Raw genomic sequence first — 72,089 nt, forward strand, 5'->3', positions numbered from 1 at the left:
TTAATGAAGAGAATGCCTTAAAAAGCAAAATTGGACAATGAGGAAAGGAGGTACAAAAGCTCACTGAGGAAAATAATTCCTTCAAAATAGAACTGAGCAAAAGAAAACTAATGATAAAAGCCAATGACAATGAGAAATCAAGATACAATAAAGCAAAACCAAAAAATGAAAAATAGAAAAAATTTGAAATATCTCATTGGAAAAACAACTGACCTGGAAAATAGATCCAGAAGAGATAATTTTAAAATTATTGGTCTATCTGAAAGTCATGATCAAACAATGAGCCTGGACATCATCTTTCAGGAAGTTATCAAGGAAAACTGTCCCAATATTCTAAAATCAGAGGGTAAAATAGAAATTGAAAGAATCCACCGATCACTTCCTGAAAGAGATCCCAAAATAAAAACTCTCAGGGATATTATAGCCAAATTCAATAATTCCCAGGTTAAGGAGAAAATATTGCAAACATCCAGAAAGAAACAATTCAAGTATAATGAAGCTACAATCAGGATAACATAAGATTTAATAGCTCTACATTAAAGGACAAGAGGGCTTGAAATATGATATTCCAGAGCCCAATGGAGCTAGGATTTCAACCAAGAATCACCTGCCCAGCAAAACTGAGTATGATTATACTTCTGAGGAAAAAGTAGTCATTCAGTGAAATAGAGGATTTTCAAGCATTTATGGTGAGAACTGAATGAAAAATTTGATTTTCAATTACAAATACTCTGAAGAATCATAAGGAGGTCATCAGGAAAGTGATATCACAAAAAGCTTAATAAGGTTTATCTGTTTACATTCCTACATGGAAGAATGATACTTGTAACTCATTAGAACATTCTCATTATTATAGCAGTTAGGAGTAAAAAAAAAATATATATATATATATATATATATATATAGGCAGAGGGCACAAATATGAGTTGAATATGAAGGGATAATATCTTTTTAAAACTGGGATGAGAGAGGAATATACTGGGATAAAGGGAATGGTGAAAATTATCTACCATAAAATAGGGGCAAGAAAAAGCATTTACAGACGAGTGGAAGAGAGGGAGGAGAGAGTGAATGAATGAACGTTACTTTCCTCAGAATTGACTTAAAGAGGAAATAGCATACATATTCAATAAAGTAATTCTTGCCCTGCAGGAAAATAAAAGGGGAATGGGATATGGGAAGGGGGGGAGGGTAATAAAAGAGAGGACATATTGAAGAAGGGAGTGGTCAGTAGCAAAACACTTTTAAGGAAGAACAGAGTGAAAGGAGAGAAAGAATAAATAAGGGAAATACAATTAGCAATAGTAATTGCAAAAAAATAATTGAAGCAAGTTTCTCTCATGGAATATTGTTCTCTGGAAAATGATGAGCAGGATGCTCTCATGGATATTATGGGGATAAACTAATCATGCACTGATTTCTCCCTACTATAAATTCTCATCAAATGTTCTTCCTACCCTACTTAAGTCTGTATTATATTCAGTCTGGTATATAACAATATATAATATATATATATATATATATATACTAATTTAAAATTTGCAAAATAATTTACAAACTTTATCAATTCAATTGTACTAAGGCTCTGGTGCATGTGCAGAATGCTTTGGAGAACATGTCTTCATGTGTTCATGAATATGTTCAAAAGGCATCAGCTAGTGTGTTTTTATGTTCAATAGTTTTAGTTGCTCTGTTCAGGGTTTGACTCTCTTCAGTCATAGTACACAGTGAGAGACAATTGTGATAAGGGCAGAGGTGCTTGGACAGTCCTTGATTCTTAAACTTCTACATTTGTTCTTTTCCATACTAGGTAAAAGGAATGGAGTCACCAATTTTGTGATTTCAAAAAGTTGGGGAAGCCACTCTAGTGTCCAGATATTCCAGAGTCCAGATTATCATCCAGTATAGTCCAGAAGAGCAAGGAGAGTCCTTTGGGAATAACTTTTGAGATAAATTCTGCTGTAACTAAAATGAGGATTCATTGGACAGCCATGCTGCCTCTGAACATAAATTTGGTGGGACCAATGTTACATTTTCCTTGTTCTGTACTTTGAATTAGTTCAAGGTCTTTCCAGTTTTTTCTGAGAATATCATGATCCTCATTTCTTATAGTTCAATTATATTCCTTCACATTCATATACAACAACTTGTTTAGCCATTCCCCAACTGATGGACATCCACTCAATTTTTAATTCTTTGCCATGGACTAAAATAACTACTATAAATATTTTTATTTATATGGGTTCTTTTACTTTCTGTTTTTTTATCTTTGGGGGATATAAAACTTATTGTGATATTTTTTGATCTAAGGGTATGCATCATTTTACAATATTTTAGCATAGTTCCAAAATGCTCTCTAGAATGGCTGAATCTATATACAATTTCACTATTAATGCAACTGCATTAGTGTTTTAATTTTCCCACATCTCCTCCATCATTTGTTATTTCACATTAACTGATTTGACAAGTGTGAGGTAGTAGTTCAGAGCTGTTTTAATTTGTATTTCTCTAGAAGACTCATAACTTTAAAAGCATACGGATGTGAATCAATTAACAATTATTTGTCAAATGCTTCCTATGTGTCAGGTACTGTGATGGGAGTTAGCACTACAAGACAAAAATGAAATAATCTTTATCTCCAAGGAACTTACCTTTAATCAGGGAGGCAACATATAAATATACTATTTTATCCCCTTTTTAAAATTAATACAAGATAATTTAAGGAAGGAAGGCACTAGCATCAGATATAATCAGGAAAGACCTTATATGGAAAGTGCTGCTTAAGTGGAGTTTTGAAGGAAAGTAGAGACTTAAATTGAAGAAAGTAGGGAAAACTATCACATTATATAGACCATGTGAACCATATAAAAACCATAAGACCATATAGATCATTTTACATCCTTTATGAAGCGATGAATAGATTTAAGGGATTATATCTGGAAGATAGAACACCCGATGAGCCATGAAGAGAAGTTTGCACTATTGTACAGAATGTAGTAATTAAAAAATCTCAAAAAAAAGAAAGCAAAAATTCTATCTTATGAGCCTATACAAATAGAAGAAAGAAAGTGAAAGGTAAAGGAGAAAGGAAAAGATATGCAGCTGAATATAGAATTCCAGAAAATAGCATAGGAAAAAAATAGTAAAATGAGAAAGACAAGATATCTCTTCAAGAAAATTAGAGATATCAAAGAAACATTTCATGCAAAAATGGGCAAAATAGAAGTCAAAATGGTAGAAACTTAACAGAAACAGAAGAGATTAAGCAATGTCAAGAGAAAGCAAAGGGCTATACAAGAAAGATCTTATCACCAATAATCACAATGGTGTGATTACTGATTACAGCCAAACATTCTAGAAAATAAAATCAAGTGGGCCTAAGGAAGCATTGATAACAATAAAGGAAGTGATAGACTTTCAGCTGAACTATTTAAAATTCTAAAAGATATTATTAAAAGTGTTGCATTCAATATGCCAGCAATCTTGGAAAACTCAACAGTGGCCACTGGATTGGAAAAGATCAATTTACATCTTAATCCTAAAAAAGGGAAATGTTCAAATTATCAAGCAATTGCACTCATTTCACATGTCAGAAAGATGATGTTTAAAATTTTGTAAGCTAGACTTCAGTAATATATGACCTAAAAAATACCAGAACAGCAGGCTAGTTTTCAAAAAGACAGAGACAGCAACCAAATTGCCAACACTTGCTAGATTATGAAGAAAGCAACAGAATTCTAGAAAAATATTTACTTTTGTTTCTGCCTTTGGATGGATCACAACAAAATATGGCAAGTCTTCCAAGAAATGGAATTACCAAATCATCTTATTTGTCTCCTGAGGAATCCATAATTGGGCTAAAAAGCAACAGTTAAAATAGAATATTGAACAATTCATTGTTTTAAGATTGGAAAAGGAGTATGAAAAAGCTGTATATTGTCACCTTATTTATTTAACTTATGTAGACAGTCAGTAAGTGTTTCGAGGTTGGATTTGAACTCAATATTTAACTACTCTAACCTCACAGCTATATCCACTGAGTCTGTTAGATACTTTCACAAAAACTATCAAAATGAAATATACACATCTAATATTCATCTCCACAGAGATAATAATTAAATTCATAAGAGCTATAATTAATTTAGAAAAAGTGAAAAGAGAAGAGGCTTAAGAAAGCAACAACAGAAGAGATTCAAATTCTCAAAAGGGAAAATATTCAGGAAAAATGTAAGACAATAAGAGAGATCAAGAAGAATGGAGAGTGAGAAAAGGCCACCAGATTTGACAATTAAGAGATCTTTGTTAACTTTAGATAGAAGAGTTCAAATTAATAAGAACAGAATATCAGGGAGTTTAGAAACTAGTTCAAGGAAATATATCTACTTTTTAAAAAGTTAATGGACTTACCTTGTAATAATATATTGAAACAAATGTTTGAACCAGAAATTTTTATTATATTTTAGGCTAAAAATAGAGGGGTTTTTTTGCTTTATCAAAAATTATTAATTTTATTCTTGTTCATAATATCTTCATATAAAATTGATTTTTCTTCTGCAGCTTTTTTGATTACAAAATAGTGATCTTATACTAATAATTAAAAAAGAATTACAAGTAGAACTGCTACTAATAACATTACATTTTGAAAAACTATACTGAAAAATAAGTCTACACATCACGTAAATAATAATATTATTATGGAATGATTTGAGCAGCATTTTTTGGACCAAATATATTATTTCTTCTGTGTAGAGAACTCTAGGGAGGAAATGCCTTTTCCTTATAAAGGTTAATATCTACTCTGCAACTTAGAGTCTTAGATGGTCACTTGTGGCACCAAATTGTTAACTGATTCATCCAAGGTAATATAATCTCTGTGTTTTAATGCTGAATTTGAACCTAGCTCTTCCTGATTTGGTTTTCTATTTAGTATGCCAGGGCTGTCTCTCTTATTATTACAATTACTATTTTTGTAAACTATGAACATTAAAGTTGTGAGTGATTTTATTAAAGAATATTTGTGTATCCATTTGTGACTTGAAAGACTACTATAGCTTCTCACTTAGATGATTTCTCCACCCTTTTGACCACTTCCTCTCTTCTGGTCCAAGTGTGCCATCTTTCACTTCTCTTTTAGCTCTTCTACTGATTTAGGTATCATATATATGTGTGGATGTGTTTATGTATACATACAGATATGCATACAAACATACACATAAATGTATACAAGAAAGTAATTTGAATATTAAGTATGATTTTGTCAATAAAAATCCATGTATCCACTTATGGCCTTGAATAATTCTTTTTCTAAATTCCATTTTCTTTTTTTCTTTTTTTTTCCCTCTTTTTTTATTATTATTTTTTTTATTGACAGAGCCCATGCCTGGGTAAATTTTTTTACAATATTATCCCTTGCACTAACTTCTGTTCCAACTTTTCCCCTCCTTTCCTTTACCCCCTCCCCCAGATGACAAGCAGTCCTATACAAGTTAAATATGTCACAGTGTATCCTAGATACAATATATGTGTGCAGAACTGAACAGTTCTCTTGTTGCACAGGAAGAATTGAATTCAGAAGGTAAAAATAATCTGAGAAGAAAGACAAAAATGCAAGCAGCTTACATTCATTTCCCAGTGTTCTTTCTTTGAGTGTATGCTTTTGTCCATCGTTGGTCCATTTTCAAGTTCCATTCCAAGATATTATTGCTCTGTAAGAAATGACCAACAGGATGATTTCAGAAAGGCCTGAAGAGACTTACACGAACTGATGCTGAGTGAAATGAGCAGGACCAGGAGATCATTATATACTTCAACAACAATACTATATGATGACCAGTTCTGATGGACCTGGCCATCCTCAGCAATGAGATCAACCAAATCATTTCCAGTGGAGCAGTAATGAACTGAACCAGCTACGCCCAGAGAAAAAACTCTGGGTGATGACTAAAAACCATTACATTGAATTCCCAGTCCCTATATTTATGCCCACCTGCATTTTTTATTTCCTTCACAAGCTAATTGTACAATATTTCAGAGTCTGATTCTTTTTGTACAGCAAAATAACGGTTTGGTCATGTATACTTATTGTGTATCTAATTTATATTTTAATATATTTAACATCTACTGGTTATCCTGCCATCTGGGGGAGGGGGAGAGAGGGTAAGAGGTGAAAAATTGGAACAAGAGGTTTGGCAATTGTTAATGCTGTAAAGTTACCCATGCATATAACCTGTAAATAAAAGGCTATTAAATAAAAAAAAATAAAAAATAAAAAATAAAAAAATAAAAAGTTCCATTCCAAGAAATGGAACTACCAAATCATCTTATTTGTCTCCTGAGGAACCCATAATTGGGCTAAGAAGCAACAGTTAAAATAGAATATTGAACAACTCATTGTTTTAAGATTGGAAAAGGAGTATGATTCCCATTTTCAAGAAGTATCTAGGCCAGTTATCCTTTATTCCTCTTCCAAGTATTCTGATGTAGTCACCATGCCTCCATTCAGGTAACTTCTTCACTTTTCCTATTCCTCCATCTCTATTTTTATCTCCTTTTTATGTATTATTCTACTCTACTGGAATGTAAGCTTCTTGAGGATGGAGATTTTATTTATTTTTGCTTGTATTTGTATTCCCAGTGTTTAGAAATATAGTACCTACCACATAGTATGCACTTAACATATGTTTATTGATTTAATATTGTCTATTATTATAGAAATTATAAGTTGTTAACTGCAAGGGAAAATACAAGCTATGAAAATTAATTTGTATAAATTGTTTTATAAAAGTGTCAGGAGAGTGGAGCCAAGATGACAGAAAGAAGACTCGACTTTCTGTGACTTCCTCTTAACTTCTCTCAAACCAACAGTAGATTAAGCCTCTAAACTAGTTTTTGGAGTCACAGAACCCACAAATATCTGGAGTACAACACATTTCCAGAAGAAGATATCTTAGAAAAACTTCAGAACAAGTCTGTTTCAAACAGGCAGGGGGACAGTCTGCTGAGCCCAAGCCACAGCACAGGGAGTTCAGGGCAAGGAGTTGGGGTGGGGAGTCAGAGAATTGCAATTTCCATGGACCTGGGAATCTTTTGTGAGCCATTTAGGCTACTCTTTCCTAGATGCAAGTGAGTGATCCAGCAGATTTGGTACAAAAGTCAAATTGTAAATCACTGAGCCCCAGAAGAATGGGACCTAACTGTAATTACCCAGCAGCAGTAATCAATCAGCAGAACTGTCCCACAGCAAACTAAAGCAGCTGTCTCCCTTTTGTATTAACAGAAGACCTCAAACCTTTAAAAATGAGCAAAAAAAAAACAAAAAGAACTCTCACTATTGACAGCTTTTATGTAGAGAGAGAAGAATGAACCTCAAATCCTGACATTCCTAAAGGAAAATCAACTCCAGATAAAACCCTTAAGGGAGAGATGAGCTGCACCCCATTTCACAAGGTTTTCTTAGAAGATTTCATAAAGGATCTTAAAAGAGAGTTAGAAGAAAAATAGGGAAAGGAAATGAGATCATTGCAAGAAAGGATGGGGAAACCATATAACTCCCTACAAAATAGATTTGATGAAATGGAAAAAGCATATAACTCCTTAAAAATAGATATGAAAAAGATAACAATTCATTGAAAAACAGAATTTGTGAAATGGAAAAAAAATGCAATGAACAAAACATCTCAATTGGCCAAATACAAAAGGAGCTAAAAAGGTAACTGAAGAAAATAATACACTAAAAATTAGAACTAAACAAATGGAAGTGAATAACTCAATAAGACTTCAAAAATCAGTCAAACAAAACCCCCAAAAAAATGAAAAATTAGAAGAAAATATTAACTACCTCCTAGGAAAAACAATAGACCTAGAAAATAGATCTAGGAAAGACAATCTAAGGATTATTGAACTTCCTGAAAACCATGATGGAAAAAAAAAATAAACCTAGACATTCTTACAGGAAGTCATAAAGAAAAACTGCCCTGATGTCTTAGACTCAGAAGGTAAAATAGCCATTGAAAGAATTCACTGATAACCTCCTGAAAGAAACCCAAAAATGAAAACTCCAAGGAATATCATGGCTAAATTTCAGAACTATCAGACAAAGGAAAAGATATTGCAAGCAGACAGAAAGAAACAATTCAAATACTGAGGAGCCACAATCAAGATTACCCAGGACCTAGCAGCTTCCACTTTAAAGAATTGAAGGGTCTGGAATCTGATATTCCAAAAGATAAAGGAACATGGATTACAGTCAAGAATAAATTACCCAGCTAAACTGAGAATTATTTATCAAGGAAGAAGAGGGACATTCAATGGTACAGGTGAATTTCACTTATTTCTGAGAAAAAGACCAGAGATCAACAAAAAATTTGATGTCCAAATACAGAATTCAAGAGAAGCATAAAAAAAGTAAAAAGGAAAGAACTTGAGAACTATCTTTCTGTAATGGATATTCTTAGAAATTGCAGGTATAATTTGATTTAATTATGTTAATATGAAAAAGAAACTAAAGATGGAAAGGGGATTGTACTAAAAAAAAAGAAAATGGAAAGAAAATGAGGGAAATTACATCTAATGAATAAGCAAAGAATACCTACTATAATTGAGGAAAAGAAAGGAGGGGTGGAGCAATGTGTGAATCTTTAATGCCCCATCAGATTTGGCTCAAAGAGAGAATATCAGACATACTTGGTTTCACAGAGAAACTTGTATCACCTTATAGGAAAGTGGGAAGGAAAAGGAGAAAAGAAAAGGAAAGGCTAATAGAAGGGAAAACAGAAGTAGTAGTTGAAAGATGTATGAAAGGGGGAGGGTTGTTTGAGGGTCATGGTGATCAGAAGCAAAATACTAGTGAGGAGGGAAAGGGGAAAGGAAAGCGAAAAGCATGACTTAAGGTAAATAAGATGACATGAAATAAAGAATTAATTATTTTAACTGTGAATTTTACTGGTATGAACTCTCCCATAAAAAGTAAGTGGATAGCAGACTGGATGAAAAGCCAGAATCCTACAATATATTGCTTACAAGAAAAAACATTTAAAGCAGAGTGATACATACAGAGTGAAGGTAAAGGTCTGGAGCAGAAGCTATTATGCTTCAGGTAAAGTAAAAAAAAAAGGCAAGGGTAGCCATCCTGATCTCAGATCAAGCAAAAGCAAAAACTGTTCTAATTAAAAGAGATAAGGAAGAAAACTATATCTTGCTAAAAGGTACCATAGATATGAAGCAATATCACTATTAAACATATATACACCAAGTGATTATAGCATCCGAATTCTTAGAGGAGAAGTTAAGAGAGATGCAACAAGAAAAAGACAGCAAAACTATACTAGTGGGGTAATCTCAACCTTGCTTTCTCAGAACTATAAATTGAATGCCAAAATAAAGAAGAAAAAAGTTAAGAAGGTAAAGAGAATGTTAGAAAAGTTAGTTTGATAATCTTTGGAGAAAATTCAATGGAGACAGAAAGGAATTTAATTTTGTCTTGGCAGTTCATAGAACCTATACACAAATTGATCATGTATTAGGACATAAAAACCTCAAAATTAAATGCAGAAAGACAGAAAGAATAAATACATTTTTTTCAGATCATGATGCAATAAATGTCACATGAAATAAAAGGCCAGGATAAAATAAACCAAAAATTAAACAACCAAATTTGTGGGATACAATAATGAGACAACATTCAAAATTTGTGGGATGTAGCCAAAGTGGTTATTAGGGAAATTTTTATATCTCTCTAGATACTTACTTGCATAAAATAGAGAAAGAGAAGATCAATGAATTGGGCTTACAACTAAAAAAGCTAGAAAAATAACAAATTAAAAATAATCATAAAATAATAAGGGAAATAAAATAGGAGATTAATAAAATTGGAAATAAGAAAACTTTGAATTAATAAATAAAATTAAGAATTGGTTTCATTTTTTAAAAAACCAACAAAATAGATAAACTTTTAGTTAATTTGATAAAGAAATGGAAAGAAGAAAATCTAATTGTTAGTTTCAAAAATGAAAAGGGAGGACTTTCCACCAATGAAGAAAATGTTAGAGCAATAATTAAAAGATATTATGCCCAACTATATGCCAACAAATTTGATAATCTAAAAAACTACTGGACAATTCGCAGCTTTAGCAAAGTTGCAGGATACAAAGTAAATCCACATAAATCATTAGCATTTTTACATATTACCAACAAAGTCCAGCAACAAGAGACACAAAGAGAAATTCCATTCAAAATAACTATAAATAATATAAAATATTTGGGAATCTATCTGCCACGGGAAAGTCAGGAACTATATGAGTATAACTACAAAACACTTTCCACACAAATAAAGTCAGATATAATCAGTTTGGAAAAATATCAAGTGCTCACAGGTAGGCTGAGAGAATATAATAAAAATGACAATTTCCTAAATTAATCTACTGATTTAGTGCCATACCAATCAAACTCCCAAGAAATTATTTTGCAGTCCTAGAAAATATAACAATAAAATTCATCTGGAAGAACAAAAGGTTAATAATTTCAAGGGAATTAATGAAAAAATGCCAATGAAAGTGGCCTAGCTGTGCCAGACCTAAAACTATATTATAAAGCAGTGGTCATCAAAACTATTTGGTATTGGCTAAGAATTAGAGTAGTCGTTCAATGGAATAGGTTAGGATTATAGGATAAAATAATCAACAATTATAGCAAGTGCCTATCTATCTATCTGTCCTTTAAGAATAACTCCCTTTTAGTCAATCAATTAATAGGTGTTTATTAAGTGCCTATTATGTTTCAAATCTCGTGCTAAGTATTGGGGAAACATAGAAGGGCAAAAGCCCTCTAAGAAATCACAATGTAATGGGGGAAACAATGTACAAATAACTATGTACAAACAAGTTTTATATAAGATAAATAGACATTAATCAAAAGAGGGAAGGTATTAGAATTGGAGGTACTGAGAAAAGCTTCCTCTAAAAAGTGGGATTTCTTTTCAGCATCATGTCTTCTTCCTCCATACACTTCTGCTTTACACATTGTCTCTTCTATACATTTCTTTGAAGGGTGATTATGTTCTCCAAGGTTGATTTGGACAGAGCAGATGGAGAAAGTTCTCTTGGGCGGTTACTAACCCAAAAGAGGAATTTCAGGACTATGGTATGTAATAAAGATGGTAATTTTGATAAAGGGCTGTGAGGCTTCCTGGTACCCTTTGTAATTACTCATTTTTTGAATAAAACTTTCTTGGGAACCTACCATGTATCAGGTTTGATTTTGGGGGAAATGCAAAGTAAGTAAGTCATGGCTCCTTTCCTTAAAGAATTTCCAAAATTGATGTAGTATTTCCCCTTTTACAAAAATAAAAGTGTACTTCTGATACTTATTTTATTTTTCTTTTATTTTCAAAACATGCATGGATAATTTTTCAACACTGACCCCTGCATAGCCTTTATTTTAGATTTTCCCCTCCTTCCCTCCAACCTCTCCCCTAGATGGCAAGCAATGCAGTATATGTTATACATGTTAAAATATATGTTAAATCCAATATGTGTAAACATCATTATACAATTCTCTTGTTACATAAGAAAAATCATATTAAAAAGGAAATAATGAGTATGAAAACAAAATGCAAGCTAATAACATCAAAAAAAGTGAGAATGTTATGTTGTGATCCACATTCAGTTCCCATAGTCATCTCTCTGGGTGTAGATGGCTTTCTTCATCACAAGAGCAATGGAACTGGCATCAATCATTTCATTGTTGGAAAGAGTCATGTTCATAAGAATTGATTGTCATATAATTGATGTTGCTATGTACATTGCTCATTTCACTTTGTGTAATTCATGTAAGTCTCTCCAGACCTCTCTAAAATCATCCTCCTGATTGTTTTTTAATAGAACAATAGTATTCCATAACATTCATATACCATAACTCATTCAGCCATTCTCCAATACCTAGTTTCTTGACACTATGAAAAGGGCTGTCACAAACATTTTTGTACATGTGGGTCCCTTTCCCTCCTTTAAGATATCTTTGGGATATAGTAGAAACACTGCTGGATCAAAGGGTATGCACAGTTTGATAACTTTTTGAGCATACTTCCAAATTGCTCTCCAGAATGACTGGATCCATTCACAGTTCCACCAACAATGTATTGATGCCCCAGTTTTCCCACATAGCCTCCAACATTTGTCATTATCTTTTCCTGTCATCTTAGCCAATCTTAGAGGTGTGTACTGGCATGTCAGAGTTGTCTTAATTTGCATTTCTCTGATCAATAGTGATTTAGAGCATCATTTCATATGACTAGAAATGTTTGTAATTTCTTCATCTGAAAATTTCTTCATCTGAAAATTATTTTTACCTGCTTCACAATTTTACCTGTGGCCTACTTGGAGTCAAATGACCTGAGACCAAATGCTGAGTTTTCCATTTGCTGTCTGTGGGATCTCATAAAATTTACTTATTCAGTCTCAGATTCCTTATTTATAAAATGAAAGGACTAACTTACATGGCCTCTAAGGTCCATTCCAGTTCTAAATCTATGTTTCTGTGTATGAATAGGAGAATATGTATGTAAGCATGAAGTAAATGGTTAGTTGTAACTTTTTTTAAATAGCTTGTGAATTGCAGAAAATTTGGCTATGCTATTGATTTTCTTAAAGAACTATTTACAAGCTTACTCTAATTAATACCCAAACTTGGAAGTTGTTTTGTTCTGTGCTAGCAACCAACTGTTTGAACAAGAAACACTGGGATGAAAACTTTTCAGAGATAATGTTAATATTATTCCATTTAATGAGTCCCCATTTCACTAATCTCTCCAAATTACTTTGGTTCAACAGCACATGGTAATAAAATTTCAAATTGTTCTTTTCACTTTGCCTTTTCATTTTTTGTTCCAAAAGTTCAAAAGTTAGGACCAAAGTGTGGAGCCAAAACTGCATAAGCAAATTTACAAGTGGGCAAATTCATATGTTCTTCATCATTAGTTAAGGCTTCAATGGTGCAACCTGATCATTCAACCCTCAACACCCCTGAGCCTGTGAAACCATAATATTGAGTGTTCATAAAACTGCCACTTGAGTCATTGCTTAAATAAGCAGATGATGAAGAAACAACATCCTTGTTGTACCCAAAAGGAAGGATATTCCAAATCTGTTATCTCACTGCTGCAAACATGCTGTACCCCAAATTCAAATCCTAAAATTTTCAAAAAACCTAATTGTTCCATATCAACAGAGATCATTAGAGGGAGGATTCCTTAAACATAATCTAAATGAGAAAATGGATGCCCAGAGTTAGATAAATTGTTCATGGTCATATAGGAAAATAGTGGCAGAACTCAGACCACAAGTCAAATTTTTTGACTCTCAATCCAGTGATCTTTCTACTATGCCAAAATAGCTTACATTTCTATGGGTTGTTATTATTCTATTGTTTTTCAGTTGGGTCTAACTCTTAAGGTCCTCATTTGGGGTTGTCTTGGCAAAAAGACTGGGGCAGTTCGTCATTTCTTTCTCCAACTCATTTTACAGATAAAAGAATTAAAGCAAACAGGGTCACACAGCTGATAAGTATCTCAGGCCAGATCTGAACTTAGAAAAATGGTTTTCCTGATTTAAGATTGCCTGCCTCTATCCACTGCACCACTTTGTACATTTGTATGTCACTTTACAAATATAATTTTTTACTATTAGGTCCTATGACAAATATATGGTAAGAATTTTATTATTTTCATTTTTAATTTTTTTAAATCTCATTTTTACAAAGTTTAAATCAAGTGTACCTAGGTGATGCAGTGAATAAAATACTGGTCCTGGCATTAGGCAAACCTGAGTTCACATCCAGCCTCAGACACTTTCTAGCTGTGTTATCCTGAGCAAGTTATTTAATTCCAGTTGAGTCAAAAAAAAAAGTTTTAATTGCTTCAAAATCTTTGGAACCTCAGAGGTCCTCTGGTTTTTGACTTACATGAGCATGTATTCCTCTATAACATTCACCCAAGTCTTAGTTAAAACTTGGAGATCCTAATGAAAGGCTGTCTCTGCCAATACAGGTAGCTCCTCTCTGATATTCAAAGCTTTAGGAAGCTGAAAAGAGCATTAAATGACTTGCTTAAAGTAAGCAGGAGGTAAAAAACAAGTGCTAACACACACACACACACACACACACACACATATATATATAAATATATGTATATGTATAGATACATATATATCCATCCATCTAATATATATATGTAAATATATATATATATATATATATATACATCTATCCATATATACACATATATGGATAGATGGATGGATATATATGTATCTATACATATACATATATATATCACATTTGAAGGTTTATAAAGTAATGCATAACAAGTTATCTCATTTGATTCTCATAACAATCCTGTTTGAGAAGCTACTATTATTATCTACATTTTACTGATGAAAAAAGTGGAAACTAAGGGAGGGCTGTTAAGATGTCAAGAGAAAAACACAGGATTAAGAGTTTGCAGACCTAGATTTATACCCAATTCTGTGACAAACTTTTATATGATTTTGAGCATCTCCAAACTTTAGCTTCCTCATTTGTAAAATGGCAACAATCGTACATACAGAACTCATCATCTCATCACACAGAACTATTTATTCACTGATGTATACAATGTTGATTTAGTGTCTATCCTATAGGGGCATATAAGTGGCACAGTGGATAGAACACTAGGCCTGGATTCAGAAAGAGTCATCTTCCTGAGTTCAAATCTGGCCTCAGACAGAGGCAAGTCATTTATGGCCCTTGGCAAGTCATTTAACAAGATTTGCCTCAGTTTCCTCATCTGTAAAATGAGCTGAAGAAGGAAATGGCAAATCTTTGCCAAGAAAATCCCAAATGGATCATGAAGAGTTAGATATGACTGAAAAAAGATTCAACAACAAATATATAAAATACAATGTGTCTTAATACTCTTTTGGTGGAGTTGTAAACTGATCCAACCATTCTGGAAAACAATTTGAAACTATGCCCAAAGGACAATCAAACTATTTATACCCTTTGATCCAGCTATATCAATACTATATCTGAATTTCAAAAAAAATAACAAAAAGAGAGAAAGGACACATATGCACAAAAATTTGTAGCAGCTCTTTTTGTGGCAGCAAAAAGTTGTAAATTGAGGGGATGCCCATCAATTGGGAAATGGCTGAAGAAGTTGTGCTATATGAATATAATGGAATTATTGTGCTATAAGATACAATGAGCAGATGGATTTCAGAAAAGCCTGGAAAGACTTGTATGAACTGATGATGAGTGAAGTAAGCAAAACCAAGAGAACACTGCACACAGTAACAGCAACATTGCACAATGATCAACAAATAAACTTAGCTCTCCTTGGCAATTCAATGATAAAAGACAATTCCAAAAAGACTCATGAGGGAAAATATTATCTACATCCAAAGAAAGAGCTATGGAGTCTGATTGTAGATCAAAACATATTATTTTCATTTGTTTTCTTGTTTGTTCTTTCTCATGGTTTTTCCCTTTTGTTCTGATTTTTCTCTTACACTTTAACTAAGGTGGAAATATTTAATACTTTTTCCTCCAAAGTTAGCTTGTGTGATGTCTACTTTGAAAATAATGTGTATATATCTATTTATGCATACATTGTCTCTTCCATTAGAATCAACATAAACTTTTTGAGGGCAGGAACTTTTTAACTTTTGCCTCTGTACCTCCCCCTCTTCCCACCTACCCCACAGGCTTAACGCAGTGCTTGGCACTAGAAAAGTACTAGTAAATGCTTGTTGAATGATTTGAAAGACAATTTTTGAAGATGCAGACAAGTTAGAGAGTAGGTAGGGAAAGACCATAGTATCTAGATGGCTCAGTGGATAGAGTAATGGACCTGAAGTCAGGAAGATCTTGGTTCAAATATGGTTTCAGATATTTAGTAGCTATGTGACCCTGGGCCAGGCACTTAACCTCTATTTGCCTTATTTAACTAAAGAAGGAAGTTACAAACTACTCCAGTATCTTTGCCAAAAAAAAACAGATGAACAGCATTGCATGCTATAGTCCACAAGTTCATAAATAATTCAACACAACTGGATAACAGTTGAGAGAGACAACTATGGACTTCAGTGACCAGGAAGGCTTTCTTAGGGAGATGGAGCTATTATGCTCTTTATCTTTGTGGGGAGGGCTAAAGATGCAATGAGAAGGAATTTAAATACAGTTGGTGTTACAATATTTATAGGGTTCTATGGGAAAGAATACTGGAATAAGAGCAATTTTTCCCAGTAACAACCACTAATCATTATTGATTTCTTTCCAGTGGAGCAGATTAGACTATTTCAGGGTGTTTCTGTATCTGCCCATGTACTTCTGCAAGGCCTTGGTATCTTTTGAAATTTTCTGTGGGATGAAATAAAGCTGTTTCATGCCTGATGTGCAGTTGGTACCTGAAATAACTATAAAGGGATCCTTCCCCTTTCATGCACATTTGAGAAAATATAGGTACAAATTATATCATAGTATTTTTAGAGATTAGTTCAGATGAGGTGATCAAACCAAAAAGAAAAAAAAATAACCCTCTCAGTGTCAGACCCTCATAATTATATCAAATCTATGTGAAGGGAAGGGACCTTTATAGGAACTTGAACTATGAGTTTCATTACATCATGAATCTGAGTTTAAAAAAAAAACCTTTCAAACATAATAAATGGCTGAGCAACAATTTTTGTGAGGAAAAAAGAGTAGAAATTTTAGTTGACTTCAAGATCAATTATGAGTCAACAGGAAAACAAAAGACAGGCAAAAAACTACCAACATCATAGATTGAATTAATAGAAGCATTGAACCCAGAATAAAGAAAATGAAGTCTCTGTTGGATTTTCTTCTACTCAGACCCCATCTGGCATACTATTTTCATTTCATGAAATCACATGTATTGGAAAGGACATTGATACACTAGAATTTATTCAGAAAAAACTAATAAGTATTTTGAAGGAACTAGAGATCAAACCAAATAAGGTACTACTGAAGAAAACTAAGGGTGTTAGGTGAAAGAATGGAAGATAGTCTCAACACAATTGCACTCTTCAAATATTTCAAAGGCTGTTATGTGGACCGTGGATTACTATTATTCTAATTGGCCCCAAATGTCAAAACTGTAATAAATTGCATAAAGTGAAATAAGGCAAACTTTTATTTGATTCAAGGGCAAATTTTATGACTATAAAAATGGAATGGACTGGAAGAAATGTTAGCTAGCATTGGCAGTCTTCTTTTGGAAACTGGATGGCCACTTACATAGAGTGTGGTAACTTGGATTCTTTTTGAAGTATTAGTTGGACTGGAAGACCTCTGAAATTCCATATAATTCTAAAATACTTTCATAAAATCCTATAAGTCAAGGGACCAAGGTTGTTGGAATCCCAGCTCTTGCTGTGTGTCTGTGGCTGAAGAAATCACTGACCCACTCAGTCTCCAATAGTGGATTTCCTCTTGGAGAAGTCCACTGTAATTAAGTTGTATATATAGGATAAATAGTAAGCATTTACCAAAATGTCTTTTTCTACTCCTGTGAAAAAGATGGAATTGAGTAAGTTTCTCACAAAGTTTTCATAACCAAGACATACAGGATGTTCCCCAAATCACATTGTCTTATATTCTTGACAACCTGGTTTGAAAAGGAAAAGTAGATGTGAAAAAAACAGGCTTTATAGTCTGTTAAATTAGGATTAATAGGAAGAGGAACTAAATTTTTATTTGGATAACATAGTATTCTGGTATCACAATTCTCCAGTGCCTTTTAAGAGTGATTTTAAGTTGAAAAATATTGTGAATACTACATTCATAGAAGAACAGGATCTCCCAGGAAGTGAGCAATAAGAATCAGGAGACAATTAGTTAGTAGTAGCTTCACATGATAAGTACATTCCTAAATGGAGTAATGATATCTAAGATGTAAATTGAGCGTCATAGGTTACCTTGAGCACCATGGTTTACTTTCCTCATGTATTTTACTGTTAGGTTCCTGCAAATCTATTCCTACACTGCCTCATAGATATTATATTCATTCCTGAAGATTTAATCTATCTTTATATGTGGATTGTGGTATATTTTATACACCATCTATGATAATTAGATTTATTTCTCTTGATTATACTTAGCATCTAAGTGTCATTATGAGGAGTGAGTTTTTTGTATGAATAGAAATATTAATGATGGTTCAAAAGCAATTGGTAAATAGGGAAAATATATTTCACCTTAAACAGATCATCATCTAGAACCTTGAAAGTATTTGAAAATACCTACATAGTAGTGAATTTCTGTGAAAACTTTCACCTGCCAGTGTAAAAGGAGACTGGAGTGAGCAAACTGGTATAAAGAATGAGTAGATATCCATACATACATGCAAGAGGTATAATTCTACAAAATGAGGTAGTCACATGCTTACGACCAACTGATTACAGAGAATCTTTTAAAATGGTTAAGGGGAATAGATTAAAGTTTGGGGTTTTTTGTTTTTTAAGCATTTTATTTTCAAAACATATACACAGATAATTTTTCAAAATTGACCCTTACATAGGTTTGTACTCCTAATTTTCCCTTCCTTCCTCCTACGCCCTCCCCTAGATGGCAAGCAATCCAATATATGTTATACATATTAAAATATATGTGAAATCCAATATGTGCAAACATATTTATACAATTATCTTGCTGCACAAGAAAAATCAGATCAAAAAGGAAAGAAAATGAATAAAACAACAAAATTCAAGGAACAAAAATAAAAGAGTGAGAATGTTATGTTATGATCCACACTTAGTTCCCACAGTCCTCTCTCTGGGTGTTGATGGCTCTCTTCATCACAAGATCATCTTGCCTCAATTATCTGATCATTGGAAAGAGTCAGGTCCATCATAATTGATCATTATATAACATTGTTGTTGTCATGTGCAATTATATCCTGTTTTATTCATTTCACTTAGCATCAGTTCATGTAAGTCTCTCCAGGTCTCTCTAAAATCATCCTCCTGATCCTTTTTATAGAACAATAATATTTCATAACATTCATATAATTATTCAGCCATTCTCCAACTGATGGGCATCCACTCAGTTTCCAGTTTCTTAACACTACAAACAAGTCTGCCACAAACATTTTTGCATATGGGGGTCCCTTTCCCTCTTTAAGATCTCTTTGGGATATGAACCCAGTAGAAACACTGCTGGATCAAAGAATATGCACAGTTTGATAATTTTTTGAGCATAGTTCTAAATTGCTCTCCAGAATGGCTGGATCCACTCACAATTCCACCAACAAAGTATTATTAGCCCAGGTTTCCCGCATCCCCTCCAACATTCATCATTACTTTTTCCTATCATCTTATCCAATCTGAGAGGTGTGTAGTAGTATCTCAGTTGTCTTAATTTGCATTCCTCTAATCAATAATGATTTAGAGCTCCTTTTCATATGATTAGAAATGGTTTTAATTTCTTCATCTGAGAATTCTCTGTTTTGGAGAATGACTTGAATTCTTATAAATTTGAGTAAATTCTCTTTATATATTTTAGAATTGAGGCCTTTATCAGAACCCTTAAATGTAAAAATGTTTCCCCAGTTTATTGCTTCTCTTCTAATCTTGTCTGCATTAATTTTGTTTGTACAAAAACTTTTTAGCTTAGAATAATAAAAACTATATATTTGGTGTTCAATTACAAAGTTCCACTTCTTTGATCACAAATTCCTTGCTTCTCCACAGATTTGAGAAATAAACTATCCTATCTTCTAATTTGCTTATAATATCACTAAATTATGAACCCATTTCAACTTTATCTTGTTATGTGGTATTAGGTGTGGGTCAAAGCCTAGTTTATTCCATACTAGTTTCCAATTTTCCCAGCAGTTGTCAACTAGTGAGTTCTTATCCTAAAAGCTGGGGTCTTTGGGTTTGTCAAACAGTAGATTGCTGTAGTTATTGACTATTTTGTCCTGTGAACCTAACCTATTCCATTGATTGACTACTCTATTTCTTAGCCAGTACCAAATGATTTTAGTGACCACTGCTTTATAATAGTTTTATAAATATAGTTATATAAATATAAATATAAATTAAATAAATATTTAAACATATTTTAAAATAAATATAATAGGTCTGGCATAGCTACACCAGTTTTATTGGCTTTTTTTTTTCATTAATCTCCTTAAAATTATTGATTTTTTGTTCTTTCAGATGAACTTTGTTATTATTTTTTCTAGATCTGTAAAATAATTTCTTGAAAGTTTGATTGGTAATCTACTAAATAAGTAGATTAATTTAGGTAGTACTGTCATTTTTATTATATTTGCTCAGCCTCTCCATGACTACTTGATAAAGGATTAAATCTGACTTTATTTGTGTGGAAAGTGTTTTGTAGTTGTGTTCATATAGATCTTGACTTTCCCTTGGCAGATAGATTCCTAAATATTTTTATACTATTGACAGTTATTTTGAATGGAATTTCTCTTTGTATCTCTTGCAGTTGGATTTTGTTGGTAATATATAAAAATGCTGATGATTTATGTGGATTTATTTTTTAACCTGCAACTTTACTAAGCTGTGAATTGTTTCTAGTATTTTTTAGTTGATTATCTGGGTTTCTCTAGGGATACTATCATATCATCTGCAAAGAGTGATAGTTTTGTTTTCTCATTACCAACTCTAAATCCTTTCACCTATTTTTCTTCTCTTATTGCTAGAGCTAACATTTCTAATACAATATTTAATAGTAATGGTGATAGTGGGCAGTCTTGCTTCACTCCTGATCTTATTGGAAATGGTTCTAGTTTGTCCCCATTACATATGGTGCTTGCTGGTGATTTTAAATAGATGCAACTGATCATTTTAAGGAAAAGTCCATTTATTCCTATACTCTCTAGTGTTTTTAATAAGAATGAGTATTAGAATTTATCAAATGCTTTTTCTGCATCCATTGAGATAATCATTTGATTTTTGTTAGTTTGGTTATTGATATAGTTGATTATCTAATAGTTTTCCTAATATTGAACCAGACCTGATTTTCTAGTATAAATTATATTTGGTCATAGTGTATTATCCTGGGAATGACTTTCTGTAACCTCTTTGCTAGTATTTTATTTAAAATTTTTGCATCAATATTCATTAGGGAAATTGATCTAAATTTTCTTTCTCTGTTTTCCCCCTACCTGGTTTAGCTATCAGAACCATATCTGTGTGATAAAAGGAATTTGATAGAACTCCTTCTTTCCCTACTTTTCCAAATAATTTATATAGTATTGGAATTAATTGTTCTTTAAATGTTTAATAGAATTAACATGTATCATTTTGCCCTGGATATTTTTTCTTAGGGGATTGATTAATAGTTTGTTCTATTTCCTTTGTTAAGATGGGACTATTTAAATATTATTTCCTCTTCTGTTAACCTGGGAAATCCATATTTTTGTAGATATTCCTCCATTGTCAAATTTATTGACATTTGGTTGGACAAAATAACTCTAATTATTGCTTTAATGTCCTCTTCATTGGTGGAAAGTTCTCCCTTTTCATTTTTGAGACTAACAATTTGATTTTCTTCTTTTCTTTTTCTAATCAAATTAATTAAAGGTTTATCTGTTTTGTTGATTTTTTTTCATAACACTACCTTTTAGTTTTATTTATTAATTCAATACCTTTCTTATTTTCAATTTTATTAATCACCTCTTTTATTTTTCTTAATATTTTATGAGGATTTTTCATTTCTTTTTCTAGCTTTTTTAGTTGTAAGCACAATTCATTGAATTTTCTCTTTCTCTATTTTATGCTTTCTCTATTTTATTCTATATGAATATATAGAGATGTAAAATTTCCCCTAATAAATGCTTTGACTGCATCCCACAAAATTTGGATATTGTCTCATTATGATCATTCTGTTGGATGAAGATGTTGACTGTATCTTTGGTTTATTGTTTTACCCATTCATTCTTTAGGATTAGATTATTTAGTTTCCCATTAATTTTTGGTGTATTTAATTCTGGCCTTTTATTTAATGTGATTTTTACACCATCATTGTCTGAAAATAAATGCATTTACTATTTCTGCCATTCTGCATTTGATTTTAAGGGTTTTATGGCTTAATGCATGGCCAATTTTTGTAGTTTCCATGAACTGTCAAGAAAAAAGTAAATTCCTTTCTGTCTTCATTCAATTTTCTCCAAAAGTCTATCATATCTAACTTTTCTAACATTGTTTACCTCCTTAACTTCTTTCTTATTTATTTTGTGGTTCATTTTATCTAGTTCTGAAACAGCAAAGTTGAGATCACCCCACTAGTATAGTTTTATTGTCTATTTCTTCTTACAACTCTTTTCACTTCTCCTCTAGAAATGTGGGTGCTATACCATTTAGTGTATATATGTTTACTATTGATATTGCTTCATTATCTATGGTATGCTTTAGCAAGATATAGTTTTCTTCCTTATTTCTTTTAATTAAATCTATCTTTGCTTTTAATTGATATGAGATCAAGATTGCTACCTCTCCTTTTTTTTATTTTCCCTGAAGCATAATAAATTCTGCTCCAGCCCTTTACTTTCACTCTGCTTTAAATGTATTTCTTGTAAACAATATATTGTAGGAGTCTGGCTTTTAATCCAGTCTATCTACTTCTGTTTTATGGAAGAGTTCATCCCAGTGACATTCAATGTTAAAATAACTAATTTTGTATTTCCTATCATCTTATTTACCCCAAGTTATGCTTTTCTCTTTCCTTTCCCCCTTCCCTCCTTCCCAGTATTTTATTTTGCTTTTGATAACCACTTCCCTCAAATAGTCCTTTGCCTTTAGAGCCCCTCCCTCTTTTTTTACACCTTTCCTCTAATACTTCTGTTTTCTCTTCTATTAGCCTTCCCTTTTATTTTACCATTTCCCTTCCCACTTTCCTATAAGGTGAGACAAGTTTCTCTGTGAAACCAAATATAGCTGATATTCTCTCTTTAAGCCAAATCTGATGAGAGTAAGATTCACACATTCATCCTCTTCCCTTTTTCCCTCAATTATAATAGATCTTCTTTGCCTATTCATGAGATGTAATTTCCTTCATTTTACCTCTTTTTCTCAGTAAAATCCCCTTTCTACCTCTAGTTTTTTTTTCATATTATCATAATTAAATCAAGTTATACCTACACTCTCTAAATACCCATAACAGAAAGATAGTTCTCGAGTTCTTTCCTTTTTACTTTTTTTATGCTTCTCTTGAATTCTGTATTTGGAGATCAAACTTTTTTGTTCAGCTCTGGTCTTTTCCTCAGAAATAAGTGAAATTCACCTGTATCATTGAACGTCCCTCTTCTTCCCTGAAAGATAATGCTCAGTTTAGCTGGATAGTTTTTTCTTGGCTGTAATCCAAGTTTCTTTGCTTTGGAATATCAGATTCCAGACCCTTCAATCCTTTAAGGTGGAAGCTGCTAGGTCCTGGGTAATCCTGATTGTAGCTCTTCAGTATTTGAATTGTTTCTTTCTGGCTGCTTGCAATATTTTTCCTTGGTCCAACAGTTCTGAAATTTAGCCATGATATTCCTTGGAGCTTTCATTTTGGGATCTCTTTCAGGAGGTGATCAGTGAATTATTTCAATAGCTATTTTACCTTCTGATTCTAGGACATTAGGGCAGTTTTCATTTCTGATTTCCTGTAAGATAATGTCTAGGTTCTTTTTTCATCATGGCTTTCAGGAAGTCCAAAAATCCTTAGATTGTCTCTCTTAGATCTATTTTCCAGATCAGTTATTTTTCCTAGGAAGTATTTCATATTTTCTTCTATTTTTTTTCATTTTTTTTGGCTTTGTTTGACTGATTCTTGAGTCAAGAATCTTGTTTCTTATTGAGTCATTCCCATTTGTTCAGTTCTAATTTTTAGTGTATTTTTTTTTCATCAGTTACCTTTTTCTTTTTAGCTCCTTTTGTATTTGGCCAATTAAGTTGTTTTGTTCATTACATTTTTTTTTCCATTTCACAAATTCTGTTTTTCAATGAATTGGTGTCTTTTTCATATCTATTTTGTAAGGAGTTATATTCTTTTTCCATTTCATCAGATCTATTTTGTAGGGAATTATATACTTTTCCCATTTTATCAAATCTATTTTTAACAAATTTTCTTCAAATAATTTGTTTTTCCTTTTCCATGTCCTCTTGCAAAGATGTCATTTCCTTTACCCATTTTTCTTCTAACTCTCTTTAAGATTATTTTTGAAATCTTCTGGAAAGTCTTGTGAAATGAGAACCAGCTCACAATTAAATTTGGGGCTTCATCTGGAATTGATTTGCTTTTAAGGATCTCAACATTTAAAGTCAGTTCTTCTCTCTCTCCAAAAAAGCTTTCTATAATGAGAGTTCTTTTGGGGAGTTTGCTCAGTTTTTAAGGATTGAGGTCTGTTCTTAACACAAAGGAGCAATAGGCTGCTTTAATTTGTCCTTGGGCTGGGTAATCATGGCCAGATCCTGCCTTCTTCTGGGGCTCACTTGTTTATAATTTGCCTTTTGTAGTAAATCTGCCAATCACCCACTTCCAACCAGGACAGAGTAGCCTAAGAGTTTCACAGAAGATTTCCCTGTGTGGAAAAGGTTCATCTTCGACTCCCCTCTCCAGCTCCTTGCCCAGGGCTCCCTGTGCTACTGTCTGGGCTTGGCAGACTGCCCTGCCCATTTGAACCAGACCTGTTCTGAAGTTCTTCCAAGGTATTTTATTCCTGGAATTTGTTATACTCCAGATATTTGTGGGTTTTGTCACTTCAAAACCAATTTGAGGCTTAATCTATTACTGGTTTGAGAGAAGGTCAGAGGAGATCACAGAAAGTTATATCTACTCTCTGCCATCTTGGCTCCATCCCCTAGATGAAAGTTTAGACATAAACATAGATAAGAATAATTAATTCATTGAATTATTACTCATTTTAAATAATTTTATTTAATATTTAATTTTCTCAAATTACATGTAAATTAATTTTAACATTCATTTTTTTAAAATTTATACTTTCAAAAAACAGGCTGCCCATAAAAATTAGTAAGTTTGTGTAGTTTTTCTGTTCTTTACATGTTGATGTGTTCATGTTTCTTGGTATTTGTTAAGTTCAGAACATAAATTATTATTTTTTAAAAAGAAAATAAATAAAGGTGTGGATTAGGCAATACTACAATTAAGTGGGTTTAGAACTAATTGAAGGGCTAGGCCAAAAGAATTATCATTAATAGTTTGACCTTATGTTTGAAGCAAATCTACAGAAGGTGTCAACTGACCTTAGTGGTTTGTTTAACACTTTTTAATGACTTAGATAAAAGCACAGATGTACTCATAAAATTTCTTGATGAAACTCAACAGATACAAAATAGATTTTACTGTCTTTACCCTCTGCTCATCCTTTCTCCAAATTTCTTCATTTCTATTGATAGCATGTTTTTAGACATCCAGTGTTACTACTTTGGAGCAAAAAAAAAAAAAAAAAAGGTTTTGTCTCTTCAATCTCACATTTCTAATAAGTCTTCAAGAATTTTTTGCCTGAAAAAAAAAAAAAGGTTAGTTGAAAGCTGGAGATGAGAAACAGAGTGGACTGCAAGACAAGTCTGAGCGAACAGCATGTCATGGCAGACAAGAAAGTGATAAGGCCCAGAAATGAAGAGCTCTTAATATGCTATATTTTTCCTTTGTGAGACTACAGCTGGAGAATTGTGGGCAAGTCTTTCTTCACCATTTTACCAAGGACATTGAGAACTATAGAATACATAGTATAAAGCAACCAGGATGACCAAGATCAACAACTTCTTGACATATGAAGAGAAGAAAAAATAAATACAAAAATGATAATTTTACTTGTTCTTTTCTGAACTCAAATCAAAATTCAGATTTTATGATGAATTTTTTATAATTTTTATAATATGAATATGTTCAGCCCCACAAAAATCTTTCTTCTGAGATCTCACATAGCACTTTTTTGTCCTTCTTGTATTCATTTGTGTAGTATTACAGGGAAAGTTACAGATGCCAGGAAAGATGGCTTGAATCTTGCTTCTAGCACTTACAATGAGGCTGTAGGCAAGTTACCTTACCTCTCGAAGAATCAGGTACCTTATCTGTAAAATGGAAAAAATAATACTTATATTATCTATCTTAATAAATGTTTTTTGGGGAGGCAATGGTGGCATAATAGGAAGAATCCTAGCTCTAAAGACAGAGGATCAGAGTTCAAATCCTACTTCTGATACTTACTATTTCTCTATGAAATCATAGGTAAGTACTTCACTTAACCTTGATAGGTTCCAGTTCCTTCCAGCTCTAGGTTTATGATACTATGAATTGAATAAAGGCTACTTAATTGCTTTATGTATCAATTTCCCCAAATGTAAATGGCAGAAAATAATAACAGTACCTACCATAGAGGTGTATGGTGGTAATCAAATGAGGAAATGTATGTAAATTCTATATAAATGTCAGGTATTATCATTCAATTCATATCAACAAATATTCATTGAGCATGTATATTAAGGCATTGGTGCTAAATGCTGAGGATATAAAAACAAAAGTTAGAATATCCTATGCCCTCAAAAAGCTAATATTCTACTTCAGTGAAACAACTTTTATATAGGTCATGGAAATACAATATATTTGATAGAGCATTAACTAATGTTCTTTATGAAGAAGCACCTGAGCTGAGTTTTAAAGGAAGCTAAGGATTCAAAAAGATGACTGATTGAAAAATTCTTGGATGCAGTTGACAGAGAAAGAATGAAATATTATGGAATTACTCCTGGGACAAACAAAGAAGGGCATCAATAGGAAGAAGTTTAGCCTCAAGGTCCCACCCTTTGTGGAGGTTCCCCCACCATGGATAGTCCCATCTTGCTGTGTCCAGACAAGAAATCAAAGTTATGTCAACCCCCTAAGGTTAAATTTCTCCTATAAAACCTTCCATGGTTTACACCATCTTTGCTGAATCCCTCTTGAAGTTATAGCTCACCACAGTATCTCTCCTCTCATCTCCCACCATGCTTAATGGTGTCTCTCCTCTCAAACCCCCACTATGTTTTATGGTGCCTTTCCCCTTCTTATAGCTAACTCTTTTAGGGTGCTGCCAGATAAGGATATACTTCAGTGTCATTGATGTTCCTTTTCTCTTAGCTAATTGTGAGTCACCCTAAGGAATTTGTCTTTTCCATCATTAATTATTAAAGCCTCTTTCCTTGCAATACGCCCTCCCAACTCTATTTCATATTTACTATTCCTGGTGTCTACTGTATCTCTTCATTTTGTCTGTAATCTCTTCTCCTAAATAAACCTATCTTTTGCCAAAGAGAATGATCATTATGAATTCTGCACATGACCAAATCCCAACATTTGGAACCTGTACCTACAACCACATCAGTGAAGAGAAAGGATTCTGAAATATCAAATGGAGAAATGAACAAAAAAGATTATTTCTTATATTTATCTTTTTCTATACATACCATATACATACATACATACATTCTATACATATACATATACATACCATAGAATATATGAAAGCAAGGACTAGTTTGTATTATGCTCTGAATATAATACATATTTAATAAATGTTTGAATTGAATTGCATGCTATCTACAGGTCCTTTATAGAGAGAAAATTCTAGGCCTCTCAGCTACTGTTCCTTTCCCCATGAACCTATTACAATCTTTCCAAATAGAATCCAAATAGTCCCTTTAGATCTTTCCAAACAGACCCATCTTATATCCAACAGTTGCTAAGACATCAGAATCAAAATAGTCTCTTTCTTTCAAATTATCAACTCCATCTCAGCAGTACAATGACCTAAGACAATTCCAAAAGACCCATGTTGGAAAATGCTATCCACCTCCAAAGAAAGAACTATAGGGTCTCAGTGCAAATTGAAGCATACTATTTTCACTTTTTTGTTGTGGTTTTTCATGGTTTTTCTCTTTTTGTTCTGATTCTTCTTTCACAACATGACTAAAGTTGGTATATGTTTAATATAACTGTACATGTATAACCTATATCAGATCACTTGCCATCTTAGGAAGGAGAGAAGGAAGGGAGGGAAGGAAAAAAAGATGGAAATCAAAATCTTGTAAAATAAATGTTTAAAACTAAAAAATTAAAAATAGTTTAAACCAAAAAACTTGTCAGCTCTTTCCATATGAGTTTACACTACACTGCTGATATTTGGAGTAATAGTTACCTCTGAAAGGTGACTCTGAAAGGAAGAAATTTGACTGACCTTCTACTTTTAGGCACTGTAAGGAATCCTTAACTCCATTGCACCTATCCTTGATTGAGTTCACATTCTCAGCTGTTAAATAGGTCAGATGAGGAGAACATATTTATGAAGCAGTGTCCAGTCTGGTTTTCATCAACAGCTTCAAATAATTTCCCTCTGGAATCAACACAATAGGATGTCTTTTTTAAAAGAATATTTCCAAATATTTGTCCTCTTCTTGTCATCCTAAGGATGATTTGAACATATTAATATTTATGAGTTAATTTCAAGCACCAGATGGAACCATTTTCTTCTGTAGGTAGAAACAACATGGGTTTCTTTCAAAGATTCATTTGCTGTTTCCTAAAAATTACAATAAACATTTACCTTAATGCATAACAAGCCAAGTAAACAGGAAGAACCATCCACTAGAAGATTTATGATTTTTATGAGAAGAAAGGTTGCACTCAAAAATTTAACAAAATTGTTTTTTCAAGACCTTATTGGAGCAACAACTTGATCCAATATTTACATGCATATGAAGACTCATAGCCTTTGATTCAGAGATAATTGGCCTTGTTGTATTTTCTTAGGGACACAAAGTCCTTCAGGCATGCCTGATGTAACCTAGTTTTATTGTTATTTTGATTTAAAAATCATCTGTGTTCCAAAAGTTTTTTATAACAACACAAATGGTTTGTTTTCTGATTTGGGTTCATTATCTCAATCAGACTGAGCTAGATTATAATACAGTTCAACCTTTCTTAGCATTATTCATATCAGAATGTAGATGGAATTAAAAACTATAATGCCATAAACATTTACTCTTGTATTTTCCTACAAGTTTTTAACCCTGAAGAAAAATCTCTAGCTCTTTCTGAAAATAGTGTGAATATTCAGTAATCATTTATTCATTTAAAGCTGGGTTCCCCTCTTCCCCTACCACACATACACAACATGGAAAATTCACATATAATTTGGTGGCCCTCCCTTCATACCAGAAAAGAAGTCTAAATCATTACGGCATTAAAAAGATAAAACATGTTGATGTTATAAAACACTATACACATATTTTATGCATTTCTGAGTTTCTAAACTTTTTCTATATCATCTGTTGACTTTCACATGTTGGGTGTGTTCTCCACAAAACTTCCCCAAAATTTCAATTTAATTTCTTATGCCAGCCTGTAATATATGGAAATCACGATAGAAAGAAAGTTGCAATGAGGAAGGGATAACTATATTGCTCTCTCTCCTTTCTGACCACCCAGATTCTATCTGTCTCATACATACTGACATTTCACTACATTCAGTTAAACATTTTAACATATACCATTATATGTTCTGTTGTTCTTTAATTCCTTCATATTTGTTAAAACTCCCATTTCGTCTTCTATTCCTAGCAATACAGTATCCTTATTGTCTAAGCAAAAAGCTCATTTGTCTTTCTAGTAATGTAAATGCTAATTGAGTCCAGCCTCTTTCTATTGTTAGGAATGATGTGAATCCTAACTATTGACAACTTTATCACACACAAAGGAGACCAAATTCCTAGAACTGTCTTGTCAGCATGACTAAGGCTTACTCAATTCACCAAATCAGATAAGGAGACTTCTTCCCTGAGCAGGCATACTAGACTCATTCTAGCCATACAAACAAACTTTATGACCAAAGCACCTTCATTATCCTGTCTTACCACAACAACCTCCATGTATCCCATCATGCAGCTGCTGATAGAGATATAATGTGTATGAGAGTTTGTTCTGGATTACTATTCCCCCTTAAGTCGTCCTCACTTCTCTAGGTCATTCCCTTACTCTTCTATTCTGACCTTTAATTAGTCTCCTTCATTCACAGCCCACTACAAAATAATTTTGATACACTTATGTATCTTTTTATGACAATAAAGGACACCTTTGGGCTATGAAAATGCCTTTGTGAGCTTTTCATATTCTGAACTGCTCTCCCAGTAATTTATCACTACCATTCCTTTCCATATAGTATCCCATCCTTACAAGACTACTCCTCCCAAATCTCTATAGGCTCTGCCCTCACTTTCAATATTAGCCTCCCAACTTAACTATTAACTAATGTCCCTTTCTCCAGAATCTCCATGCTCTCCTTAACTAACATTCTTCCTTGTAGACCTTTCTCCTCCCACTTCTTTCTTTTTAAACTTATGGAAACAGAGTCCAAAAGACTTTGTTCAGAAAACAAAGAATCCCTTCCTTGATTACTTTCAAATAATTAATCGTGTCTCCTGACTTTTGATAGACTATACCAAGAAAAGTAGATGTAGAGCTTGCTTCTCACTTTAACTTCTAGATCCCTCCTCTGGAAACTGTTAAACTGTGAAGTTTGTTCCATCTAAATATCCAGATTTTGATGGCACTTATTTATAGGACTCCAAAATAAAAAAAAAGTTTTTGAGTTTTAGTAAGGGCTTAGAAAATTGTGGACATTTGACATGAATAGGGAAATAAGTGGAACACTCCATTTTATCATTTCTATTTATATATCCATCAAGTGATAGATACCATGCCTAGGTTGTATGCTTCATAAATACTTATTGAGTGATTCTATTTCAGATGTCTCATTAGCCAGGAGTAAATACAAAACTGTATTTTAGAAGAAAGGCCATAAAACTTACTTTGATTATTCATTCTCACTAAAATGATATAATACATTTTGAAGTGTGAAAATGGTCAATTCTAAGTTTACCATCTTTGGAGGCTAAGAAATAAACTGAATTTCTAAGCTTAACTTTCTGGAAAGCCCAGAAAAAGTTTCACCCACCAGCTGTAACTGTGCATGGAAGGTCAAATAACTTGAGCATACAAAAGAAAAAGATTTATTGGAATCCCAAGGAAGACTGCTTGCCAAAAGCAGCTTCAACTTTCTAGGGTACAGATCTGGTTTTTATATAACTTTTTCAAATATGATTAGAGAAGTATGTATTAAGTATTTACTGTATACTAAGTACTATGTTAAGCACTGGAGATATAAAGAATCAGTATCTGCCTTTGAATAGTGTACATCCTAATAGAGAGAAATGACATATGTACAGGAATTGTAGCCAGATAGAAGAGTATGGGCTTACATTTTCAAAAGAAAATGAAACTTCAGGATAATTGATTTACATGTTCTTTATAATAGCAATATCTATATTGGTCTTATTATGATTCTAAAGTTTAAAATAGTATCAGAATGGGGAAAAGGTAGGTTCCCTTGGTTAATTAAAAAAACTAGTGAATATTTCATTGCATCGCACCACTTGTAGTGCTGTCATTCCTATTAGATTCTCCCATTTTTCAGTGCCTCTGAATATTAGGGGGAAGAAGAAGGAGGTAAAATGATGCCATCTTTTTGGGTTTTTATTAAGTTTCCTTATCTCACCAGTACTGAATCCAGTAGCTCCAATCTCACAAATGATCCTCATGAAAGTTTTGACCTGCTTTTTATCTGGAATGGAATGGAAAAGCCAGCAAGCAAATCACATTTAGCTAATTTCCTTTTTCACTGGTATGAAAAGCTTTCAGTGAAAAGTTTGGAGCAGAAACCAGCCTATTTTGCTTATCTTTATTTTTCCTATCTAGTAAATGTACTTATTAAGTTTTTCAATTTTGTCCTGTATTAGTCAATCAAATCAATGAGCGCTTATTAAATGTCTACTATGAGCCAGGCACTGTGTGAAGCACTGGGGATACAAAAAGACAAAGGAATTACCTGCCCTCAAGAAAGTCATAATCTAAAAGGGGAGAGAACAACCAAACAAATGATGTGTAATATTAATAATATCAAGCACAAAAACATCCTTTCAGTCTTCCAATCAGCCTCAGATTACAAGAACCAATTATTCCTGCTATCAATTTATCTCTAGCTTTACCCTACAATGCTCTGAGAAGAGGAAAATGGAATTGAAATTAAGGATCCTCTGAGAGTGCTGGCAGAGAACTCAATGTTAAAGTTATTGCCTAGGCTAGCTTAATCAAGGTAGAAATATATATAATGCTGGATTTGTCAATTTGTAAAGTGCTACAAGCCAAAAGTGGGTAACAGAGCTGAAAGCCAGTTGCCAGAAAAACAAGCAAGAGATAGAAAGCAAATTGAGGGCCAAACCAAGAATCATATCTGGGAACCAAAAAAGTTTGTAAATAATAGGACAGGCATTAGATGCAAGGGCACACTGGAAAGAAAGTACAATGTCAACTTACAGTTCAAAGAATTTAGGACTCATTGTTGAATTTAAGAAAAATTCCACTCACAGTTTGTCACACTTTATACAATGAATGTTCTTGCAATACTAAACCAATCTTTATTCATCCAAGTGAGCGTTACCTATGGATAACTCTCGATAACTGCTGGCATTTTCCTCATGATCTTGTTTTGCACCATTGTAGATCTTGTTTTCCAAAGTTGGGGGTTTTCATTTCCTAAAAAAGTAAAGTTTGTCCCAAAGTATTCATCCATGTATGTCATAAATCATAAACATAAAAAGATAGAAATAAAAAGTTCAAACTTTTTATGAAATCTTAAAACAAAAATGGCAAATTATCATTCCAATTATATATGATTTGTAACATAGAAAATTTCTAAGAATCCATTGTGTTCATTTAAATCAAATAAGGAAGATGATGATGACAGTAATAGTTTATATTTATACAACTTTTTACAGCTATGAAGTTCTTTCAATACATGATTAAATCATTTTGTCAGCATCAAAACAAACAAATCTTCAAAAGTTTGATATTTTAGACTTACACGAACTGATGCTGAGTGAAATGAGCAGGACCAGGAGATCATTATATACTTCAACAACAATACGATATGATGACCAGTTCTGATGGACCAGGCCATCCTCAGCAACGAGATCAACCAAATCATTTCCAATGGAACAGTAATGAACTGAACCAGCTATGCCCAGAAAAAGAACTCTGGGAGATGACTAAAAACCATTACATTGAATTCCCAATCCCTATATTTATGCACACATGCATTTTTGATTTCCTTCACAAGCTAATTGTACAATATTTCAGAGTCTGATTCTTTTTGTACAGCAAAATAACGTTTTGGTCATGCATACTTATTGTGTATCTAATTTATATTTTAATGTATTTAACATCTACTGGTCATCCTGTCATCTGGGGGAAGGGGTGGGGTAAGAGGTAAAAAATTGGAACAAGAGGTTTGGCAATTGTTAATGCTGTAAAGTTACCCATGCATATATCCTGTAAATAAAAGGCTATTAAATAAAAAGAAAAAAAAACTAAAAAAAAAAAAAAAAGTTTGATATTTTAATAAAACACACATACACACACACACACCAAAAAAAAATCATGTTTATATCTAATTCAACTAAATATCCCAATTTAGTTTCATCTTCATTAAACTTTTGATCTGGATTAGAACCAGAGATATTTGTCCTAATGGAGCCTGATATTAGATGGGTCCTGATTCATTGACATTGATGTACTTTGACAATCTTATTCACCAATTAATAAGCATTGTAGAGTATATAGAGCACTGGATTGGAAGTTAAAGAACCTGGGACCAAGCCAAGACTTTGCCATTAACTACATATGTGAATGCAGGAAAGTCATCTGGCCTCTTTGTGGCTCAATTCTTTCATCTGCAAATTCTTTCATCTTAAATCAAAAGGAGAAAAAGGAGGAAAGGGGGGGTGGGGAAAGTGGCTGGAAAGGGAAAGAAGGCATCAGTGTCAACAATTCAAAAGCCATACTAGGAAGAGATAAGAAAGTTACCAGGAAGCCTGAAGCATGATGGAGGTGGTCACTTTGTTCATTGCAGGAAGATTTGATTTTCATAGGTCTTTGTCTCAGATCAGTTCTTTCAACTCTGGAATCCTGGCAACCACAGAATTCAGGAAGAGAATGAGATGTTTTATTGGGAATTTTTAAGATAGTTCTAATTAAGTTTCCACCCCAAAGAGAGAGAAAAACCCATCATCTAACTATTAGGAAGTTTATAACCTGAAAAGCATCTAAACATAGAAGATCCAATATCAGGAAATTACAGAAAAGGATCAGAGAAAGAGTAAGAGGAGACATTAGGGGATAGAAAATCTGTTGGATAAAGATGAGGCCAAAAAAATACAGAGATTTTTTGAGATTACAATAAAATGCTATCTTTATGGTTGTAACCACTATAATGAAATTTAATTACAATTTTAAAAAATCAGGTTACATGAAGACCATTATGATATGGTTTGATCTGCATATTTCTCAAGGTAAACACATAGTTAGCTAAGTCAGTTGCCCAGGAGTTTCTAGACTTTTTTTCTGAGATAAAGAGTATCTTGGCTCAGTGTGAAGGAAATACTGAAGCCCATAACGTGAGTCAAGTAAGGGCATTTTCAGAGAAAATCATGTAAGAACAAAAGTAGAAAGCAACAAAATCATTTTCTGGAAAGGAAGGTTTATTTGTGATTGAAAATAAGTTTTATCATAGACAAGTCTAAGGGATTTATTAATTCAGTAGTAAATTTTAAGAATTTTAGAGATCAAGGCCAAGTATGTTAATCTACAGCAAAGGACAGATCAAGGTAAAGAAGGCAATAGGATTAGAAATTTAGTCTTCAATGATAAAATTAACTGTCTACCAGAGGAAGCCTCTTGGGGATTTTAGATGAGGTTGAAGGTGAATAAAAGTTCACAACTTGGATTTTGCAATCCAGGAAGCCAAGTAGAAATTACTCAAAGGTAGAGCTGTACAGTGTTTATCAGAATTCAAAACAGACCCCATCATTACAAAGAACATGTTATCTTATATTGCACTGTAAAATTGAAAATTGAGAAGAAAGGAGGGGGAATGAATTCCTTAGGCCAAAAGATCACAGTCTAGATTAGCATTAGGAGATGGTTTAAGGGTAGACATAATGTGATCTTAGAGATCTTTTCTAAAGCTCTTGTATATTCAGGGAAGACATTCTTGTTTTGGTGTTTACTCTGGCTTCTTGGGTAATAAGAAGCTGATGTATTTTCATTATGGAATTAAATTTTATTGATGGCTCCATACTAAAATGAAACAATGAAATAAGGAAAATCAGGGCATTTCCCTAACTAGCAGCACTTTTAAAGAAAAGAGGTGAATGACATTTAAAATCAACATACACCATAAGAAGGAAATCAGAAATTTCATCCACAAAAATCCCATTGATACCACATGCCTCCCCTTCCTTCATATGACCAAACCTCTGGGATCATGATTATTCACTGTTCTTGCTCCCTCTTAAGTCAGTTTGGCAGACCAAAAGGAGATGGATCAACAAAGCAAGAAGTTGAAAAAAGCAAAGCAGGTGCACTGGCAAACTCTTCCCCAAGTTTTCTCTGAGACTAAGTACCAAAAGAGAGGTGATAACAGCATATACACAGTAAAAGGAACCTGACTTGGATCTCAGAACCATGGAAGAGGTTAAATTTTCACAGTCTTGGCTAAAGAGAATTTTTAAATGTGTCACAAGTTCATAATCCATTTATTTTGAAGTCACTGAATAATACAGAGGAAGTTTAAAACTATAATTTTTTGCTAGGTCCATTTTTTTATTTATTTCATTACACATAAATAGACAAAGAACCTATTGTGTTATGCAGAATTTCCACTTTCTGAGGTAGAGAACCTTAACGAATTCTTAGAATAAAAAGACATCTCCAAGGAAGAAAAATATCTTAAAACAATAGGACCCAAACTGACAAGGAAAGCTATAAAACCAGGTAGGAAATAAAGTTAAGGAAGACAGACTTAGAAAGAAGTGGCATGGATTGCAGAGAATAGACCAAGAAATTGTCATAGGAAATAAAGGAGAAAGAGGGAAGAAGTAGTTGATTGTCCAAATAGAGTGCTGGACCTGGACGCTGGAATATGAGTTCAAATCTGACCTCAAGAACTAACCCTGTGTGACTCTGGACTGGTCACAATCATTGTTTGCTTGTTTTCTCATATGTAAAATGGGAATAATAATGATAATAATAATAACTAAGCAAAACAAGAATCAGGAAAACATTCCATAAGCAAGTTTGTGTGAAGGTCATCTATGACAGACTTGATTCTTCTCAGCAGTTCAGTGATCCAAGGCAATCCCAATAAACTTCAGATGGAAAATGCCATCTGCATCCAGAGAGAACTATAGAGACTGAAAGTAAATCAACACATGCTATATTCATTTTTTTTTCTTTTTTTTCTGTTTTTTTCTCTCTTGGTTTTTTTCCTTTTGTTCTGATTTTCCCTCCCAACATAGGGAAATCTGTTTAAAAAATTTTAATACCTGTACAACCAAAAAAAAGTTGTTTTTACATGTAATTGGGGAAAATAAAAAAATAATAATATATAAATAAAATGCAAAAGTAATAATAATAATAATAGTACTAATAATAGCATCTATCTACCAGGATTGTTATGAAGATCAAATGAAGCAATTTTTGTAAAGTATTCACAGGCCTTAAAGTGTTATATAAATGCTAGCTAATATTACAAGGAACAAAATGAACTATAAAAACAGAAGGGAATATATTCAATGACAATGATAATAATGGAAAAGAAAATAACGATAAAAGAATCATTATAATGGACAACTTTTTTTTCCCAGAACCCCTGTGGAAATATTTCTCCTTCTTCTTTCTAAGGATGGGCTGTCCAGGATAGTGTGGTATAGAAATTAATTCATAAGCATTTAAGCATTCACTATGTAGCAGTCATTAAACTAAATTGTAAGGAATACAATGATAAAAATGAAACAGGCTTTGTCCAAAAGGATCTCTTGTTTTTGTGAGGGCAACAATATGAACAGTTACAAGAGCATATATAAGAGTTACAAGAGGTATAAGAGCATTTATAGCATATATATATATATATATATATATGTGTGTGTGTGTGTGTGTGTGTGTGTGTGTGCATAGCCCCTCATTACCACCCTCCCTGAATTAATACCTAACCAAGGGATTTTAATACATCTAGTATACAGATCCTCTTTAAGTTTTCCCCTGAGTCATTTTGAAAAGGGAAAAGTCATTTTAAAGGAGAGAGAGGGAGGAAAAAGAAAAAAAGGAAGGAAGGAAAGAAGGAAGGAAGGAAGGAAGGAAGGAAGGAAGGAAGGAAGGAAGGAAGGAAGGAAGGAAGGAAGGAAGGAAGGAAGGAAGGAGGGAGAGGAAAGAGAGGAAGGGAGGGAGGGAGGGAAGAAGAGGAGAGGGAGGAAGGGAGGGAGGGAAGGAAGGAGAGAGAGGGAGAGAAGGGAAAGAAGGAAAATTAGAATGATAAGATGCTGGTGACCAAGATAACTTGGTCATAGCAAAAATCACGACACTTAAAATTCACCTACTTAACTGCTGGGCAAAGCCAAGTCTTCTCTAGCCAGGGAATACATATATTCACCTCGTGAAAAATGAAGTAATTCCACTTGATTGCTGGATTGGATTATGAAGGGAAAAGCAGTTAATCATTGTCAGCATGTGTTCATTTCCATGGCCACATTTACCTGGTATTGCCAAATGAAATGTGAATAGACATTTATTAGCAAAATGTTTGGGCTTTAAAAACATGTTGTTCTATCTGGAATGTAAGAAAATGATATTACAAGGGAGAGAAAGAATCTTCAGAAAAGAGTTCAAAGATGTGGAGCTTATATCATATAGGAACAACAATCATAAAGTGAAAGGGATACTGTCCTTCACCAGAAATTGTAGTCAGTGTTAAACATTAGTTTTGCTACATAACACTCATCATCCTAAAGAGGCCCCATCAATCCCCCTTACAGCAAGATAAGAATATGATGAATTAGAACTAGAAGCACAGGCAGAATTCAGTGAAAAATGAGACAGGGACTAATGCCAAGGTTGGCAATGTGTCTAGAACCAAGGAGCAGAAAATATAGAGCCAACTGTGAACTGCTTCACTTATATTTATACAGAACTGACACTAGGGAATTGGACAAATCCCTTCTCAGCCAAAGTCCTATATATGAGAGTATATCTACAACATAACACAGTGGGAAAAGGTATTAGACTTACAGATGACCTGCATTTGAATTTTGCCTCTCCAACTTCAAGATATTTAACTCCTCTAAGACATTTTCATCATTCATAATATGAGGTTGGATTAGATGGCCTATACAATCTCTTCTGTTTTAAATCTATGATGCTATCATCTATAATAATCCTTAGGAAACCAGAACTTCTTCAAGTCCCTCTGCATCAAAGCCTAATTTGTTCTTGCAAACTTCATCAATGGTGGATTTGTTGAAATATCATGTTACAAGTTACATGTATGCATGTAACTTGAAATACTAATCAATTAATATGTATTATGTACTCAACATGCTAAGAAAGCAATTCAATTTGAAAAAAATCTAGGAGGTTTCATTGACTGCAAGTTAACTTATAGTTAGCAGTACAATTGGACCTTCAAAAATTCTGTTAGCTTAGACTTCACTGAAGCAAAACTAAGGAGGTAATTTTCTATCCTTTGCCCCAATCACATTGTACCTGGAGTATTTGGTGTTGGACTGTATATCTATTGTCAGAAGATCAATCTCACTAAGTTCAAAATATTTCATCACCAAGTGGTTCACAGGGGAATGTGTTTTTTCCCTTTTTTTCAACAACTTTCAAAGATCACTTAGTAAGTAATAGTGAAAGGAGCATAAAATCAAAGATCCATAAAGTAATAAAGCATAGATACATAAACTCTCATGAATGTTCTCTCTCAAGGAAGAGATTTGAGTTTCTGTTTCACCTCTTCCACTAAGGAGCTAAGACGTAAAACATACAAGTGACCTTTGGCCAATCATCTGATCTTAGGATCATAAATCTAGATCTGCAAATGTTCTCAAAAGATAACCAGTGCAGTGGTGTCAAACTCAAGAGACTACAAATTAATATTATGTTGTATTGCATTTTTATTCACTGTGTCAAATATTTCTGTTATACAAAGTGTTTTATCTATATTATGTCCATTGAGCTTCACAAATAAAGTTTATCTTACTCATAGTGGAAATAGCTAGTGTCAGAAATAAAAAGGAATTTGAACTCCAACTGAAGTCCAACAACTTTTTACTATGCCTAACGCCCTCTCTTGGTGAGAGAATATTCAATCAAAAGGAAATTAATGAGAATTGTACATGGTGGCACAAAAAAAGGGAAACTGTGATCTAAATCAATGAAAGGAATGCCCAGACATTCTTTTGTATATAAGGAACATAAAAGTCTAGATTGATGGACTTTGTGTTTTCTGTATAGCAGCATTGGGGAACTAAGTGGTGCAGTAAATAAAATATTGAGCCTGAAGTCAGGAAGACTCATCTTCCTGAGTTCAAATCTGGCTTCAAATATTTACTAGCTGTGTGAGACAATATAAGTAACAACCCTATTTGCCTCAGTTTCTATATCTTAAAATGAATTAACAAAGAAAACGGCAATCACTCTAGTATCTTTGCCAAGAAAGCCCCAAATAGGGTTATGAAGAGTCAGATGTGACTGAGATGACTGAATAATAACAACAACAGCATATATCTGCTGTCTAGGAAGCATATATCTGCTGTCTTTGGGTTAGGTTGGGAAGACTCATGGCCAAGCAACTGCAAGGTAATAAATTTTGGGGCCACAGAAATCTTCAAAGAAAATTTATTCATTCCTAAGTGGTCCTGATCCATAGTGTGCTACATATGTTAGCTATTTCTATTTTTCTTGGAGAAAGATCCTTAATGACAAAAATCATAGAAAAATTCCAATCTTAAAAATACAGATTTATAAAGAATCCCTATTAAGTTTGTTTTTTTTCTTTAACTTCCCTAAATCTATAACCATATTTTATTTCTTCTTAGAAGCATCTGTCCTGCATCTTTTTAAAAAAATCTTGCTTAATGCATCTTCCTGATTAGTTTGTATATTCCCTAAAGGAGGGAAACAACAATATACAACTTACTCTGTGCTATCCCATAAAATCTAATAATCTCCTCTTCACCCACAGTGGACAATTAGTATATGTGATTTTCCAACTATAATTAGTAATAGTGACATAGAGATCAAATTGATGATAAAAATTGGAAAATTATGTGAACTCACAATGATTATTTGGTATCCCAGGAAACTTTCCCCATTTTTAGTGAAATCAAACTACAGATGTTTGCCCTGTGAAAATAGTAAGTTGCCTTGACCACAACAGTTGCCATAACAGTTGCCTATCTTACAGTCAAACTAGCCAAAGATAGAGTCAGCTGTTCATTTTAATGGAGTGGCAAAGAGCTAAGAAAGGACATCATTCCCTCTGGGGGAATTACACCATTGATGGAAAGTTTAACCTTGTGACCTCTCATGACTTGTGGGCCCTGAGTGCCATCCCCCACCCCCAAGGCTAGGGCTAGATTTTGCAGCTGGTTCTAAGTGAAATTAATTCAATGTGGTTACCATCACTCTCACCTCCTTGCTCCCATGCAAGAGTTTCAAGACTGAATGTTCATTGGTACTCTTTTCAAATATCAAGAACATGAAATGAATGTCTGACACCCATAGGGACCACCACAAAATCTCAGTTCTAATCATAAGTGTTTGCATTTGAGTTAAACTTGAGGACTCCAATTATTCCTTTTTTTTAAAGTCTACTTAATTTCAGTGTTTTTCTAAAGGAAAATGACATAAAGCAAACAATTGTAAGAAAATGAACATTAAGAAGAGGAGAATGTTTTTATCAAGTAGATTTCTGACTAACTCAAGAGTTTAAATCAAATCAAACATGATTTGACCTGAAAACTAAGAGACCTTCATTTAAGCCAAGGTTTATAGCTGCTGCCCTGATCTTGCCTTGCAAAAGGATAAATCATCAGCTTAGTCACTGTGTCTCAGTTCCCAGGAACATTAGCCATCTAAATAGCTTCTTTAAATAGAAGGGAATTCATATTCAAAATATATGCCCCATATTTTTAAGAAAATGCAGCCATTTTTATTATCCAGATACACTCATGAGAGACAATTGAAAATGAGATTCCAGGAATCTGAATACAGATTCAGAACAGGAAAGATAAACTGTCCCATTTATGGAAGGCAAGAGGTTAGTAATCAAATACCTGTGCTAGAAAAGTTCTGGGTCTGTGATGTTATGAAGGTAGGAGGGAATCCAGAAGTTAGAAGAGGGAAGGAACCCAGGAGCCCAAACAAAGGAAACAATTAAGAATGGAAACCAAGAAAAGATCTCAATTAAAATAAGCAGCCAAATGCAGAAAGGACAATATGAAAGAACCATGATGAAGGAAAGCAGTCTGGAACAACAATCAATGGTACATGAAGCTTGAATGGTCAAAAGGAAGAAGATGGGATTCTGGGCAACTAATAGCCTCTGCTCCAACTCTTTTGATAGAGAGTTTTGACATGTTAGCCTTGCCCTTATTTCAAAAGAAATAAATGAGAAGGATTTAGGGACTGAATAAACCTGGCTAGTCACATCAAAGATCACTGTCTTCCATTTTATCCATGGCCAGCCCTCCCCAACACCAGTATTTGCTTGAACACATCACTTGCTAACTTCTAGGATTATCATAAACTTCAGAACAGATCAGTTTTTTAAACATTTTCAATTTTTACCTTTTTAAAAATAAAACCTATTGCTTTATATTTCATTTTTATTTTTCCTTTTGCCTCTACCCATTGCAAAGAATTACAGAATTTGAAAGCTTTAAAAGACTTTAGCAGTTATTTTAGCCAAACTATGTGTGAAAGAAAACCCTGTTACAGCATTTCTTACAAATGGTCAATTAGCCACTGGTTGAAAACTTCTAAAAGTCACATTTTTTTCTTGACATTAAACCTAAATTTTGCATTTTTAACCATTACTGCTGGTTCTTCCTTCTGGAACCAAACAGAATAAGATTAATCCCTACTCCATATGACAGCACTTTAGATATTTGAAGAAAGATATAATGTCCCTGAGTCTACTCTTTTCATATTAAACATTACCTCGCCTAGATACTTCAATCATCTCTCAAATACCATGATCACAAGATTGTGCTTGCCCTTCTCCTAATACTCTCCAGTTTGTCAATGATCTTCTTAAACTGTAAGGTTCAAAACTAGGCAATGAGCTCTAGACAAGGTCTAACAGGGGCAGACAACAACAGAACATCATGGCTCATTTCCTGGAAGCTATTCCCCTCTTAACACAACCCAAGATCACATTAGGGTTTGGAGAGGGTTGTTTTGGGGGAAAGCACTGCTGGCTCATATTATTGTAGCAATCCACTAAACTCCCCAGATTTCTTACAGAATAACTATTGTCTAACATGCCTCCCACATGTTTTTGTACCTGGAACAGTTGACCTTTTAGAATCATATGTAAGATTTCACTTTTTTTTTCTATTGAGCTTCATCTTAATAAATTCAACCCACTGGTCTAATTTGTCAAGATTTTATTTATATCCTCATTGTCATTCAGTATATTAGCTGTACTTCCCAGACTTATGTCATCTATAAATTTGATGAGCACGCCACTTGTGCTTCTATCCAATACAATATTAAAATGTTGAATGCACAAGGCCTATGAGATCCTTATGGAACTCCACTTCATACCTCTAATCACGTTGACAATAAACCACTATTTCAATTCTGAGGCCATGAGTCTGTATCCATTTCTGCAATATATTAACATTTAGCACAGTTTGAAGTTTGGAGTAAACATTCTCATGATCAAACTTTTCACCATTCAGCTTTTTTCAACAGTTCTAGATGAGCCAGCTATCACAATTGATATTGTGCATTTTCACAAACTGATGGTAAGGCTGGGAGTCAGTAATTCATGCAAAATGCATTCATTAGATATCATGGAAATTCTATACAATTTATATCTGTAGGATCTATAGCTGCTGGAATCTATAGCACAGCTGGAAGGAATGCAAGAACCATCAACTCTAACCTGTTTATTTTAAATATGAGGAAGTTGTGGCCAAAAGAAATAAGCTGAATTACTTTACTAAATGACTGAAGCAGGATTCTAATGTAGGTGTTCTAGCCCTAGCTTCATGACTTTTTCTACTTCAGTTTGAGATTTTTTCCAATGGGATGCTCCTATATGAATCCACATGTGTCCCAGTGATTTTTGTTGACAGAACTGATTCACAGTATAATTGTTGTTGTTGTTATCGTTCAGACATTTTCAGTCATGTCCAGTGAAAGAACTCTGGCAGATGACTATGAACCATTACATAGAATTCCCAATCCCTCTATTTTTGTCCACCTGCATTTTTTATTTCCTTCACAGGCTAATAGTACACTAATAAATACAAAAATAGTATTTCAAACTCTGATTCTTTTTGTACAGCAAAATAACTGTTTGGACATGTATACTTATATTGTATTTAATTTATATTTTAACATACTTAACATGTATTGGTCAACCTGCCATTGTGGGGAGGGGATGGGAGGAAGGTGAGGAAAAATTGGAAAAGGTTTGGCAGTTGTCAGTGCTGTAAAATTACTCATGCATATAGCTTGTAAATAAAAAGCTATAATTAATAAATAAATAGATAGATAGATATTAAATAAATAATAAATAAATAATTTTGCCTAAAAAAAAAAGGAAGAAAAATTCCATGTTCGTGTTTCTACATTGTGTCATGCATGAAAAGGAAGAGGAGGATAAATAGGAAAGGAAATCAGAGACAAAGTAAGAAGTCAGGGCTGAATGAACTAAGGAAAGGATGGAATACAAAGAGCTAGAATCCAAAACCTTGGATTTATACATATTTGATGAATTAAATTACAATAATGGGAGCTAAGCATGGGAATGAGCTGAACACAGGGACTGTCTAGAAACCAAGGATTACAGATGAGTATGGTACCCATGATCTAAGCAAGATTGTGGGGAAGGGGAGGGAGGCGATAAGTAAATACAATAAAATACCAAATTTGGAGTAAGGAAAATGTGTATTTGTTCACTCACCTACTAACTTTATGATCTTGAAGAAAATGCTTTACTTTTCTTTGCCTCCCTTATCTGTAATACGAGAAGGTTGGAATCAATGGCCTCCTTCCAGCTCTAAATTTATGATCCTATGTTAGAAATAAGAAATAAAGCAAATATTGGAGACTAAGCTGAGAATGGAAGTCTACAACAAGATCAACAATCACAGATCAGAATATATGTTGCTAGAAGTCAAGGCAAAACAGTGGCTTGAGAACCAGGAAAGTGAAAGTCAAAGCAAGCTTGGTTTGGGGGGGGGGGGTCGGGGAAGGGGGGAGTGTTAATGCTCTACATTAACAAGTAGTATTCACTTCGATTCAAATAAAACAGCTAATACATGCCCACTGTGCATAAGGAATATGTTATGCATATGGTATACAAAAACAAATACAAAAATAGTCCCTTTCATCTAAGAGTTTACATGAAATTGGAAGGAGTAATTTCAGGAAGAAGAATGCAAAAAATGAAAATTTCAGAAAAAGTTTTTATAGGAGATGATACCTCAGTTGTGTTTGTGTTTGTGTGTATGTGTGTGTTATTTTAATGAAGCTAGGAGTTTTGTCTATCAATTGGAGGGAGGAGGAGAGCACTTAAGCAAAAATTGAGAGGAAGATGTCTCCTGTGTTTTCTGCTGAGGCAGGAGGCAATCTCAGAGCATAGCCAGCCCCAGGGCCTGCAAGTGGGTGCAAAGAAGGAATGTCAGAAATATGGGAAGTACATGTTCCTGGCTGGAATAGGAAATGTGGGGGCAGACCCTGACACACTGTAAAATATCACCACCTTGCCTGGGATAAGAACATTCTGGTTGTTTAGGGCCGAAGGTACTGCCAGAGTGCATTTTAACAAGTAAAGCATTTCTCCCCAAGAGATAGGTGTCCAATTTCTCTCATGCTAACTCTCTGGCCAAGGTGGCTCTCATTCAATCTAGTGGCCTTCAGTAAAGAAAGAGATTTCACATTCTTTGTGGTGGTGCCTGAATGTCTATGATCTTTTTATGTTGCCCTCCTGCCTTGAGAGGCAAGAAGATCAAACCATACAGACATCTTGTGCTGATAAAAGGAAAAGGGCTGTTGAAAGGCCTAAACTCTGTCCGTCCTCCAAACCTTCATTCTTTGAAGTGGGACATGAAGGGCTGAATCATATTGAGAATCATAAGCTTTTAAAAGGCTTGGAGAGGACAAATAGACAGGCACAGCAAAGAATAAATCAATCAAGCAGGTATTCACTTATTTATTAGGTACCCACATAGATAATTGTCAATGTATTCCAATCCAGTAATTCCGAATGCATTGCTTTGAGATATCTTAGCTATAGATAAAATATACATGCATATATATTTACATATCTAATCTATATCTATGTATATATATATTTATGTGCATATAACTTTATAATCTTGGGTGAGTTACTTTACTTTTCTGTGTCTCAGTTCCTCCATCTATAATACGAGAAGGTGGGAAAGCTCCTCGAAAGGTCCTTTCAGCTCTAAATTTATGATCCAATGTTAGCAATAAAGACCCCAAGCAAACATTGGAGACTAAATTAAACAGATGGTCGGCAACAAGACCAACCATCAAATATCAGAATATATAGGGACCAGAAATCATATGTGTATATGTGTATATATAAATAAAGATATACCTATAAAATCTCAAAGAAAGCATATAGAGAGAGATACATGTATATATGCATAATTACTTTACTATTTTATATATGTACATGCACACATATATGCATAATTACTTTACTATTTTTAATTTTACTATTATTGCACTGGTAAGAAATCCTATTGACTCTATAAGTGTATCTAGCTCTCAACTTGAGGCAAGAGAGAAATTACTTTCCTCTACCCAAGAAGGTTCAAAGAAAAGCTAGTGGCCAACTTTGCTCTGGGCACTCCCATGAATCTCAGCAAAAGAAAAAAACAAGAAATAAATAAATAATTTAATACAAAAATATAATGAGATTTAGCATTTATATAGCACCTCTTATATGCCAAGCACTATGTTAAGTATGTTACTAATATGATCTCATTTATTCCTCATACCAGTCCTGGGAGGTAACTATTATTATTATTATTTTTATATTCTCATCAATTTTCTAAAGTTATATTTCTTGTTTCTATCTATATTCATTCTATTCTCATTTAATTTTTCAGTGTAAAAGATTACAAATCTTTTTTTAGTACAATTAAACCATCATTGGTGGTTTCTTTGCTGTGTTGTGACTCTTCCCCTACTCAAGAAAAAAGGTTTTCTTAGTGGGAAACTGAGGTTCTGATAATGACTCCTGTTCAATTTTATGCTATTGCTTTCTCTCACTTTGCACTTTTTCTTCATTTTAAGAGGCCCTTTTGAAACTGAAGCATAAAGCTGAAGGACTTCCCATTAGTGGCTCTCAGCTAAAGGGGTAATATCCCTTTATTGAGTGCTACTTCTTAAAAAAAATCAATCCTCCTTGAACTCTAACAGATCTAGTATCAGCTCCATACGTTCCATCAAAATACTATCTGGATATGTAAGTTACTAAAGTATTTTTTTGATCTGGGACTTACAGATATAAAAGAGGTCTTAGAGATTATCTAGTTTAAGCCTCTCAGTAAATTGAAGTTCAGAAAACCAAGTGATTCATGCAGTCAAGGAGGCAATAAATAGCTGAGTAGGGTTTGGAACCCTGATCACCTCACACCTTGATCATCTCACACCCTGATGATCTCATGCAAATTTAGGGATACTATAACATAATGCCTCATCAGATACAAAACTCTCTGGTTCCATTATTAAGCAAAGTGAAATCAATGACATTTATTAAACACTTATTCTGTGTCAAGTGAGGTGCTTAATTCTGGGAATATAAATGCTAGGGAAAAGACAGTTCCCATTCTCAATAAGCTTACATTCTAATGGGGTAAAAACACATAATAGGAAAACTAAGAAAGAGGAAAGGGAGCTAAGAGGACCCTAGATACCCTTGCAGGTCATTGGTTAAGAAAGAAGTCCAGAGAGTTAGAAACAGAGTCCAGAAAGGTATGAAAGAATTTAAGTCAGTGATATTCAATTTACATAATTTCTTACATCATTCAAGCTCCCAACCATCCTAATTTGACAGTGAAATGTGTAGGAAGTCATACACAGAGAGAACCTTCCTATTTCTTTCACAAATCAAATCTTAGTTTAATACCAGGTGACCTTAAATTTCAAAGTTTATTCAGAGAAAGTCCAATAGGAAATCACTGCTTAGTATTCCTTTTATATCAGCTTGCCTTGAGAATAAACCTGAATACATTAACCTATTTTACATTCTTTGAATGTTCAACATTCCCCAATTCTTCTTTCTTATAATCATAATACCTAGAAATGCCCCCAAATTTGCACAGAAGGTACCTCAAATACAGGTTAAATGCATTTTTCTATAACCACTTTAAAAAATGAATTCATAAAACCTCCTTAAGCATGTTTCCCTTACTAGTTAGATAGGAAACAAATTTGTTATTATAGAAAAGACACTTATTAAAATTGCATAATAAAAAATTTAGCAATAAAAATTCCCAGTAAATGTGAGCCTGCCCACTCTGCCACAAAAATGGAGAAGCATATATATATATATATATATATATATGCTTCTCCATTAGTGGATATATATATATATATATATATATATATACTTCCCCATTAGTGGACATATATATCTATATACATATATATATATATATATATATATATATGTATATGCTTCTCCATTTGTGGAGATATATATATATATACACACACACATATAATATATGTGACCAGGACCTATGCATGTGGAATGAAGTGGGGAGTCAGATCTCCACTATTAAAGGGCACTCGGGTCTATGGATCATTATACTACTCCCACTAAACCTGATCACTTTGTTTTCCCATGAAATATAATCTCTGCAGAATACATAGTTCTTGCTATTTAATATAATAGGGAAGGAGTTAATAGTTCCACTGCCCTCTGTTTTCATGAGAACTTATTTAAAGTCATGTATTCATTTCTAGTTATTACAGTTGAAGCAGTTCAAGAAAAGGAAAATCAAGATGGTGAAAGTCTTGAGTTCATATTATATGAAGATAAATTAGAAGAACTGAAGATGTTAAGCCTGAGGGAAAAAAAGATTCAGGGGAATATGACTGCAATCTTGGCATGTTATTGGCATGTTGAATTTTTCACCATTGTTTTCTTGGAATGTAGATTAATGGAAATAGAATGAAGAGGGAAGGAAAGGGGAAAAAAATAAGGGAGGGATTCATAAATGGTAGGAAGCAAAGTATTCAAAAGGCAAATTAAAAAGTAGAATTAAAGGAGAAAAGTTAGCAGGGATAGGAAATAAGAGATTTACATAAATACTGCAAGGATTAGGAATAACATTTGCTAGGAAAAGATAGTAGGGTTAGTAATCATTGATCTTAGACAAAGTCATACTTAAAGATTCAATCAAGAAAGAAATATTGTTTTAGATGTATGTTTACATGAGTAAACATGTATGTATTGTGTGAGTATGTTTGAGTGTGTATGTAGGTATATGTTTGTACATATGTAGATATATACATATGTATTTTTATATGTGTGTATTGTGTGTGTGTGTGTCTATGTGTGTGAGTATATGTGTGTATAAATTATCCTGTGTTTAACTGAATGCTTGGGAGAAGTAGGGGAGATGACAGGAGAAAAGAATAAAATAAAAAGTGCACAGCAGATCCAAAGCAATCCCAAAAGACTTTGGACAGAAAATGCCATCTGCTGATTGAGACTATGGGAAATGAGTGTGGATCACAATATAGCATTTTCACTCTTTTTGTTGTTGTTTGCTTGCATTTTATTTTCTTTCTCAATTTTTTCCTTTTTGATATGATTTTTCTTGTGCAGCAAGATAATTGTGTAAATATGTTTACATGTTTATTGGATTTAACATATTTTAACATGTATAACATATATTGAATTATTTGCCATCTAGGGAAGGGGGTAGGAGGAATGAGGGGAAAAATTGGAGCACAAGGTTTTGCAAGGATCAATGTTAAAAAAAATTATCTATACATATGTTTTGAAAGTAAAAAGTTTTAATAAAAAATGCCATATGCATCCAGAAAAAGAACTATGAAGACTGAATGTAAATCAATAGATGCTATTTTTATTTCTTTTTTGTTTTTTCCTTCTACCATAGTTTTCTCTTTTGCTCTTATTTTTCTCTCCAACATGATTCATAAAGCAATGTGTATTAAAATACATTAAACATTTTTTAAAGTGCACAGCAGAGAACAAAAGAGTAATCTACAAGAAAGCAAAGATAGACACTTATGAATATAATCTCTTCTATTATTATAAATGCTTTCTTGAAATTGAAATTTATTTTTATATATTTTGAATTCTCCCTGATGTTCTTCTGGGCACAAAATAATGTTTTGTTTTGTTTTCCTTTTCTTTTTTTTTTCTATTTTGTTTTTTTCTTATGTTGTTTTCAGTTCAATTTTACAAAAAAGAAAAAGGAGCTATTTGCCCTTCTCCGGTCCTGCATGCAGAAACCATTGATAGGAAGCAGTGATGTTATCCACCAGTTATTTCACTACACTGAAATTTAACTCATCTGGGCTTGGTGCCTTTAATTCATCATAGACAGCTACATGCTTTCTTATTTTCCTATTCATCTTACATCTCAGCTCCCTATTGTTCATTTTTATTCTATTCTTTCCAGTGCAAAGAATATCCCTCTTGGGAAAGAAAAAAAAGAGAGCAAAACAAGGTTAAGCAACTCTGTCTTCTAACTACCACTGGTTATATCTCAATCTCCTTGCTCAGTAGTATTATTTCATCTTTGAACCTAATCTTTTCCCCAATTTAATTTATAATTCAAAACACACACATGGAGAGACAGAGAGAGAGAGAAACAGAGACAGAGACAGAGGGAAGGAAGGAAGGAAGGAAGGAAGGAAGGAAGGAAGGAAGGAAGGAAGGAAGGAAGGAAGGAAGGAAGGAAGGAAAGAAGGAAGGAAGGAAAGAAGGAAGGAAGGAAAGAAGAGAGGGAGGGAGGAAGACAAATAGGGAGGGAGGGAGGAAGAGAGGGAGGGAAGAAAAAAGGAGGGAGGGAAGAGGAAGGGAGGGAAGGAAGGAAGAGAGAAAGAAAAAAGGAAGGAAGGAACAAAGGAATGAAAGAGGGAGAGAGAGTGAAATTGTCTTCACCCACCTCAGCTTATTCTGAGTGTCTTGCTGTCTCTTTTAAATAATTGTGTCATATTTTTATATTTCATCCTCTATCATCTTCCTTCTATCTTCTGTAGTAGTTGTTGTGTTGTCCAGTCATCATTTAATTTCTGATTCTCATATTGGGTTTTCTTGGATATTAGGCAAACAGGGTTAAGTGATTTGCCTAGGGTCACAGGAACACACAAAAATGTATTTTCCTGTCTCCAGGTCCAGCACTCTACCCACTATGCCACCCTAATCTTTCTGTACAGATCTTTTTTTTTTTTAATTATAGCTTTTTATTTACAAGTTATATGCATGGGTAATTTTACAGCATTGACTATTGCCAACCCTTTTGTTCCAATTTTTCCCCTCTTTCCCCCATTCCATCCCCCAGATGGCAGGTTGACCAATACATGTTAAATATGTTAAAGTATAAATTAAATACAATATAAGTATACATGACCAAACAGTTATTTTGCTGTTCTGTACATATCTTTTAAAGAAAAATCTAAGTTGGTAAGTTTCATGTGGTCTTGATTGTGGTCCTCACCATCCAGAGCTCCTCCTTAGATTTTTTTCTCTTTTCCATCACATATTCCTTTTCATCTTGATTTATACATTGGAGCTCTTCTTCCTTTTTAAGTATTTCAAACTGACTGATAATCCTATCTTCAAGGAAGCAAGTCACCCTGAATTTTAATCTTAGATAAATGTTACTGGACAATGATAGAAAGAAAAGCATCCATTGCTCTAAGTCTTCCATGATGTAGCAGATACAATGATGTGTCTTGAGTCAGAAAGATCTGAGTTCAAATTCAACCTTGCACATATGCTACCTGGCCAAGATGGCGGCGAGGAGGCACACAGCTGTGTAAGCTCCGCATTTTCTCTCAGAATCCATCTCATTACAAGCCTCTGAATTAATGCCTGACTGAAAAAAAAAAAACCCACAAACAGTTACCAAGAGAAGACATCCTTGAGATTCGCCAGGAAAGGTCTGTTTTTGCTCGAGGGCGGGACGGTTTTAGATCGGGCACAGGCTGAGGGCAGGCAGCGGCAGCAAGAGCTTGGCAGGCAGCTCACAGCCGAGCAGACCAGAGGGGGTTGGGGTGTGATCTCAGCCGTCTCTGCGGGGAGAGCTTCACTACAGGATTGGATACTTTGCCCTGGCAGCAAGTCAGTAGCCCAGCAGAGAAGCTAAAAACACCAGGGGTGAAGAATACAACCCCAAAAAGCTGGAGTTCCTTGAGACCGGCCACCCCTCCCCCACAGCGTCTCAGCACGCTCTCAGAGTCTCAGAGCACAGGCGCAGCACAGTCCTGCTAATGCCTCGCTGCTGCCCCCAGTCTGTAGGAGGAAGCCTGGTAACACCACCCAGCCCTCCCCCCAAAAAAAGCAGATTCCATTTGTGTTTTTTTTTCCTTTTTTTCTTTGCTAGTTTGTCTCTGATTCTTCTCTGACAAAATGAGCAAAAAGTTAAAAAGGACTTTAACGATTGACAGCTTTTATACAGACAGAGAACAGACTCTAAACCCTGAGGAGACTAAAACAGATTATCTTCAGGTGAATCCCCACAGGAGGAGATCATCCCAGATGAATCTCATAGAAGAAATTAAAAAGGCTCTCACAAGAGAGCTAGAAAAAAAATGGGAAAAGGAGAGGGAGGCTTGGCAAGAGAGTCTAGAGAAGTCATCCCACTCACTTAAAGACAGAGTGGATAAAGAAAAAAAATCCTTGAAAAATAGGATTAGTGAACTGGAAACAGAAAATAGCTCACTAAAGAATAAAATGGGTGAAATGGAAAAACATTCCATAGAACAAATTGGACAATTAGAAAAGATAAAAAAAAGTGAGTGAAGAAAACACTTCATTGAAAATAAGAATAGAACAAATGGAACTGAATGACCTCGAGGAGACAAGAAGAATCAGTAACAAGACCAAAAACCAAAACAATAGAGAAAAATGGAAATACCTTCTGAGAAAACAACAGACCTGGAAACAGGTCTAGGAGAGACAACTGAGAATCATTGGACTCCCAGAAAAATAAGATGAAAAAAAAAGAGCCTGGACACTATTTCCCAGGAAATTATCAAAAGAGAACTGCCCAGAAGTCATAGAAACAGAGGGTAAAATAGACATTGAAAGGATTCACCGATCACCCACTGAAAGGGATCCAAAATCAAAACACCAAGAAATATAGTGGCCAAATGCCAGAACCCTCAAACAAAGGAAAAATACGCCTAGAAAGCCCAATTCAAAATAGAGGAGCCACAATAAGGATCACCCAAGATCTAGCAGCATCCACATTAAAAGATCAAGGGCCTGGAAATGATATTCAAAGGCTAAGGAACTCGGTAAGCAACCAAAATAACTTTACCCAGCCAGGAATGAGCATCTTTTCCAGGGAAGAAGATGGTCATTCAACGAAATAAGTGAAATTCAACCTATTTTTGGTGAAAAACCAGAACTTAACAAGAAGTTTGATCTGCAAATATAGAACTCCAAGAAAACCTAAAAGGTAAAAGAAATCTTGGGAACTATATTTCTGCTGTAAAGATGTATAAAAATACATGTATACCTTGTTCTAAAATTAGAGGTGAAAGGACATTGTATCAGAAAAAGGGTAAAGTGGGGGTACTATATCTCAAAAGGAAACCATTATATCTGAGAGAAAGAATGAGGGGGATGAATATAGTGGGTATTTACTGCCATAAGAATTGACTTAAGAGAAAAATGTTAGGACATATTCAATATGGTGAAACCTCCCATCTCATTGAAAAGTAAGAAGGAAAAGGAAAAGGGAAGGAATAAGGTACAGAAGGAATATAGAAATGAGAGGGAAAGGATAAGATAGGGGAGGAAGTCTAATGGGAGGAGGGATACTAAAAAGGGAGGGCTGTGAGAAGAAGTAAGCCTCACAAGTTACACTAAGGAAAAGGAAAGAAGGGAGAAAGCATAAATAGGGGTTAACAAGATGGCAAGAAACAGAATTTAATTATAACCATAAATGTGAACGGGTAAACTCCCCATAAAGAGAAAGCAATTAGCAGAATGGACTAAAAGCCAGAACTTACAAGTTGACAGGAAACACACCTGAACAGGAAGATACATGCAGAATAAAGGTAAAGGATGGAGCAAAATCTCTATGCTCAGGTGAGTCAAAAGGGGTAGCCATCCTGATCTCAGATCAAAAAACAAAACATCTAATAAAAGGAATAAGGAAGGGCACTATATCTTTGCTAAAGGGTAGCATAAATAATGAAGCAACATCAATATTAAACAATATATGCACCAGTGGTGTAGCATCTAAATTTAAAGAAATTAAGAGGCTGCAAGAAGAAATAGATAGCAAAACTATAATAGTGGGAGATCTCAACCTTGCACTCAGAATTAGATAAATCAAATCACAAAATAAATAAGAAAGAAGTCAAAGAGGTAAATAGAATACTAGAAAAGTTAGATATGATAGACCTCTGGAGAAAACGAAATGGAGACAGAAAGGAGTACACTTTCTTTTCAGCAGTTCATGGAACCTATACAAAAATAGACCATATATTAGGACATAAAAACCTCAAACTCAAATGCAGTAAGGCAGAAATAGTGAATGCATCCTTTTCAGACCACAATGCAATAAAATTACACTCAACAAAAGCCAGGGAAAGTAGACCAAAAAAATTGAAACTAAATAATTCATACTAAGAATGATTGGGTGAAACAGCAAATCATAGACATAATTAATAATTTCACCCAAGAAAATGACAATAATGAGACATCATATCAAAATGTGTGAGATGCAGCCAAAGTGGTAATAAGGGAAATTTATATCTCTAGAGGTTTACTTGCATAAAGTAGAGAAAGAGAAGGTCAACAAATTGGGCTTACAACTAAAAATGCTAGAAAAGGAACAAATTAAAAACTCCCAGTCAAACACTAAACTTGAAATTCTAAAAATAAAAGGAGAGATCAATAAAATTGAAAGTAAAAAAACTATTGAATTAATTAATAAAACTAAGAGTTGGTTCTATGAAAAAACCAACAAAATAGACAAACCCTTAGTAAATCTGATTAAACAAAGGAAAGAGGAAAATCAAATTGTTGGTCTTAAAAATGAAAAGGGAGAACTCACCACTAATGAAGACGAAATTAGAGCAATAATTAGGAATTACTTTGCCCAACTTTATGGCAATAAATTCGACAACTTAAATGAAAATGGAAGAATACCTTCAAAAATATAGCTTGCCCAGATTAACAGTGGAAGAAGCAAAATCCTAAACAGTCCCATCTTAGAAAAAGAAATAGAACAAGCTATTAACCAACTCCCTAAGAAAAATCCCCTAGGACCAGATGGATTTACATGTGAATTCTACCAAACATTTAAAGAACAATTAACCCCAATGCTATATAAACTATTTGAAAAAATAAGGACTGAAGGAGTCCTACCAAACTCCTTTTACAACACAGACATGGTACTGATACCTAAACCAGGTAGGCTGAAAACAGAGAAAGAAAATTATAGACCAATTTCTCTAATGAATATCGATGCTAAAATCTTAAATAAAATATTAGCAAAATTACAGAAAATCATCCACAGGATAATACACTCGATCAAAATAGGATTTATACCAGGAATGCAGGGCTGGTTCAATATTAGAAAACTATTAGCATAATTGACTATAATAATAAGCAAACTAACAAAACCATATGATCATTCTAATAGATGCAGAAAAGCATTTGATAAAAATCCAACATCCATTCCTAATAAAAACACTTGAGAGTATGGAATAAAATGGACTTTTTCTTAAAATAGTAAAGATATATTTAAAACCATCAGTAAGCATCAATATGCAATGGGAAAAACTGGAATCTTTCCAGTAAGATCTGGAGTGAAGCAAGGTTGCCCATTGTCACCATTATTATTCAATATTGTATTAGAAACACTAGCCTCAGAAATAAGAGTGGAGAAAGAGATTAAAGGAATCAGAATAGGCAGTGAGGAAACCAAACTATCACTTTTTGCAGATGATATGATGGTATACTTAGAGAACCCTAGAGATTCTACAAAAAAGCTATTAGAAATAATCCATAACTTTAGCAAAGTTGCAGGTTATAAAATAAATCCGCATAAATCCTCAGCATTTTTATACATCACCAACAAAATCCAACAACAAGAGATACAAAGAGAAATTCCATTCAGAATAACTGTCGACAGCATAAAATATTTGGGAATCTATCTACCAAAGGAAAGTCAGGAATTATATGAGCTAAATTACAAAAAAAACTTTCCACACAAAAAAGTCAGACTTAAAACAATTGGAAAAATATCAAGTGCTCCTTGGATAGGTCAAGCAAATATAATAAAGATGACAATACTCCTAAACTAATCTATTTATTTAGTGCTATACCAATCAGACTTCCAAGAAAATATTTTAATGATCTGAAAAATAACAACAAAATCTATATGGAATAATAAAAGGTCAAGAATCTCAAAAGAATTAATGAAAAATCAAATGAAGGTGGCCTAGCTGTGCCTGATCTAAAACTATATTATAAAGCAGCAGTGACCAAAACCATTTGGTATTGGGCTAAGAAATAGATTAGTTGGATCAGTGGAACAGGTTAGGTTCACAAGACAGAATAGTCAACTATAGCAATTTATGTTTGACAAACCCAAAGAGCCCTCACTTTGGGATAAGAATTCATTATTTGACAAAACTCTGGATAACTGGAAATTAGTATGAGAAATTAGATGGACCCACACTTAACAACCGATACCAAGATAAGATCAAAATGGGTCCATGATTTAGACATAAAGGAAAGATTATAAACAAATTGGAGGAACATAGATAGTTTATCTCTCAGACTTGTGGAAGAGGAAGCAATTTGTGACTAAAGACGAACTAGAGACCATTATTGATCACAAAATAGAAAAATTTTGATTACATCAAATTAAAAGCTTCTGTACAAACAAAACTAATGTAAACAAGATTAGAAGGGAAGCAAAAACTGGGAAAAACATCTTCACAGTTAAAGGTTCTGATAAAGGCCTCATTTCAAAATATATAGAGAGCTGACTCTAATTTATAAGAAACCAAGCCATTCTCCAATTGATAAATGGTCAAAGGATATGAACAGACAGTTTTCAGATGATGAAATTGAAATCATACCACTCATATGAAAGTGTTCCAAATCATTATTAATCCAGAGAAATGCAAATTAAGACAACTCTGAGATACCACCACACCCTATCGATTCTAAGATGACAGCAAAAAATAATGATGATGGTTGGAGGGGATGTGGGAAAACTGGACACTGATACATTGTTGGGGGAGCTGTGATCGAATGCAACCATTCTGGAGAGCAATCTGGAATTATACCCCAATAGTTATCAAACTGTGCATACCCTTTGATCAAGCAGTGTTTCTACTGGGCTTATACCCCAAGGAGATACTAAAGAAGGGAGGGGCCTGTATGTGCCAAAATGTTTGTGGCAGCCCTGTTTGTAGTGGCTAGAAGCTGGAAACTGAGTGGATGCCCATCAATTGGGGAATGGTTGGGTAAATTGTGGTATATGAATGTTACGGAATATTATTGTTCTGTAAGAAATGACCAGCAAGATGAATACAGAGAAGCTTGGAGGGAATTACATGAACTGATGCTAAGTGAAATGAGCAGAACCAAGAGATCATTATATAGCAACAACAATACTTTATGAAGATGTAATCTGATGGAAGTGGATTTCTTTGACAAAGAGACCTAATTCAGTTTCAATTGATCAATGATGGACAGAAGCAGCTACACCCAAAGAAAAAAACACTGGGAAATGAATGTAAACTGTTTGCATTTTTGTTTTTCTTCCCGGGTTATTTCTACCTTCTGAATCCAATTCTCCCTGTGCAACAAGAAAACTGTTTGGATCTGCACACATACATTGTATCTAGGATATACTAGGACATATTCAACATATATAGGACTGCTTGCCATCTAGGGAGGGGGTGGAGGGTGGAGGGAAAAATTGGAACAGAAATGAGTGCAAGGGATAATGTTGTAAAAAAAATTACCCTGGCATGGATTCTGTCAATAAAAAGTTACTATAATAAAAAAAAAAGGGAATGATAATAACAGCATCTACCCCCCGCCAAGGTTATTGTGAAGATAAAATAAGATAATATTTATACAGCACTTAGCACAATGCCTGGCACATACTTAAGTGCTATATAAATATTAGTTATTATTATTGAATATACCTTTCTCAAATTTTAACTATCTGGATTTTTTGCCATGCCTATGCCTTCTGAATCTCTTTCATCATTTCTGTTTCTTCTTCAGTTCTAGCCTTTCTCCATCTCCTTTCCTTTCCTCCACTTAACCAAAAATGTGAAATGTTCATCACCATTCCCCTTATGTTTGCCCATCCTTCTAACCAATGTCAAAGGTAACTCCCTCTTCCTAGTCACTCATGCTCATAATCTTGGAATTGTTTTTTTTTTTTTTATTTTTCTTTATCCTTTGCTAAACACCTCCAATATATTATTTACTGGTTCTAGCTAAAAATACCAAGGCAATATCCCAATTGTTTCCTAAAATCATTCTTTGCCTCTCTTTTATCTCTTATCCAGCTACATACATATTAGGCTACAAAGCAACGCTAAATGAATCTTTCTAATTTGCATATCTGATAAATATACTACTGTTCAAATGATTCCCTCTTGCCTACCAAATAGTGTAGCTCCTTAGCTTAGGATCTAAGGCTTTCTACAGTCTTACTTCAACCTACTAAACTAACCTTATCTTATACTACATTCCCTCACATGCTCTTGTGTTTTGATCATATTGAATTATTTAACAATCCCTAAACACTTTCTATGTTTTCCTACTTACAAGACTTTGCTTGTCCCATTCTCTTCACTTATATGCCTCTTTATCCCTCATCTCCCCATATTGACAATTCTATGTACCCTTGAAAGTCCCACTCAAATTTTATGTGCTATATGGAATTTTCTTGGAACTCCAGATTTGAAGTGATTCTGTCTTATGTTCCTTAAATGCAAAGATTACCTCATTTATCTTTGTATTCTCCTCAGGACCTAATGATGTAATACATAAAAGAGGTACTTAATAAATGTTTGTTCAATGAAAGAAAGAACAAGACTCATCATAAACTAGATTATGCCAGTTTGTCCACTATGTAAATACAGACAAACTACGGGAAGGAAGAAGGTATATAATATTCCCTCCTCAGTTGGTGCTAAAATACCCATTATAATTATGGAATTTTTATCAAATATATCCACATCTTATGCAGTGAAGGAAATTTTTAAACTTTTGAACTGTTGACTTGCAAAACTGAAGGGAAAAAATGGTTATGGTTTCCTCTTAAAAAGAAGTGAAGGGAGCTATTCATTTGAGGCAGAATCTAAATTTGGGGCCAGATTTTCTTCAAATCAAAGGGAATTATGTTAATACCAATCCTGTTAAGACTTCATGTCTGTTTATAGGGACCACTCCAAAGTAAAGTCTCAATCACAGCAAATAAACAGTGTTGTAAAGTCACTGTTTTTATGTCACTAGTCATCTAGTATTCATTAAATGGCAAGTGATCTTCCAACATTTTAATTTAAGAAGCAGATACTCAAAGTTGGATAATCAAGTTACTGAAATGGCATGTGACAACCTTACCTGTCTTGCCTTTGAATGAATAGTCTTGTAACTGGTTCAATAATTACCCTTATTAAAATCAGGCCATAAAGTAAAGAAATTTTGGATATTTTTCCAATAATTCTTCCCAAGGGAAAAGCATGAGGCTCTAACAGAGTGGATAGTTTTGTTTACACTTCATATTCCTAACATTAAAATGCTTTAAAAGCCTATGGTAGCTACTGACATTTATTGATTCTAACATATTTTTGGCTGCTTGGAAAATGTCCCATGTGGAAACTTTTATAGCTCAGTAGTCATCAAATTTAACTGTACAGCTCAGGGCCAGAATACAATCCTTCTCAGATCTAGTGATTCCCCATTGTGTTTTCAATGCCATATGAACAACTAGTTTCTCAATTGAAGTACCAAAAGTATATTTCCATTGGATCCAAGTCTGTTCTAAAGATGCTCAAAGACTTCTGAAAATTTTTCTTATAGATTACTAAAGTCAGTGTAACCTTAAGTACCAGTTTCAGTCCTCTCATTTACAGATGAGGAAACTGAAGCACAGAGAGATTAAGCTACTCGTCCATAATTACAACTCATGTCCGGGGTGGGATTTAAGCCTGGATCTTCCCAAATACAAACACATTGCTCTATTCACTATTCGAATTTGTTACTCAGCTGTTTCAGTCATTTTGACTCTTCATGAGCCCATTTGGAGTTTTCTTGGCAAAGATACTAAAATGATTTGTAATTTCTTTCTCCAGTTTATTTTCCAAATGAGTAAACTGAGCCAAACAGGATTAAGTGACTTGCCCAGGGTCACACAAGTAATGTGTCTGACACCAGATTTGAATTCAGGAAGATGGGTCAGCCTGACTCCATTGCTGATACTCTATCTGCTGAGCCACTTACCTGTCCCCATACTCCATAATGCTGCTGCCCTTTTTCAGTACCATGCTGGGAAGTCCAAAAACCATTTTAGTATATCATTGAATATATGGATCAAAAGGGAATGATTAAGTTCAAAAAACATAAATGGAAGTTAATCAATCAAAATACTTGTTGTTGTTTTCCTTCATTCTCAAAGAGGACCATGATTTCAGGAAGGTGATGCCATGACTTGCAAATGAATTGGATTTAAGTAAACAAGTGTTGTGCAAGATCACCTGCTTCACTTTCTCTTTCAGAGCCATCCAGGTCCAGTGACAAGGTATAGATCAGGATGACAAGAAATGGCCCTGGATGCAGTAGCAAACCTTGGGCCTTTTAAACTAATGTCTTTAATAAGGCTCAATTTGAGACAATGCCCAAACAGTGATTAAGGTTAGGTAAACAATCAATATACTATGTATTCAATAAGAGTACCTGTATTTGATTGGGGGAGAAACTTTTATAACAACAACAAGTGTCCAAAAAAGTACAATCAGAAATGACTCATACTCTACAGGATTTAAGAGGACTTGATCAAGATAAGAAAACCATATTTTATGACAAGAGATCATGAAAGAAATTTCAGTAACAGGGTAAAAGCAGAAGAGATTAAAATACCAAAGACTTAAAAATGAATGAATAGAAGCTATGACTTTTGCCTTTCTTAGTATCTCCAGCTGTCAACATGATGCCTCCTGCATATTAGGTACTTTATGAATGTTTATTGATTTGATCATTTCAAATGAAGGCCACCTCTAATCTTTATCACCAAACCAGGCTTCCACCATGTGGCCCATGAGTTTATTACTCCAGTTACTTTTGTAACTGATGTTCCTGCTAGATAGTTTCAAGAAATTTTCCTTAATAAAAGCTATCCGTCCCACTCTGAAAAATAAAAAGTTCCTCCATAATATAACCAATGAATATGAACTACTCTCTTGAAAAGAGAGAGAGAGAAGGAAGGCAGGAGGAAGGGAGAAAAAAAGGGAGAAAGAGACAGGGGAGATCATGAAAAATTAAAAAAACAAAAAAAAATATGAAGGCTGTTATAAAAAAAGATAGAAGATAGGATAAAGACCATAAGCAAAAATACCATCCTTTGAAATGATGAGGAACACTTTTTTCTCTGAAATTAGATAGATAAATCGATAAACAGATATTTATTAATAACTTACTATGTGCACTATGTTACACTGTGGTAAGAGCTGAGGAAGAAACACAAACAAGCAAGAGAGTTGCTACCTTCAAGGAGTTTATATTCTAATTGAAGAAGGCAACACAGAGTGAGGAGAACTAGAAAGAGGAAAAGGCAAAGAGCAGGAAGGAGAGGGTATGTTTGCCCAGAAGTACTTTGTGAAGATGACCAAGAAATGGTGTGGAGGCTTGGTGCCAGTTAAAATAAAGGGAAATTCCACCTTTAAGAGACTGATGTTCTAGGATAATGTACCAGGAGGAATGAGTGGATGATCAGTTTTGAGATGGGAAGAATCAAAGTTGGTAATACTCACATTGAATGACCACCATTTTCTCAATAGAATTGAACCAATCATCTGAAAATAATGTGAGTGAAGATAGAGTTGAGGTCTAACCCTAATTCTGATTTTTAAAAAATATTTAGAATAGCATTGATGAAAAATGAATAAAAACATTTGCAAGCAGCAATGAGATCCTTAGCTAAAAGTAAAAGAGCTAGAATTTATAATGTACTCAATTACCATAGTTTTGTGAAAGACAGTTTAGTACAAAGAATAATAGAGCATTGGACTCTCCATAAGCAATCCCTTAATCTCTCTGGATTTTAGTTTCCTTACCTATAAAATAAAGTTGGATTTGACAATTTATGAGGTCCCTCTAGGTTTAAATCTATTATCCTTCTTTACCTCAGTTCTTGATACAGAGTAGGTAGTTAAAAAATACATGTTTAATGTTATATATCAGCATATAATATGGTCTTCACAAGAGTAGAGGTTATTCAGTGATCACAGTGAAATAGCCTTCATCCTTAAATATAATTTATAAATCTGTAAGGATTTCAAGTAGCTCATTCAGATATAGAGGGATATGACTAATCATGTGATTGGTCATACTTAGTTCTGTTCATCTCCTGGTAGCCAACAATTAACTTTGCAGAACATAAATGATGTTGAATTGAATGGAAATAGATCCACTCTGTTATCACAGAAAGGACCTTGTGATCTTCTGGATTTCTTTGCCTTTATATCTCCTAATAATGAATATTCTGTTATTCATCTCTTCTAGGTCACTAGGTGGCAAAATGGAGAGAATCCATATGAAGTCAAGAAGACCTGAGTTCAAATTCAGTCTCAGGCATTTAATACTTGTATGATTCTGGAAAATGGAGAAAATAATAGCACCTACCTCCTACATTCTTGTGAGGATAAAATATGATACTATTTGTAGAACACTTTAAATTTTAAAGCATTAGATGAATATTATTATACTATGGACATACATTTAAAGATGGGTCTTTGTTGTAACCTAAGTTCAGGAAAAGATGAAAAGAGCAAAGCACTGAAAAATTTTAGATCTTCTAATCCTCAAACACACATACCACCTCAACCACAGTGTAGACTTTGCATAATTCTTTTAGTGAGTCTAAACAAGACCCAGATCCATCAAGCTTCATGTTCAAATATATGTAATATCCTTTGGACAACCAATTCCAGCCTCTCTATACTATCAAGTGTTCTCTGAAAAGCTACTGTGGCAGACACTGTGGAGACAGTGCAACTTGAGAAATCTTCAAATGCCTTACCCAGACACTGCTGACCGTAATACTTTTACTGGAACTTCTTTCAGTGAAACATAGTGGATACGCTTCATCAGCAAAAGCTAAAATATAAGCATGTAAAAACTATAAATGTTTGGCGGACTTGTTTAAAGAGGAAAATTCCACCATCTGAACTCATCTGAAATTTTAGCCCTCTCCTATGTAACACAGAACAGAGAAGATGTGCAATCACCCAATGAAACATGTAAATATGCTATACTTTGGCAAGTTTGAAAAAAAGGAAATTAAAACTCACAAACTGCTGATAATCCCTTCATATATGCTTTTATGCTTCATCCTCTTGATATTTTATTTGCCTAAATCAATAAATTGTATGACATATGATCACTAAAATCAGAATTTAAAGGATCCAGAACCAATAAACTACAAACAATTACATTTTTGGCATCTACACATAGTTTTAAAAAAATCTAATGTTTTAAAATCTGAAATGAAGAGTTTACATTCTAAATAAATCAAATCTATACCAGGAAGAATGTAATGCTTCAACCTGCGTAATGTGGAATATTCTTAACTCTAACCTCTCTCCCTCATATTTTTCAAATATTATATTTTATAATTATGATTTAACCACTATGGTTATACTTATAAAAGCATTTTTTCTCATTTCCAATTTTTCCATTGATTAGACAAAATATTCTAGAAAAAAACCTCCTTTAAGATTTAAATTTTCCATACTTAGTTCTAGCCTAAGGAAAAATTGGTAGATGGACTACAGTAAACTTGTTCAGATATGGACAAGATGTATATAGAAAGTTTTAAAGATCAATTATAAAGCTTGATAGACATATACAAAATAACCAATGCTATCTTATTTAATAAGGCGAAAAAAAGAAAATCAGTTTATTTTATTTTATGAATTAATTTTAGACTGAATTATTGTTAATAATCAATCATAAAATAGATTCGTTTTACTATTTCCTCTGATTTTTATAAGTTTTTGTTTCAGCCTAGATCTGTGATTTCATTGGAAAGAACTGAGAAAACTCTTCTAACCATTAAAAGTGAGCACCTACTTTGCAGCTCTTAACCTTACAGACTTTCAGATAGTATTTAAAAAAAAAAGAAAAGAAATTGAAAGTATAAATCTAAAAATTTGGAGGTGCCAAATTCAAATTAATCTGAATGCCAAGACAGAATAATTGAAAATTCTAGTGTTTCCCCATAATGTACAAAAAAACACAAATGATAGCTTCTCTTTCTTTTGCCCCTCTGTACCCCCATTTCTGACATAGTCTAAAATAAGTGTCTGCCCCAGGCTTGATATTGAAGCAAGGTTTTTGCTTACTAGATAATAAGATTGTAGAATTAAATCTATTCTAACCCTCTGTACAAACAATGCCTAATATTGGTCTTAAAACTTGTCAGAAAATGCAACTAGAGTTTCAGGTATTATTGGAGACATGACCTCTTTTTTGCTATTATCTAGCAACATACTTTTCTGAGCTTGGATTCTCCTCTTTCTCTAGGTACAAATAAACCCATAGCCATTGGTAATTGTATTTGTCTGTTAACAAAAAATCTATTAATTGCATATATCTATTAACAGAAGGTAATAGAATCATAGTTTAGAGCAAAAAGGAGCCATCTAGTCAAAACCCTGCATTTGGCAAATAAAGAAAATGATGCTCAGGGAATCGACCTGGCATGGTCATATAGGCATTAATGCATCAGAAGCAAGATTTTAATCAGGTCCTGAGACTTCAGAACTGATCTTCTTTCCACTGAACTGGACCTTCATTATATCCTTCTTCAGACACTTACTCCTTGGGTGGCTATGGGAAAGTCATTCAACCTCTCAGATATTTAGATTCCTCATCAGTAAAGAAAAAGGATAATATTTTCACTGCATGCCTCAGAAGGTCCTGGTGAGGCAATTACTTTGCCAACTTTAACAAATTCTGCAACTTTATTTCCATCATCAACATAAATAAATTTCTAGAATAAAGAAAATATCCCAGAGATTGATTTTTGACAGTAGAGTTTAACATTTTGCATACTCCATCCCTTGCTCTTTGAGTTTTCACACTTAAGTCAGAAGTGTGCAAGCATGGACTCAGAACTGTGGTAGAATCACTCTATGCCTATGCATAGAGGGATAGCAATTATTCTGTGTTAACCCACAGGAAATTGAACTTTTATATGATAATTTACTCTTCCCTAAATAGGGGGAAAAGAATATGTGTGGACTGACCTGATGGGCAATAAATATTTCCTTTGGTCCATGTTTAATAGACAGCAGCATGATACAATCATTGTACATTTTGGTGTTGTGCTTGAGACTGTTTCAATTTTCCCAAAAACTGATATATGCATATTGGATTTTCCTAGAACACAGAATATAGACCATGTAGGAGGAAATAAAGAAAAATTTTAGAGCATTTGACAAACTAAACTAACTCCTTTCTAGAATATCTTGAAAACTATCAAGGATAGTTTTGGATTTGAAATTGAAATCTGCCAGATTTAGGTCTCAGTTTTTCTTATCTATAAAAACAAGATAATAATATTTTTGCTATCTTATGTCTATTGAGCCCCTCCCCACCTTCTTCTGGGCTTATTCCCATAACTTGCACTGGAATCTTGCGTCTCAAAAGGAAGAACGGCTACTACTTTCAAAGTTTAGTAGTAATTACATAGATACCTAACTTTCCAACACTAGCCTATAAATCCTCAGCACTGTGCTTCTCCTTAAAAATAAACTAGTAAAAAAGTATTTAACAAATGCATTTACTCAGATAACATAACAAGAATAATATTTACAAAGTATTTCTCCACAAAACCAAGAATGCTGTCCTACAAATACACATAGAATCAGGGTAGGGAAAAGGGCAGGAATCACAGTAACAAACTTAAAATAACATGTTAATAGGGTAAACATCTAGGAAAAACATATAGCCAGAAAACTTCCAACACTAGATAGGCATAGCATCAATATCCTTTTCCTGGGAGAGTCTCTGCAAGGAGACATGCATGGAGGCCATGATATCAGTAATAGAGGAATTAAGCCATTGTTTAACTGGGTTATCTTCTTCACCTTTTTTTTTTTGGTGGGACAATTGGGATTAAGTCATTTGCCCAAGATCACACAGCTACTAAGTGTTAATTGCCTGAGACCAAATTTGAATTCAGGTCCTCCTGTCTTCAAGTCCAGTGCTCTGGGTTTTCTTCTTAAAGGATATGGCATCTCAACTGGGTTCCTTTTCCTAGGTTGTGAGGTTTTGACTATCTTCTGCTATTGGGCTAGGTCAAGCAAGTTAATTGGTTGCTGCTGGGATGAATTGGACACGTTGCTTGGCCACTGAGCTGCTGCTTTTGGAGTATTCTCAGGGAGTAGTATCTTTGTTGAATGAATCAGGACACTGACTACACCTAGACTTGTTCTTCAATGAACAACAGGGGATCAGTTTGCCACATTATGAGATTACTCATAACAACAAAATCATTGATCATAAAGTAGAAATCACTGATTATTACACACAGAGCGTTTTCATCTCACTTTTCATGAGGGATCATTTCATGAGGGATCACAAACAGAACACCCGGTGAAATGGCTGGTTGCATCCAACTTCAAGGCAACAAACATTTAATAAGTATCTAGATAAATTTAGAGGAATCATAGCAAAATGAATAGTGGTGAGTTTGAAAATGGCTCTTGGAACTTCCTAGTTGTATAAACCTGAGCAAGCCCCATAGCATTTATTTATTAAGTTCATCAGGATCTACATTGGTGGAGAAAATTGACAAACAAAGAGTAACACTGATGAAATTGGAGATCCCTTCAAGGTTTTACAACAACGAGTGAGGCAATAGACAATAGATATCAAATTTGAAAAGATGAAAAGCATGGTTTGTGCCTTCAGGGAGTTTAGGATAGGAAAGGAGGATTACAATCTATACAGAAATCAAATTGGTATGGAGCAAACTACTTAGGAATAAAGATAAAAAAGAAATATAGTCTAAAAAAATATAAGAAAGCAGTGTTCTCTGTCAGCTGAATATTAGAGAAGAGAAGATGGCAATGATCCTGTTGAAATAGGGTAAATTCAGTCTAAACAATTGCATAATCTCTACAGCAAGAACATATGGACAGATAGTATGATTACTGACTTAGTTATCTACCCATCAACCATACAGATTTGGCTAGAAAGGGAAACTCTAAGAGAACCATAGTGGTCTGTGTCTTCTCTGTGCTGCAATAGGCATTTGGGTGAAGCTTAGAAGACAATCCTACATTTTTAATTTTCCTTACTTCAGTAAAAACAAATGTGGTAAAGGAATAAGATGAAGAAAGATGGAAATATTCACAGATTTCCAGCTTTTGTTATTAATGTATCATCTGTGGCTGTTATTTTCTTCAGCTATGCTTTTCAAAAGCTATATAGAGTAATCTGAAACTCAAAAACATTCATAAAAACAACACATTAAGTCTAAATGAATAACATATATTTGTATATTGTTAGATATTTTGCCACATCGCCATGATAGGTTTGAGATTATAAGTACACTTCTCTTAGGATTTGAAATTCAATAACCAGGATTTTTTTAATAGTTCATGTTTTTGTCCAATATAGATTGGATATTACCGTTTTCATAGATCAACAACAGACACTTGGATAGTCAGTCAATGGAAAATTTGTTAATTTCTGCCAATTTGCTTTCTATTAGAGAGACCTAAAATAGGTATTATCTTCTTTCTTATGTAATTCACCACTGTTTTGTTGAGAATACTTAGATTATGCAAATGATAATTATTTGGGACAATTTTCAACATCCTGAAACTTTCAGAAGGATCACATGCACTTCGATTGTCCTATCCCATCTCAACCTACTTGTAGATTTTTTCACTAATTGACAACAGGGGAGATCTCCACACATCCCACATTAAAAAAAGATCTCCCCTGTTGTCAATTAATGAAAAATTATTTAGTGCTTTTTGTTATTTGGAAACATTTCAAAAGTGGATATAAGTATTGAATTAGATAATATTCTGAAATATGGTCATCTGAGACTGTATCTCAGATGATATTCTGGGATATTTATTTAAGAGAGAGAGAGAAATATATAGCCTAAAAGAAGACAACTTTAGGAAAGTTTTCAGGTTATAATATCATTTTTACTTTTCCTCATTTTTGTCCCAAATTAGTTTACAGGACATTATGATTCCAAGTTATTGCTGCACACATTCAAATTTTTACTTACCAATATGGAATGGTTTTTAATATCTGAATGCAGATAAAAAATTATGCGCTCAGACACATAACACTACATAAATCAGAGCAGCATGGACAGATTTAACTATCATATATTTTAAGTGATAAAAATACAGCTAATTATCTTGACATACCAAAGTATTTAATTTCCTTCATAAATATAGAGAAAAAAATCTTCCCCTGATTCCCTTTGCCAATCTCTAAAATTTTAACCCCACATATTCAATAAATCTTCTTGCCAAAGCCAACCCTATTTAGTTACCATTGATACTATGTCCTCCAATCTCATCTAGTAAATTGCTTCCAGTAGCATCCCCTGTTTCTAATCATTTTTTCCCTTCTACTGCTTCTTCTCTACTGTTTACAAACACATCCAAGTCACCCCATTCATAAAAACATTTGTTAGTTCCTACATTTATGTAGTTATCATTCTACATCTCCCTTCTCATGCAGACTCCTTGAAAAAAGCCCTCTATATTTGTTTTTTTTATCTTCTTTCCTCTCAATTTCTTAGACACTCTCTACAATCTAGCTTATGGTGTCATAAAACAGAATTTTCCAAAGTTATTGATGATCTCTTTAATGCCAAATCTGATGGTTTTTCCTCAGTCTTCACCATGTTTGACTTTTCTACATTTGACAATTTTGATCATTTTATCTTCCTGGATAACAATTTATTATAGAGCCTTAAAGTTTTCAAGCACTGTACATATATGAAGGAAGAGAATAAGTATTTGTTAAAGGCAAACTGTATACCATGCTAGGTGCTTTACAAATGTTACCTCACTTGATCTTCTCTACAACCATGTGAAATTGGTGCTATTATCTTATTTTAAAGATGAGGAAACTGAGGCTAAGAATGGTTAAATGACATCGTTAATGAGTATCTGAGGCAGGATTCAAATTCAAGTTTTTCTCACCCCAGGTCCAGCACCCCATTTATTGTACCATATTGCTGTCTCATTTCTGATTTTCATTACATTATTTTAAAATTCTTTTTAAATCTTTTTAATTTTAATTTTAATTAAAATCTTAAATTCTCTTCCAATCTCTATGAATATTTCTTCTCATTATGGTTTTCTGGATCATCATCTCTATCAAGATCTACAACCATGAATGTATGTGAAGGCTCTGTGAAGGATCCCTACCTTGTAGTTTCTATGTATACTCTTAGTTACCTCATTAATTCATATATATTTAATATCCTCTCTATGTTCATGATTCCCATATTTAGAACATCCCTAGTTTTTCTCCAAAGCTCCAGTTATATATCACCAACAGCCTGCTGGACATTTAGAAGTCCAATGCATCTCATATTAAACATAATTTAAACTAAGCTCATTATTTTTCCCCAAAAACTCTCCCCTATTCTGGATTTGTCTTTTTCTGTCAGGGCAACTACCTCAAATTTGTTCTTTCAGCATTAAGCTCATTCTTCTTCACACTGCACTATCCAAAAAGTCACAAATTTTGCAAGTTGCTTAAGCTCTCTCTCAGTTCCCTCATCTTTAAAATGGAGATAACATCTAATTCAGATGGTTATGTTGAAGATGAAATGAGAGCATGTACCACAAGTGTTTCAAAACTAGCTAATAAATGTCAGGACATGTTTTGAACTCAGATTTTACTGGCTACAAATCTAGCACTTAATCCTCCATATTATAATGCCTTTATAATTTTTTTCCAATTTAAATTTTCCAATTTCCAATATAAAATTTTTCCAATTTGCCTCCAATTGAGGCAATTGGGGTTAAATGACTTGCCCAGGGTCACACAGCTAGGAAGTATTAAGTGTCTGAGACCATATTTAAACTCAGGTCCTCCTGACGTCAGGGCTGGTGCTCTATCCACTGTGCCCTTTATCTGCCCCATGCCTTTATAATTTTAATGAGACCTAGCTTCTCCCTGAAACAGAAACCCACCCCTTAATATTAATATTATTTTGGTGGTGCTAAATGGTAATGAATCATAAAATGCTTAAAAATCACCAAAAATCAAAACTGCACATCACCAAAAGATCAGTGGAAAGGTACATTAGTAATGAATAATAGTGCAAATAAAGCAAATATCTTCAAACAGATGAAAAACTGAAAAAGGAAAATTGGATGGTCATCCACCCCCATCCCCATAAGTGACTTTGAAATATTCAGACATCTTGTCTTTCCAGAGTTCACATTTATACCTAGTGTACTAATGCTCTAAGAAGCAAGGAATGGCCTACAGAGTGACCTTCAAAAAGCCATCTCTGCATAAGAGTTCCTCTGGAAGCAATGCTGTTTTAGGAAATAAATTTGGTAGGATCCAATGCCAATAGGAACTGAACTAAATAATGGGGTACTCTAGATGGTGGGAAAATGGAGTACTCTAGAACCATAACAAATTATATAATTTACCTGGCTCTGGGAAAGAAGATCAGATTATACATGTTATGTATGATAGTTCCACATGCACAAATCACAACAGCCTAAAATGCCAAAATAGATACATTAATACTCAGATGATATCTGTAATTTCCTCATTTTGAAGGCTGCCTCCAACAATATAAATTGTGACACATCAATGCCTGCTCATCCTGTATAACTTTTGTTCATATCACTCCCTTCCCCACCTCCCTGACTAACATATATACACACAAGTTCAACATAGAGAATCCAAATAATGTTCTAGTAGTCTTCCTTGACTTTCAGAAGTCTTTCTGACTCCTGAAGATAGCAATGGAACACTTTGGGTACTCCATCCATTATGTTCCATCTAGTTTAACACCCTTCCTTTATATCTATTACTCTAGGGTTTTTTTTTTAATTTTCCTATTCATATATATTATAGACTGCTCACAAACACCATATAATCCCTTCATTCCTAATCATGGTATTCAGAGACTCTTATATTCCTTTAATTATATCTTTATATCAATACGATTAGAACATCATTATTTAAAAAAAAAAATTAAGCCTTTGATTCTGAGAGGAGTATTGGGTCATTAAAGGAATTTTACAGTTTCCCAAAAGCAGTCCAGTTCATTCTTTTCCTCCCATTTAACTTAAATATGAATTAAAATTAATACTAATATTAACTACATGTTAATTGGATAATGTCCAGTATATTTTAGAACTCATTGGTTACATCTTTAGCTAGCTAATATTGATAACATATTTAGCTATGGTTGACATTCAAATAATGTTCAAAATAAATCTATTATTGCCCATATTATTTTTACAACTTCCTATTTTATTTATTTCATTAAAGAGTTAAAGCTCACATTTGGAATATATTTAGAACAATTATATATCCATAACTATATGCATAATATTTAGTAATTCAAAATACCAATAGACCTGTGACCCCATCAATGTAAGTATTCTATTAGTTTAAAGTATAATCCAACCACAACATCTCATTCTGTGTGATTCCTGTCTATATTCTCCTATAGATCCTTCACAAGGTTATCATCCAATATGTTGGAAATTTTTTTCTAGATCATTTTACATGTTTGTATTAGTGTTCTGCTCTATCTTCACTCTTATTACTGTACTGAAACACAATATTTGATTAGAAAAGAATTAAAATTTCCTTAGGCCTTGTACCAGAGGTGTCAAACATGTCTACCCCATGGTCTGTGCCAGAAAAATTTTCCAATAAGGGCAGAAACAGATTAAAACCTATTTGGGAAATATTTGATAAAATAAAAAATGCAACATAGATAATGTTAATTAGTGGTTTTTCTATGTCAATATGTAGCTGACAGGGATCAGTTTCTATTGAGTTTGATTCTTACACCATTTCACAGGGATATAGGCTATAACTAGAAATATGCCATAGGGAGACTTGTTTGCTGTTCATCTTTCATTTCCAAAGAGGTTCAGTACATTAGGAGGGTGATGTCTTGACTTGCAAATGAATTGGATTTAACTGAGGCAAAGCTGTACAAAGTTGACAGCATCACTCCTTCCTTTAAAGTTACTGGAGTCCAGTGGCAAGACATAAATCAATATGATTGGCAGCGGCCCAAGATGCAATGTGAAACCATGATCATTTTAAGATAACGTCTTTCTCAGAAGGGAAAGCACTACGTATCTTTCTGTTGCTTATTTTTTTATCCACAGTTTTTTTGTTTTGTTTT

The 72,089-nt window shown here is 33.7% G+C and overlaps 1 long non-coding RNA gene across 2 annotated transcripts; it reads right to left on the reverse strand.

The window, feature by feature from the left end:
* Positions 1–25,028: 25,028 nt before the first annotated feature.
* Positions 25,029–34,058, reverse strand: LOC116421291. Of its 2 annotated transcripts, none has more exons than XR_004231599.1 (4): positions 33,976–34,058; positions 32,552–32,646; positions 28,235–28,390; positions 25,029–26,093 (listed from the first exon to the last, which is right to left on the reverse strand). It is a non-coding gene; the product is annotated as an uncharacterized LOC116421291 (long non-coding RNA). The 2 variants fall into 2 exon arrangements; XR_004231600.1 differs by having other exon boundaries at positions 32,479–32,646.
* Positions 34,059–72,089: the final 38,031 nt, after the last annotated feature.

The sequence above is a fragment of the Sarcophilus harrisii genome, chromosome 1, assembly GCF_902635505.1.
Source record: "Sarcophilus harrisii chromosome 1, mSarHar1.11, whole genome shotgun sequence".
NCBI lineage: Eukaryota > Metazoa > Chordata > Mammalia > Dasyuromorphia > Dasyuridae > Sarcophilus > Sarcophilus harrisii.